At 45.5% G+C, this 69,718-nt stretch overlaps 6 protein-coding genes across 15 annotated transcripts in view; 2 read left to right on the top strand and 4 right to left on the bottom strand.

Moving 5' to 3' along the window:
- CCKBR (cholecystokinin B receptor) overlaps window positions 1-390 on the bottom strand; it is an 8,049-nt gene extending 7,659 nt beyond the window's left edge. The window contains exon 1 of the mRNA XM_080640559.1: window positions 20-390. Coding sequence (XP_080496685.1) covers window positions 20-170 — 151 coding nt within the window. The 5' untranslated portion in view covers window positions 171-390. The remainder of the gene's footprint in view (window positions 1-19) is intronic.
- A 12,371-nt stretch (window positions 391-12,761) lies between these two features.
- On the bottom strand, window positions 12,762-17,765 carry CNGA4 (cyclic nucleotide gated channel subunit alpha 4; the record flags this gene model as incomplete). Its single annotated transcript, XM_080640051.1, has 6 exons — window positions 12,762-13,222; window positions 15,110-15,459; window positions 16,192-16,837; window positions 17,170-17,276; window positions 17,469-17,570; window positions 17,704-17,765. 6 exons carry the CDS (start codon window positions 17,763-17,765, stop codon window positions 12,762-12,764), a joined length of 1,728 nt encoding a protein of 575 aa, XP_080496177.1.
- Window positions 17,766-20,952: 3,187 nt separating this feature from the next.
- FHIP1B (FHF complex subunit HOOK interacting protein 1B) lies at window positions 20,953-47,050 on the top strand. 10 transcript variants are annotated; one of them, XM_080687570.1, is made up of 13 exons: window positions 20,986-21,089; window positions 27,673-27,785; window positions 30,959-31,288; window positions 31,421-32,059; window positions 32,410-32,568; window positions 32,756-32,842; window positions 33,049-33,216; window positions 39,210-39,289; window positions 39,487-39,650; window positions 40,062-40,841; window positions 43,547-43,725; window positions 43,882-44,044; window positions 46,528-47,050. In XM_080687570.1, the coding sequence occupies exons 3-13, from the start codon at window positions 31,151-31,153 to the stop codon at window positions 46,887-46,889; spliced, it is 2,919 nt and encodes a 972-aa protein (XP_080543696.1). In that variant the 5' UTR covers window positions 20,986-21,089; window positions 27,673-27,785; window positions 30,959-31,150; the 3' UTR covers window positions 46,890-47,050. The 10 variants fall into 10 exon arrangements, 7 of the variants coding, with proteins under 7 accessions (XP_080543695.1, XP_080543692.1, XP_080543693.1 ...); XR_013961615.1 differs by lacking the exon at window positions 27,673-27,785 and having other exon boundaries at window positions 20,953-21,089; window positions 43,547-43,748; XR_013961616.1 differs by lacking the exon at window positions 27,673-27,785 and having other exon boundaries at window positions 20,953-21,089; window positions 33,049-33,249; window positions 43,547-43,748.
- A 530-nt stretch (window positions 47,051-47,580) lies between these two features.
- Window positions 47,581-51,601, bottom strand: LOC308233269 (uncharacterized protein C11orf42; the record flags this gene model as incomplete). The annotated part of the gene is made up of 3 exons (XM_080640168.1): window positions 50,809-51,601; window positions 47,952-48,750; window positions 47,581-47,711 (listed from the first exon to the last, which is right to left on the bottom strand). Exons 1-3 carry the CDS (start codon window positions 50,878-50,880, stop codon window positions 47,581-47,583), a joined length of 1,002 nt encoding a protein of 333 aa, XP_080496294.1. The 5' UTR covers window positions 50,881-51,601.
- A 5,074-nt stretch (window positions 51,602-56,675) lies between these two features.
- On the bottom strand, window positions 56,676-57,638 carry OR52W1 (olfactory receptor family 52 subfamily W member 1; the record flags this gene model as incomplete). The annotated part of the gene is made up of 1 exon (XM_080640268.1): window positions 56,676-57,638. The coding sequence occupies one exon, from the start codon at window positions 57,636-57,638 to the stop codon at window positions 56,676-56,678; it is 963 nt and encodes a 320-aa protein (XP_080496394.1).
- A 9,758-nt stretch (window positions 57,639-67,396) lies between these two features.
- Window positions 67,397-68,371, top strand: OR52B2 (olfactory receptor family 52 subfamily B member 2; the record flags this gene model as incomplete). Its single annotated transcript, XM_080640348.1, has 1 exon — window positions 67,397-68,371. Exon 1 carries the CDS (start codon window positions 67,403-67,405, stop codon window positions 68,369-68,371), a length of 969 nt encoding a protein of 322 aa, XP_080496474.1. The 5' UTR covers window positions 67,397-67,402.
- Window positions 68,372-69,718: the final 1,347 nt, after the last annotated feature.

Raw genomic sequence — 69,718 nt, 5'->3', positions numbered from 1 at the left:
AGCTTGAGGAGGTACCTACCTCGTGTCCCGTTTCCTCGGGTGGTAGGTGGCTCGCAGCTGAGGTTGCCGGTATCACTGCTGTTGAGGAGGGGGACCCCGGGGCGGCAGAGGGCAGCCCCTGGCCCGGCTCCCGATCCTGGCATGCTCCGGTTCAGCTTCAGCAGCTCCATGGCCCTGGCCCAGCCACCGCCTCCCTCGGCTGGGCCGGGCGGGCTCCCGCGGCGGCTCCACCTGCTCACGCTGAGATTCCGCGGAGGCGCCCGCCCCGCCTCTCCCGCCTCGTCCCGCCCCCAACCTTGGCCCCTGCCCTCAGCTCCTTTGCTGCGCTCCCGGCCCGGGCGCGAGTCACTCCCCAAGGCTCGGTGCTGCCAGGTGATCTCCGCCTCCGCCCCCTCCCCACTCAGGACTCGCCCCTGCTAGACTGTCCTTCAGCCTCATCCCCACGCTCCCTCCCTACATCTCTCCGCAGAGGTTTCCTTTCCTCCCACCCCCCTGCACCATGGTCGCGGCTCCTGGGAATTCGTGTGCGTGTGTGTGTGTGTGTGTGTGTGTGTGTGTGTGTGTGTGTGTGTGCAGGGTGGGGTAGGGTTGGTTGGGGTGGATGGAGCAATTTTGAGGAGGGAGGTTAAGAGGGGTGAGGAAGGGGGTAGGGTACGGCCCCCGGGGGTCTAGCATCTTTCCCTGGTGGTCGGGGGACGTAGGGGTCATAGGCCGAGTGCGGGGTCACTGGTTGGGCGCAGATGCCTAGCCCACGCGGAGCTGCGGTCACCGACTATGCCGCAGTGGCCGGGCCACTATCGCTGGTTCCCTGCAGCTCCTTGCCGCTGGGCTGGGGTAGCCCCTGCATCTGCCCCCGCACCCCGCGTTCCACACTTCCTATCGCGGGCCCAACACACAGGCTTCCACCTAAGGCTCCCAGGGAACCCCTAGCATCGGACAAAGATGGGGCGGGAGAGGCAGCGTCGGACTCGGGGAAGCCTGGCAGGGAAAGGGCTGCCCAGAGGAAGAGTCTAACTTGGGTGCTGAGGGCGGCGGAGACAGATAGTGGTGAGACCTGCCCAAGATAATGGGGCGGGGAAGGCGGGGGCGGGGATGACGGTGGGTTAAGGCTGTAATCCGGCTCAGCACGAGCATAAGAGGGAGAAGGCGGCTGGCTTTCTCCTTGGTCTCCAAGCAGCGCCCACCCTCACCTGACACCCTGACGTCCCTGTTTGCTCTCAGCGCAGCTGGAGCAGCCTGTGTGGTGTGTCAGGTTCCCACGGGAGGGGCCGGAAGGGGGCTGGATCACTGGGGTGCAGCGGAAACAAAGCTGATGGGGTAAGCGCAAGACTGAGGTTGGTTCAGTTCTTTGGGCAGGACTTGCCTCCTCTAATATTTCAGCCAAAAGAGCAGATTAGGTTAGGAATGCGGTCTGAGTTTGTGGGGGAATTCCCAGAGCCCTGTCCAGTCTGTTGGAGAGGACCTGGTCCCGCTAGTGCTGAGTTTAAAGGGGCTTGGGTATTGGAGGACATAAGCTTGTGGTGGGTGGGGATGTCCTCACCTGCTCTCCCCACCTTCCTCCCCACACTACCTGCCTTCCCCATCAGAGAGCTCTGGGCCAGAGAGCCTGATTTGCTGTTTGTTCAACTCCAGCACAGGTGGGGCCTCAGATAACCTGCTGAACTTTTCCCACATCCGGTGACCGTAGTGTGTGGGTGCTGGGAGAGAAGTGTAGGGGAGAGAGGAATGGAAATAGGAGAAGCAGACTAACATTCACTTATTCAGCTACATATGTGCCAGTTATAAGGCTGCAAACTAGCTGTCCCATACAGTCTGTGACTGAGTAGGTTGCACTCTAGCAGGGCAGGGAGAGGGTGGGGAAGAATGACAGGTGAGCTAATGATTACAACCAAGATTACAACATACAATATCCACCAAGATGCACAAATCAGAAATTTAGGGATCATTCTGATGCCTTACTCCTTTACTCTTCATCCCTGTGGTGGAGGCTGTGATGAAAAGCCCAGAGAACTCTCCAGAAGTGAAGGATTTCTTCTCCAGCTGCTGAGAGGGCTGTTGGAAGACAGCCCTCAACTGTTAGCTTCTTCAGGAATTGCTTTAGTTGAAGAAAGCCTACTCATGAAAGGTTATGTTCCCTTTCTGGGACATCTTACACCAATGACTGATTAGTAGAGAAGCAAAATAGCTCAGCCCCTCACCCCAACAGAGGACAACTCTGAAACACATTTGCAGCTTCTTCTTCGGGGGTTGGCTGAGGCCTTCGTTGGGACCGAATTACTGCTCAGCTTGCCCAATCCTTCTTTCATCCTCTCTCTTGCACTGGTGTTGACTCTGAGAGCACAAACATCCTCCACAGTAATCTCTGTCTTAGAGTCCACTTCCTGGGTACATGACTGCCTCACTCCCATATTTAATAATTCATGAAGACTTGTTGATTTTAGCTACTGAGTGTTTCTTGTATCAGTCTGCTTGTATCTCCATTGACATCACCCCACTGTCCCTTGCTCTACTCTCCTAGATCCCTAAGGAATACACCACATTTTACTGATGTCCCCTTACATCCATCCTCCACCTTATAGCCAGAGGGATATGTTCAGAATGCAGATTTGATCATGCCACTCTCCTGATCACTACTTTTGGGATAGAGAAAATCTTTTAACAGAGTCTATGAAGCCTGAATGCCTTGGCTCCTACTGACCTCTCTTATTCCAAGCCACTGTGCTTCTTGTTCTGCCTTCTGTAGACACACTGGCCTTTCTTTATTCCATTTTAAAAAAATATATGGTCCTCCAGGTACATCGTTTTTGTACAAGCTTTCCTTCCTTATCTAATTAACTCACACTCATCCTCCTGATCTCAGCTCTCAGCATTTCTCAGGGGTGTTTTCCTGGCTTCCCGTCTGTGGTAGGCAGAATTATAAGAATGACCCTCAATGACTCTCACTCTTGTATAATCTCCTTCCCTTAAGTGTGGATGGAACCTGTGAATATGATAAGATACTAGTCCCATGATTATATTACATGGCAAAATGGATTTTGTAGGTGTCATTGATGTTATTAGTCAGTTGACCTCAAGATAGAGAGATTATCCAACTAGTCCTAACCAAATCACATGAATCCTTCACTTACAATAAGTAAGCCAGCCTCCTATTTCATAGAGAAAACAGCAACTCCCACTAGCAAGTCTGTTCCATTTTGGACATGTTAAATTTCAGGTGTCTATTTGACATTGAAGTAGGAATTCCAGTAGGAAGCTGAATATCCAGGTTACATAGGAAGTAATGCAAACCATAGAATTAATGGGACTGTGTGGAAGAAACGAGGAACCAGGTCAGAAGTCTGGAAAAGGCCATTATTTAAAGGCTGGATAGAGAAAGACCAGCCTGCAAAAGAGACTAAGAGGAGCAGAGAGAGGGGTGGGAGGAAAACAAGGAGAGCAAGGCATTGTAAAAGGGAGAGGAAAAAGTGCTGAACTGATTCGAATGCTATTTCTGGACCAAGACAATGAAGAGAGAAAAGCACTCTGAATTTAGTGACTTGACAACCTTGGAAAAAGCACCATTGTGGTGAGGTTGTAAGAGAAGTTAATTACTAATGAAAATTTCCTGAGAAGGCAGGGAGGTATGGAATCCAGGGCTCATATGGAGGGTTCTAGATTTTGATAGGAGTAGAGATTCAGTTGTAAAAGGAAGTTAGTAGAAGAGAATAATTATAGATGAAAATAGGTCATGGCCTACAAGATAATAACTATATTTTCTAGATTTTTGGCAGCTAAGTGTGGCTTTATGGCTATGTCCTGAACAGGGGCTGTGTATGGAAGTAATACATTCAGCTCCTAGATCAAGTTTTTAAAGGAGAGGAGTAGACTCCTTCCTAATTGTCCTTTTCTGCAGGTCAAATGAGGATGTGGCAGTAAGCCACTTTTCTTTAGTCATGCAGTGAGGGTAACACACTAAGGGTGGCAGAGTGAAAAGATGGAAGGAGCCTGGGTCTCCAGTACTCACAAGACATTTTACCACCCCTGGTTCTTTAGTATGAAAAAGAAACTACAATTTTAAGGCCACACAATTTTTTCTCTCTTGTGTCATAGCAACTCGATCTGTATCTTCAGTAAGACAGTAGGTGTGTAGATTTGGTGAGACAGAACTGCAGTCTGATAGTTCCTATTTTCTCGATGAAGTTGGATATCTGGTTACACTGAGTTGGGTGTGTGTCCCTGTATGTATGAGTGGTATTGAAGTTTTAGGCGTCAAGATAGTTTGAAACACTGTATATAATGGGAAAGGGAAAGTGGAGACCAGAGGAATGTAGTAAGATATGTAGGCAATTAGGAAAGTGTTGAGGACCCACTGAAGAGTTATAAACCAAGAATTTCTAGTGGTAGCAGTTTCTCCAACACAGCTCAGATGGTTGGATGCAAGCATGGAGAATGCTGATGGTTCAGTTCATCAAAAGTTGAGATTTCACTGGGTGGATGGGATGGGAAAACAAAGGCACAAGGACAAAATAATGGGCCATGAGATCTCAGCTGAACATGGAGAAGACAACTATGAGGTAGCTGACAAAGTCTAATGTGAGTAATAAGTAGGCTTCAGAAGGGTTGGAGTTATCAGCATCGAGAAAGGGAAGAGTGGACATCTGAATGTCAAGGAGCAGGGATCTATTGGGGGTAAAGAAACAACATCAGTGAGTGCAGAGGACCCCAAATCTATGTACATGGGTTGTGAGGGGATCAGAAGCCACCCCTTTCTGCACCATCCTTAAAGGATTGCTGGTTTTAGTTAACGCAGGAGTTGGGAGAGTGTTTAAAAAAGTTGAAGATACAAGAGTTTGCTGATATTGGAAAAGAAGTTTCAGAGGACAAATAAACTCTTCTGAAAGGCTTTAAAAAAAAAATCCCCATCCAAGGATTTTGAGAGAGAGAGAGAGAGAGAGAGAGAGAGAGAGAGAGAGAGAGAGAGAGAAACTTCGATCGGTTGCCTCCTGAAGTGCCCTGACCAGGATCAAACCTGCAACCAAGACCCTTTCAGTACATGGGATGATGCTCCAACCAACTAAACCACACTGGCCAGGACTGAAAAGCTTTCCTTAACGACACAAGTCTGGGTTAGGTGCCTCTCCTGTGCACTTCTGTAACACCTGTGCCTCTCATGATGATAATTCTTACAATTATAAGTCTTATACTTGCCCTTTTGCTGTTTATATTTCAAGGGTCTGCTTCTGGTCTTTTCTCCTACAGATTCTCAAACCACTCTCCATACTACTCTCATTACTTATTTTCTACCTTTTCTTTATGCTCAAGGAACACTGAATTGTTTATAGTTTCATAGTGCATTCCATATTGCTCATCACCCTTGTACCTCGTTTACATTCACCCCTCTAACTAAAGGCAGTTGGGTGATGGGAGGTGAGGGCCAGGAGATGGTGGGCATAAATAGTTTCAAAAGATGGTTTGTAAAGAGGGGGAAAATCTCCAAGTAATAGGTACAGTGGAGAAAGGGGACAGACCATGAGCAGAGGAGGGAATGAAAATGGAGTGCTGAGAGAATAAGAACTCATTTCTCAAAATCAGGAAATTCCATCTATGCCAAGGATTAAGCCAGCATTCAGAGAGCATGGGATTGCTCCTGGCCAGGAAATGGGGACTTCAGATCAGAGTAAGGAGGAAACTGCAAAGTCAGTATGGGTAGCCAGAGGAAAGAGACCTGGACCCTTGTCCCAGAACAAGTCGGAAACCTGAGGTCAAGGAAGAAAGTCCAAGGTGTCCTGAAGCAGGGCCAGGCTCAGTCCTGAAGGACGCCGCCTTTCTGACTCAAGCCTTGACCTGTCAAGGTTGTCAGTTGTTTTTTTTTTTTTTTTTTTTTTTTTTTTTTTTTTTTTTTTTTTTTTTTTTTTTTTTTTTGTCGTTTTGTTGTTCTCTCTCTCTCTCTCTCTCTCCCTCTTATTTTGGAGGGGGAGGGGTGCCAGCACACCTAGCTTGACTCTTGTAGGTAGAACAATTTACCTTTTCCTTGGGGAAGTTCAATCACCTAGCTACTGCCTTACTGCCCAAGTGTGGGCACACAGTCCTTCTTTCAATATTCTATATCACAATTGAGATAAGAGGGGAACATTTAAACAACACCAGTAAGTGTTGAGCAGAAACAACTAAAGAGATGAGAATAGAGTGCCCAATGCACAGTCAGAATAAACCTGCTTATTCTAGGTAGCTTGCAGGTCCACAAAATAGCATTTTACTCAAGAAACCCTGTGCTAATAGACACGGTGGTGTGAAGGTCACTGAATAGGCTCTGCTTCCAGCTCTCCTGGTTCTGACACACACACACACACACACACACACACACAGCTGGGATCCAGTCTCTGAGAGAAACCAAGTTACAGTTTAGTCCTTGGGGTGCCCATGCCCCTACTGGCTCAGCCCTTCGCTCTGTGGCAGATTAAGCTGCCTTCCCTCCACATCGTTCAAGGTCTTCTTTTCTCTGCATTTCTATGATGTGCTGACAATCCTTCTGTGCTGAGCTCTTGCCCACACACTCACTGCCCACATAGGAGGCCCTTTTCTTGGGATAATTAAACAAAGAAGGAGCAGGCTGAGAAGACAGACCGGCTGGAGCCAGAGCAAGCAGGTTTGTTGGGCAAAGGGAAAAAAATAGGTGATAGGACAGGCTTTTCGGAGTGTGGGACTTGTGCTGGGGAGAGCAGAGGCAACACCGGAACTGGCTCCAATTGGATGGTTACACTTGGCTTCAGACATAAACTCTCACAGGTAGGCCAAGAGGGACTGGATCTACCAGCTCAGGGCCTCACTTGAGGGCTACAAAAGCCACACGAAGGCTCACTCAGGAAGTCACCCAGAGAGGACTTCCATGAATACATCCCTGCCATTAGCCAGTGGGGCTCCATGAGACCCTTTGGTAAATAGCAAGGCTGAGGAGAAGAGGCCAAGGTACTGAAACTGGGAAGGCAATGCCAGACACAGAGAGGCCCCATGCCTTCTGGGTGAAAAGCACTAAGATTTTTCAAGTCTTGAATGCTCCAGGCCATTAGAGGGTGCTGCCCCCAACAGGACTGCCTCAGGCTCTGATTTGGGAAACTTCTTCTGTAATGTCTCTCAGTACCATTTCTGAATTTTAACTTTCTTTAAAAATCTGAACAAGGGCCCTAGCCAGCTTGGCTCAGTGATTACAGCGTCTGCCTGTGGATTGAAGGGGTTTGATTCCAGTCAAAGGCGAGTACCTTGGTTGCGGGATGTATCTCACATCCATGGTTCTCTCTCTGTCTCCCCCTCCCTTCCACTTTCTCTAAAAATCAATGAGAAAATATTCTCGGGTGAGGATTTAAAAAAAATCTGAATAAGGAGTTTCATAAACAGTAGATCTTGTCCTTAAGGTTCCAGACCCGGATCTTGTCCTTAAGGTTTCATTTCTCCTAGGGTAATTCTCCCAACTTTATAAGGGAATGCATTCCTGAGGCCTGGGAATTATCCGGGAGAAGAGAAGGGGAACTCTTGCACCATCTGCTGGTCATGTCTGGTGTTGCCAGAATAGCCCAGAGGCCCAGGGTCTATAGCAGGGCCAGACAACCTGTGCCCCAGGGCCCTCAAAGGTGCAACTGCTATCTACCAAGCACTTATAAGCAATCTACATTCATTATCTTATTTACATTTTAATTCTCCAAGCATTTCTTTCAACAACACTGAAAGATTTTGAAGGAGGCTGAGAATCCCCCAGCTAGTGATATTTCAGAACAAAAAGCTGATTTTCATGGGCTCCAAGCACTTGGTTGACTCTAAGCTCTTTCCCATCTGTTGTGCTTTTAGGCCAGCCTATTATTCGCCCTGACCTGGGCCATGACTCTGACCCCAGCTTGACTATTCATCTCTGATCCAAGCCTCAAGCCAAACCCCAAGGTAGAATCTACCCACCTTGCCTCCTGCTCCTGGCTCCTAGTGTTTGTGTCAGGTCTCCCCATGAATCTGATTTCCTCTAACCTTGATACTTTATTTTCATTTGTCTTTGGGGAGGCTAGCAGCCAAACCCTCAGAAAGAAAAGGATGAAGCGGGGAGGGCTGAAGAAGCATCTGTGGGGGAGTAGCTAATTAGGAACACTGAAGAGGAGTGCACAGCCCAATTCTTAGCGAGGCTGAGGTGTCCTGAGGGTTGTGACCCAAGGAGGAAAGTGGGTGAGATTTGGGTCCTGTAGGAGGGAGAAGAGCTAAACCAAAAGCAGCTGGGCTCTCAGTAGGAGGCTTTGGACAGCTCTTGACACTTCTGTAAGATTCTAGCACTGACTCCGAGACTCCTGCCCTCCTCCCACAGCTGCATGCGTGCAGTCAGGAGAGCAGGAATTGGCAGCTTTTCTCTAGAGCAGGTGGGTGGTCCCTTGTCTTTGGCTCTATCCCTGAGATCACACTTCAGCACACTGGGCAGGCTAGCTGGTGATTCACAAGCTTTACTCCGCTTGACTGGCTCCTTCTCCCTGGTTACCACCAGTTAGTGTCTGTGACAGTCATTCCAAAAAAAGGAAGGCAGCTTGCCTGGCCTGGCCTCAAGCTGAGGTGATCCTTTCCTTATCTACCTAAAAGAAACAGAAAGACAGACCTAGGTTTCATTCAATGGCACTTAGGTTCCCTGTGATATTGGACAAGGTATTTAATCTCCCAGAGCTGTGGTTTCATTTCAAAATGGGGTAATAATAGCATCTTTCTCATATATTTGTAAGGATTAAATGAGACAATGCACTTAGCCCAGGACCTGGCATAAGATGGCTTGACAATAAATTGGACCTAATATTTTTAGTTGCTCTATGGGTTTCAGTTTTCAGATCTAGAAAAAGAAGCATAATAATAATTTAAATTTCCTAATACGTTTCTAAGAATCAAATGAAATGTATGTACATATAGCAGTTATGAGTGATTTCATAACTGTGTAAAATTTTGGTCATTTTCTTTTATTTTTAAAAAAATATATTTTATTGTTTTTTTACAGAGAGGAAAGGAGAGGAATAGAGAGTTAGAAACATCGATGAGAGAGAAACATCAATCAGCTGCCTCCTGCACACCTCCTACTGGGGATGTGCCTGCAACCAAGGTACATGCTCTTGACCAGAATCAAACCTGGGACCTTTCAGTCCACAGGCCAATGCTCTATCCACTGAGCCAAACTGGTTAGGGCAGTCATTTTCTTGATTCAGCAATTCTCATCTAAGCTTTTAAACACCAACTTATGGAAGATTTAATCTCAGTTGTGTTTTGGGGCTTTCTTTCCATTCTCTTTCCTCTCCAACTTAGTGTCTTGCAAAAGTTTCTGGGGATTTTATATTGGACAGAATATTTGGAGGGTTCTGGCCTGTAGAACATGGGGGTTATGCTGATAAACACCTTATTCAACCTGGCTCTTCACCTAGGGGGTGCTGCTTTATGGCCCCAGTGCCAGCTAGGCCATAGTGACCTCTCTCCAGTTTCCAAAGACTCAATTCTCAGTGTTCCATATTCTGGGACCCCTGTGGAAGTGGGGTCCAGGCTGCTTTCCTTCCCAGAAACCCTGTGATAGGTAGGATTTTGGCTCCTATTACCTTTGCCCTCTGGTATTTTTGTGATTAGGGCAAAAGGGACTTTGCAGATATAATTAAGTTAACTCCTGGCTTTAAAATCAGGATATTATCCTGAATTATCTGGGTGGACCTATCACATGAGCCCTAAAAAGCAGAGATCTTTCTCAGCTTTGTAATAGGAGGGGAAGTAAGAGATTTGGAAAATGAGATTTAACAGGCCTTTGTTGTCTTGAAGATGAAGGGGCTATTATTTCAAGGAAATCAAAGACCTCAGTCCTATAACCAAAAGGAATTGAATTCTTCCAACACCTTGAATGATCTTGGAAGCAGATTCCTTGCCAGAGCCTCCAGAAAAGAGTCTGGCCCAGCTGACATCTGGATTTTGGCCTTGGGAAGCCCTGAAGAGAGGACCCAGTTGAACCACACTGTGTGTGGCTCACAGAACTGTTAGATAATAAATGGGTGCTAAATTTGTGCCAATATGTTACAGAGCAAAAGAAAACTAATATAATGCCCAAGAATCCCATTCCTTTTTTTAGTCTTGGGGAATCTCTTGTCGCTGGTGTAGAAGCTTCTGCTTCTTCAACTCTAAGCCCTCACAGATAATCAGGCACAATTAATCGGGTGAATTTTTGTAAAAATTTAGGACTTCTCCTTTTCACAAACAAAAATAGAGTTCTATGTTTGATTCTGTAATTTAAAAAGCTTGTAAGTCTTGGGGATACAAAGATTTAGGTACTTCCTTATAATGGGAGGAGGGATAAAATGATCCCAAATGAATATGTCAGTAAAGTTTTCTGCCATATATAAGAGCTTAGTCTAGTGCTTAATACATATAACTAATATTCTTTGGACTAGAAATCTATTATTATTTTGGTTATTCCAGAAACTTAAACTTTGGGTTCCCTTCCTTGCCCATCCTGACCTAACTCTACCCGGCTTAATCCCAAACTGTCAAAATACTGCCTCCCACACAGTGGTGGAAATCACTCCACAACCAGAAGACCCCAGCATGGAATTGCTGATATTCAAAGTGTCTGCTGGTGTGGTGGCTCCACCATAAGGAATGAACTCAATATGATCTGAGTGCTGAGATGGTAGAAAAACCTCTTGAGAAACTGACACACATCTTTCTCCATCACTGAGCCTCTACCTACTTCAGCTCTCATCTCTTTGGTTGCCAAATGTATATTTGGGTACCTGCTGTGTGCCAGGTACAGTTTTGGCCCTGAGGATCCATAGATGAACAAGACAGACCCAGGGACATCCCTGTGGATCTCATATTTTGTGAGAAAGATGTCACAAAATAACCACATATTTTAAAATAATTTAATGTGCAACCTCCCTCATCGTGTCTTCTGACACCTTGATTTCAGTCACAGCCTCAGTTCTTAAAGTGTTGTTCCAAGTCCTTCATGTCTGAGTGCATCTTTGTCACCTGCATCCACCATATCCAAAAGATTGGTCAGCTTTGAAGACACCAACAGGTCTGGGGGACTGTCCCCATGACCGCACATTAGCTGATGCTCTTCACACATCCTGCCCTCCCAGCACTGAGGGCTCCACTCTACATTCTCTTGTACCATCGGTAATAATCATTCTTGATATTCGGTAATTGATCTTTGGGCATCTTAAAATAATGGGCCAAACCAGTGACCAAAGTGATTTACATCTTCTCCAGGTTCAGCTATTATAAGTGCTTGGAAATAATATTATGAACCCTCCAATTACAATCCCCAAAATCTGTTTTGATTTCTGCCCAATAGAGATATTCCACCTAAAAACTTCATTGCTATAGTAATAAAGGTGATTTGCTCATGATTTCCCCCTGCTCCTCCTGCCTCCTGGCCAAACCTGGTTATTCCCTGTGTTGTCCACATGGTGCAGTGTGCTCCCTTCTCTTGGGAATTGTAAGTAATAAATTCTTCTTTCAATGGCACTGACCACTCTGTGTCATTACTCAATCATATTATTAAATTAAGTCCCATGTACATGTTAAAATACCAACTGTCACAGCTCAGACACAAAGACTGGCAAGCCCTGGAGGAGCTAAAGTTGTGACTACGGTGAATGTGACTCAGAGATGACATCAGACTTTCCCCCAAAGACCCCACAACACCTTCTCTGCCCCAAACCTGCAGACCTTCTAAGACCTGCTAAAACCCTCATGACAATCCATTCCATCTAGTCTGTATTCTTCACCCTATATTTTAGAATATCTGGCAGCATCAAGGGCAGCTCCAACAACTGGTATGGTAGGACATGGTCAGGGGAGTGGTCCTGGGAACTATTCTCCCCTTGAAATCAGTCCTGAATGCAGGGTAACTCTGACCCCAGGCACCAGGGTTGGGTCAGAAGAAGAAAAAGGAGCAGAGGTATCTGCTCTGGCCCACTAAACTAAATCAATACCCGCAAAGCTGACAAGGTTGAGGATATACAGTGCTATGAGATGCAGTGGTCAGAGTGCATATACCTATGGAGGCATGTACACACTACAGCAGTGTGGGGTATAATCCTGCTTCGCTTTGCCTCAGTACTATTCTCAATTCATCAGGTATTCCAGCCCCTTTGAATCCAACCCACCAGCTACAACACAGCTCATGCCCCTCACCCCTGAGACTCAAAATTCAGAGAGAGGTCATCTGGCCCACTACTAAAGCCAATAGCCTTTCCCCATCATCTCCATAAATGCTTGGTGAGAAGGCACATACTTTATTGAAGTGCAGCTTGCAAGGTACACCTGTAACCCCATATGGGGGGCATTTAAAGGACATCTTGGAACAAGAGGGCCCTGGATATGCTTTTGTGTATTTACAAGTGTGTGGAGGGCATCTGTGTGTCTATTGGTGTATGGCTCTCAGTATATGTGTGTTAATGAGGTGCATGACTGAATGTGCATATATCATATAGGTATAAGACATATCTATGTTTGTGAGCAAGCATGTGTGCTCAGAGAATGGAAATTCTAGAGCATTTTATATGGAGTGAACATTCTTGGGGCCAGTGTATGTATGTGCAATTGTAGTGTGTGTGCATGCGCGCGTGCGCACATTGGTGAGTGGGGAATGAGTGTGTGCTACACTCCTACATCTCCAGGTGGGCATCTGCAGACCCAATTCACTCCCATCTCTGGAACCTTGCAGACAGGATGGCAGAGTTTCTGCAGGCAGGCTGTCCTATAATTCTGGATTCCTAGGGATAGGGATGGGGTCACTCTGAGCCTGGGGGTCCTTCCTGGCTGGCCCTGCCCTCCTCCTCCTTGGAAGTTCCCTCCCCAGACTCGTCTTCATCATCAGCCTCAGGCAATTCCTCAGGCATTGGCCACTCTCGAGTCTGCCACTCCAGCCGTTCAATGCGATAAGCAATCTTGAGTGCACTGGACTCCAGCTCAGCCAGAAGACGAGCAAACTTGGTCTGTAGATCATCCAGCTGTTGGTCGAGGCCTCGTAGTCGGGACTCCGTGGCCTCCTGTAGGGCGATCTCAGCTGCCTCAGCATTTATGTCCAACTTGTTCATTTTGAGAAGGATCTCACGGCCCTTTTCCTCCATGACAGCCTGGGCCTGTGGATACTCGCTCAGCACTTCCCGCAGGTCTTCCTTGCTCAGGCAAAACAGGTCCGAATAACCTAGACTCTTAATGTTGGCTGTGCGGCGGTTCCCAGACATATTCCCTGTGGCACATGGGCAGACAGATGGGAGGAAAAGTAGTCAGGGTGGGTGTGAGGGGCATTTCACTCCTGAACAAGGACGCCCCTCTCCATGTTTGTGCTTCTGAGCCTCTCTTTCTGCTTCAGTAATTTACTGGGACTAGGCCCTGTGCTGGAGAGGGAATTAGTGACCTGCCTCTAAGAAGTCATAGTCTAGAGGAGACAAACATTTAATTGGATAGTTACATAACAGCATTGCTGGTGCAGTGTGGACATATGCATCTGGTTTTGTGGGAAGACAGACAAAGAGTCCCTAACTGTAAGGTGGAGAATTTAGGGAAGCCTGGAGGAAGTGATGCCTGACTGAGGGGACTATAGCTAAGGAAAGGGTGTTGGAGCAGCTACACAGAGGGAGGAACATGAGCAGAGAGGTGGAGGTAAGAAAGAATTAGGTTGGAGTAGAAAACAGGAAGCAGTCCAGAGTGGCTGAAGTGCAGGGTGTGAGGACAGTGGAAAGAGGAGGGGACAGCCAGGCGAGGAGTTCAAACCCTATGCTGAGAGCAATGGGAAAGTCCTGAAATATTCTAAGCACGGGAGCTGTATGGCATCATTAGCATTTTAGGAAGATATTATGGGGGGAGGATGGGTGGGAAGAAAGGTTAGGCCGAATGCTGCAAAGTCTCAGAGCTAGAAGGACCTGAGAAGAGGCAAGGGAGCTACTGTTTGTTGAGCACTTGCTACATGCCGGGCACTATTCATTTAATCATCACAAATAACTTTCTGGGTTTTTAATATCATCCTATTGGACAGGTGAGGCCTAAAAAAGGGAAGTGACTTATCCAAAGCCAGGTAGACAGCAGCTGACTGCATACAGGATGTGGAGCTTGAGGGGGCCCTTGGAGGACAGATGTGAGGCCTTCAGGACAACTGAAGAATGGGGTCCCCCAGTGAGACAGCACCTAGCTTCAGTCAGTGACTGTGCTCACCCCCTTTCCAGGCTCTCCCATCTCCCAAGACCTCAGTGTCTACCTGTGATTAAGCAACTCCTACTGCACAGCGTGATAAGAGGGATAAATGAGCCAATGAACAGACAGTATTTGGCCCTGAATGGAGTTCAATAAGTTGGAATATCTCCATTTCCATTTGGCTGTGAGAAAATTGTTCCTTGTACTGACCCCAAGTGTGTGTACTTATTACCTGTGTGACCTTGGAAAAGTTCCTAAACCTCCCTGTGCTCTAATTTCCTTACCTTTAATTTTAAATTTTTAAATTAATTTTTAGAGAGAGAGGAAGGGAAAGGGAGAGAGGAAGAGAAACATCGACTTGGGAGTGAAACATCGATTGGCTGCCTTCTGCATGCCTCCTACCGGGGACTGACCCTGCAGCCCAGGAGTGTGCCCTGACTTGGAATTGAACCAGCAACCTTTTGGTGCATGGGATAACCCCCAACCAACTGAGCCACAGTGGTCAGGGCTCCTTACTTGTAAAATGTAGATTATGGCACCTACCTTAAGAGTTGCTGTGAGAATTTAATGAGTTGGCACATGAGAAGCACTTTAAACAGGGCATGTAGTATGCACGCAGTAAGTATTGTTATTGTTATCATAATCTCTGTCACTTTTCACTGGCTCATTGGTGCCTCAGGTCAACATCCACAGAGCAGGTCTACTCTCTCTTCCAAGAACTCACCCTTCTCATTGATCTTGGTTCAGCTTCTCATGTCCTGTTTCTATGTCCTGCTTCTGCCCTGAGCCCTCTAGTGATTCAGGTAAAGGCCACATGTCCTTAATCTATGTAGACTCTGAAGTACCATCTGATCTCAGGACTGGTTTCTTCTGTCTCCTCCCCTCGCCCCCCCGCCCCCCCCCGACCCATCCCAGCCCTATCTGGGAACAATGCTGGGGTGCCCACCTTTGATGTTGATGATGCTGATCTCCCCAAAGTAGAGCCCTGCACCAAGCACAGCATACTGTGTGACACCATCATCTGCCACCACGGCCAGCTGACCCTCACGGATGATGTACATCTCTCGGCCAATGTCCCCCTTGCGGCAGACATATTCGCCTGGTGAGTAGGTCTGGGGCTGCAGCTTCAGCACCAGCTCCTCCAGCAGGCTGGCCTCACAGTTCTGGAAGATCTGCACCCGGCTCAGAGTAGACAGGTGCACAGACACAGCCACTTCTGCCCGCAACCGCTCTGGCAAGTGCTGTAAGATGGCCACCTCATTGGTCATCTTCTTGTTGATCTGCAGGTGCTGGTACCTGGAGACAAGGGCAGCACTAGTTTCTCACCAACATCCTATGTGCCTGCCTGTCCCCCTTCCTCCTTCCTTCAGGGCTCATCTCAACTTCAGCCAAGAGCCCAACCACTCTGAGGTTTCACAGGGGTTATGGGAATACTTGAGGGTTGGCTGATGAAATATCTTCAGTCCACAATCTCCTTTTTGGTCACAGATATGTTTTTACTTTTTCTCCCTCACCCAGGGCCTTGAAGCCTCCACCGGAAGACAATGAATAAGACACTCCTGTCAGTTTCTACCCCTCCCACCAGTGATGTCTTGTACCAGCCAATTGAAATCCACTTCAATCACCAAGCCCCATCTTCTCTAGAGGCTTCTGCTCTAGTGGGTGACACTTCCTTTTGTTCAGCCCATAGTGTGGACTACCGTGACATAGTCAACCATCTTGTTTTTGGCCATTCCCTGGAGGGTATTTCCCTTCTCCTTTAGGCCTTCTAGGGCTCTACCAGGCAGTGGCAGTTCCCATTAGCTAGTGCAAAGTTTCTCTCCTTATCAGTCTCTTACCCAGCCCCTTACCCTAAGCCCAGATACAATTAGTGGATGATATCCAAGCCCCACCCAGTGAGCTCCCCGCAACCCAATGAGTGCCATGTCCTGATTGCCTTCCTGGCCCACCGGGTGATAAGAACCCAGACACCTGGCTCAGCGTCTATCTGGTACATCTCTCCGGGTCCTGGATCCCCAGCATCCTCACCAGTCAATAACGCGCCGCTCCAGCCTGCGGTTGACATGCTGCAGCTTCATGTACTTCTTCACCAGCGCGTGGTCAGGGTAGAAAGCCGCATCTGCAGTGTTCATGTTATAGATGACGGAGCTCATGCTACCCATGATGGTGGCGAAACCCATGACGGCCAGCAGGAAGTCGCCGACCATGAAGAGGTACTCCTCCTCCCTCTCCGGCAGCGGGATATCGCCTACGGTGGTCAGGATCAGCGTGGAGAAGTAAAAGCTGTAGAGGTACTGGCGCCGCAGGCGCTCAAAGCCAGGTTGCGCGGGGTCTGGGTACACCCAGGCGTCACGCCCAAAGCCCAGGTATTGGGACAGGGCAAAGTAGAGGCAGCTGTTCCAGTGGATGACCACGAAAATGTAGAGCATCAGCTTGGCGATGCGAAAGGCATTGGGGTAGGCTGTGCGGGTCTCAGTGCGGTCAAAGGCTTCAAAGAGGCGGGGTACTCGCAGAAAGCGGTTCAGCCTCAGCGTGGGTGTGTGCGGGCCCAGCCACACGTAAGCAACGTCTGTGGGCACCAAGGAAGCCAGGTCCCAACAAAAGCTCCAGGTGCGAACATAGCGACTCGAGATTCTCCCTTTGTCCACTACCAGGATGCCCTGCTCCAAGAATCCTGTTGGGAGGAAGAGAGGGAGGGGATGGGGTCAGGTGTAGGATGGGGTCAGGTATTGGGCTGAGTCTGGGCACCTGCCTGCTCCAGTGATAAGGGTGAGGTTGGGCAGGCCAGGGTAGGACAGGGAGAGAGCCACAGGGAGTGAGGGCAGGTATAACCCTGCTCCAGGGTTTCCGGTATGCATAAGGATGTCAAGCATAGAGGCATGTGAAAGTGCTTTGGGGGGAGTGGGGGGAGCCAGAGAGGTTGTGTGTGTGTCACTTTCTAGGTACTAAGAGGCTCTCTTTGGGAAGGGAACTTGAAACAAAGGGCCAGTCCTGGGACTCACTGACCCGTGTGGAAGCGCACCACGATGTCCAGTAGGTACAGCAGGTCACTAGTGTAGTCCAGCACTAACCAGGCCACCAGGTAACCATGCTGCAAGTCGGGAAAGCAGGCTCTGTGTGGCGGAGACAGAAGGGATTGGCTTAAGGACACTCTTTGTGCCTGAGGTGGTCTCCCCAAGCCACTGAGCACTCTCCACTGGGCCCTTGCTTAGGCCCCTCCCCTCCCCCAGGCCCCGCCCCGCTCCTGAGCCCTGCTCTTCAGCCCCTGTCTGCGCTAAAGCCCCTCCCTTAAGGTCCCGCCAAACCTGCACACGATGATGATGAGGTTATACATTACAGGGAAGACCATCGTGTTCAGCCACCAGTAGTAGTAATCCCCAGATGGGTCCAGGACAGGCAGCGTCTTCCTGTGGCAAGAGGGGAAGCCATGTTTCATTTACTCAGCATTCAATGTTGAGTTTGTGACTGGGGGCACCAAGAAGAATCAGGCTCCATCTAGTGAGGCAGACAGAACTGACACAAGAGACCAGGAACTCTCACCTGGCCTTGGCCTGGGCAGGGGGGCTGGATTCTGTCGTCTTCACTTTGCTGTCCTGGCTCATGGTTCTGTGGCCTGGCGCCTGGGTGTGAGATATCCAGGGCCTCTGCTGGCAGGCTGCTTCAGGAAGTGCAGACTAGTGCCTGCCTGCCTGCCTGGAAGAGGCAGCCCTTAGCTCCAGCTGTGACTTCTCAGTCTTTGGCCTCTGAAGCTCTTAGCAACACAACCAGGGCCAGCTCTACTGGAGGAGTGGAGGCAGTGTGGCTCCAGCGCCCCGCCCTGTCTCCCAGGGCCTGGGTTTACACCTGCCCAGCTAAACATCTCTAATGAGGTCCCTGGAGAAGGTGGGGGTGCATGCCTCAGAGATAAGGCTGGACCTTTTCTCTACCCTCCTCCCTCCCACCACTACCGACCGCCAAGCTGGACTACAGAGGGGCCTTCTAGACGGAAGACTTTGGTGGCAGTGTAGGCTCAGGCTTTCATTCTGTTTTACTTTACGCAAGTTCCCTGCTTGGGCCTCATTATTTATTCATTTAACAATATTTACCCAGTGGATCATTTGTGTTGGGTGCTGAACTAGTCTCCAGGGACAAACACCTATCACATCAGATGTGAGCTCTGTTTCCATTATCTGTACCCTATCTTACAACCACCTCCACCTTCCTAATTCTTGCTGGATGAGGGTGATAGGGGCCATCCTGTGGTGTGTTTTTTTTTTTGCCCCATTCCCTTCTTGTTACCTCTACTACCTGATCCCACCAGCTATTAGATGTGTTTTCTAGATGCTCCAACTCTTTCATTTTCCTTTCTGTGAATATGCTTAAATCTCTCATACCAAAACAAACAAAAAACCTAAAACAACTTCTTCAAATTGATGTCCCTTTTACTACTATTATATTTTTCAGTCAACAAGTCATAATGAGAATACCTGGTATGTGCCAGACCAACATTATACTAAGTATTGGGGATAAATGGTGAATGAGAAACAATCCTTGCCCTCTAGAAACTCATAGTCTGGTAGAGGAAATAGTTGGATAGATAGGTAATTACACATCTATCTATGTGATGGGTACTCTATTAGGTGGGTACTCAGAGGGCTATTGCAGTACATAGGAAGTTTCCCAACTGAGCCTGGGTGTTGCAGAATGAACAGGAGTTAGGTATAGAGGTGGGAGAGTGAAGAGCACTAGAGGCAAAGTGCATAGTGTGTGAAAAGGCTTAGAGACTTCCAAAAGCATGGGTGACTGGGGGAACAGCAATTATTTTTTGAAGAGAACTTGAGGGGCTAGTAGTGTGAGATGAGGCTGAATGGTGAAGAGAGGATGGCTCAGGAAGAGCTTTGTCAGCCATATTATAAACCAGGGGTCCTCAAACTACGGCCCACGGGCCACATGCGGCCCGCCGAGGACATTTATCTGGCCCGCCAGGTGCCGCTGCCTGTCCTGCTTAGCAGCCGACTCGTCCCAGGCCCGCAGTGTGCATAGGAATTTGTTCATAGTTTTTTTTTTAAACTATAGTCCGGCCCTCCAACGGTCTGAGGGACAGTGAACTGGCCCCCTGTTTAAAAAGTTTGAGGACCCCTGTCTAGGGTTTTATCTAAAGGCAATGGGGAACCTGAGAAGTGTTCTGCACAGCTAAGTGATGTGATCAGATTTGTGGTTTGGAGCATTTCTTGGAAAAAACTTCTATAATCTCCAACACTTTATTTTAGTTTTTTGAAATCTTTTTTTTTCCCCATAGCTCTGTGACTCCATAATTCTTGGTTTTGTTTATTTCTTCTTAGTCTCTTCCATAAGCCTCTCTGCCCATTCCTTGTGTTGGTGTTTTTAGGACTCTGTCTGAGGCCTTTCGTCTTCCCAACTCTCTCTGGCCAATCTCGGTCACCCACAGGATTTCCTTTTCCATCTCATGACTTCTAAGAACTCTCTCTTAGCTGCAGACCTATCAATCCCACTAAGTGCTCACTGTATATCCCTGCTTGGTTAGCCCAGCCCATAGTTACCTTCAGCCCACTCGGTCTATATCTGAGCTAATTAACTCCCCCCATCTGCTTTTTCTCTTATAATCCCTATCTCTGGCCTTTCAACCCCTGACATGTTCATTCTTCCTTGCCTTGATATGTGCCTTTGAACTGAAACTTCCACTGCTTTTAAAATACTTTTTATTTTCAACTATTTTTAGGCTTACAGAAAAGTTATAAAAACAGCACAGAAAGTTCTTGTAAACTTCTTACCCACGTTCCTGTTATCATCTTATATAACCAGAGTACAATGTTCAAAACCAAGGAATTAGCATTGATACGATACTTTCAACTAAACTGCAGACCTTATCTGAAACTTCCGTATCTCTTAGTTTATCTTACTCTTGCTTGTTTCACAAGATTGCTCAGACACTATCTCCTCCTGAGCTCTTCTTTCCCCTCAGCCTCTATACCCACAAATCTCCATGCTAAGAGCCGTTCTTTCATGACACTTATTCTATGCTGCAATCGTCTCATTAAAGGACTGAGGTCCTGGTGAACAGAGGCCGGTTCTAATTGATCTGGAATCCCGCCTGACAAGGAGGCGCTTATTCCGTGTTCCTGAGTGACTGAATTAGACAGTGCGCAAGGTGTTACGGGGCAGCAAAGTGTTGAGTAGTCCAGGGGAGCGGTCATCGCCCAGGTACTATCCAAGCCGTGCGCACAATCGGAGCAAAAACAATCTAGAGTGATTAGCAGTGAGCTCCTTCCAGGGCTCCGCTTTTCCACAGGCCCCGCCCACCCACTAACACTCCCCCAAGACCTGCCCTTTCGTGCTAGCCCCGCCCCTTCCACGCCCACTCTTCCACTCCAAGCACCGCCCAGGACCCGTGGTCCAGTCCCTTCCGTGCTAGTCTTTTACTGCCCATCTCTCTCCGAAACCCCCGCTCTCTGGTCTTTTCCTGGCTCTTAAAGTCAGTCCCGCCTTCTGCCCACTGGATCGACCTTCCCCCGCACCCTCCAGGCTCCGCCCCTAGCCCGTGGGCCTCCGCCTCCCCAGAGGTCTTCCCCAGTGACACGCCGGAGTCCTCCTGAGGGGCGGGGCGTACAGCATGAAGGGGCGGGATCTGGGGAAGAGGCGGTACTCTTCGCTCGGAAGGCCGTGGGGGCCCCGCCCCTGCGCTCGGCCGTTGCCGGGAAACAGGCATCGACGCTCTGGCTTTGGCCCGGTCTAGCCAATGAGCTGGCACGCCACTGCCCAGTCGTGCGTCTCTGGGCGGTTACGTGTGGTGCGCGGGGGCGCGGATTGCGTGGGGCGCGGGGCGGGGCGCGGCTGGTGCGCCTCTAGAGCGATGGCGGCGGCCTGAACTCACCTAGCGGTTCCGCGGCGATCGGGCCTGGTCAAGGTCTGGGTTCCGTGAGTGAACGGTAAGTATGGGTGGGAGGGCTCGGAGAGCGCGTGAGGGGATGAGGCACTGGCCATCCCGGCCCCGGGTTTGGTGACTGTACGGGTTGTGAAGGGACAGGGTGAGGGCTGGCGTGTGGTGAGCGTCCGGGTGTGTGTCTCAGGTAGGGGAGCCGGGTTAGATAGGGGTGTGTGCGCAGGTAAGGAGCTGGCCTGGATGAGGGCTGCGGCGCTTTCCGAAGGGCCAGGTGGAAGGGACTTGTGAACAGGAGGGGCTGGGGCTCCTGTGGGCAGGGGTGAGGGACGCCCCGGGACCCGAGTGTGGGAGTAAGGCCGGTGCGGGGAGGGGAAGAGGAAAGGGCGAAGGTGGGCTGGTAGAGATTTGGTGAGGGAGTTGAGGGTAGGGCACGGGAGGAAGGACTGAGAGGGTTGTGAGGTTTGGATAGGGTGCGAGCTTGGCTCTGAGGCTGCTGCAGTGGACTGTCCTGGCCAGTGAGAGCGGTAGTTCTAGCCTGAGTAGGACAGCTTAGGTGTAAGTGTTGTGCATCTGGCACTTCTGCTCCCATGGGCCCTACACATTTCGGAGGACCTCCCCCTCCCGCCCCCCCCAAAAAGGCATCATGGGTTGATAGTAACTATGAAATCGTTTTGGTTTTTTTTAGTTTTTTTTTTTTTAGTCTTAGTCTTCAACAGAGTAATCACTGGGACCTGTTCCCCCGGTTCCTCCTTGGGACTGCAAACTTGAAGATGGTCCCTCTCATGGGATTTTTTTGGGCTGCATTTGCCCATATTTTCTCTCCACCTGCTTCTGGACAACCTTACTCTGCTACTCCTCACCTGTGCTGAGCAATGGGGCTTTGATGGTTGTCATATAGATTGGATTAACCAAGTTTGGTCACTAATTCTACTTTCATGGAAATCACATGGTTTGTTGCATACAGCACTATATTTAGGCTCCCAATCAGGAAGCCTTTGCTCTCATATTCTTACAGGTAAATGAAAACAAAAACTATTGAGGTAAATTTTACGTACAGTAAACTGCTCATATTTAAAATGTACATGGGTGATACACTTTGACATGTTTACATCTGTGAAATCGTCACCACTTTCAAGATATTGAACGTTTCGTCTCCGCCCCCCCCCATTCCCCAAATTTTCTTCTGTACCTATGCAATTTGTTCTTTCTTCGTCAACTGGATATTGGTTTCACTTTATTAGCATTTTACGGGTTTCCTATCTCCCTGCCAACCCACATGCACAGGAAAAATTTGAAAGTTCTGGAAAGCTGGGTTGGCACTCAGTAATAATAGCCACTTTCACACCAATAAATTTTTCTCTGTGCTGACCATCTGCCACAAAGGCTAGACACCTTCCCCAACATGAAGAGGAGCTAGGCCTTTCCTGTCTAGATCCTTCTCTGAGAATTGGGGGCAGCCCAAGTTCCCATTCTGTTCCAGATACTCAGCATCAGAACCAACTACTATTCTGTCCCATGGTATGTTTTCATTGCTTCTCTCTGGTGCCAAACAGGTTTTCATGCTGGTGGAACCTTTGGCAACCTGCCCACTGGACAGTCAGAACCCTATAGAACAGTGGTTCTCAACCTTCCTAATGCCGCGACCCTTTAATACAGTTCCTCATGTTGTGGTGACCCCCAACCATAAAGTTACTTTCGTTACTACTTCATAACTGTAATTTTGCTACTGTTAATGAATCGTACTGTAAATATCTGTGTTTTCCGATGGTCTTGGGCTCTACAGCAGCGGTTCTCAACCTGTGGGTTGTGACCCACAGGTTGAGAACCTCTAGCAGGGTCGCCTAAGACCATCGGAAAACACAGATATTTACAGTACGATTCATTAACAGTAGCAAAATTACAGTTATGAAGTAGTAACGAAAGTAACTTTATGGTTGGGGGTCACCACAACATGAGGAACTGTATTAAAGGGTCGCGGCATTAGGAAGGTTGAGAACCACTGCTATAGAACCTATATGTATCATAACAGGGTTTAGAGCAGTGATTCCTAAATATTGGGCCAAGGATTTTGCCAGTCCATGATAAAGTTTTCATCCATCCAAGGTGGAAGGAGAGAAAGACTACTTAGGAAACATGAGTTTTTCATAAAGAAATTTATTCAGAGATAATTATTTCTATTCTTTTGGTGTTAAAGTACTCTCCCACTAGTGAAATAATGGTGATAGTAGATGGTGGGTTTAAAAAAATGGTCTTATTTACCAAAATAAAAAGTAACAGCCCTATATTTTAATAAAAAATTATTTCTACTGGTTAGTGAATTCCAGAAATTTAGAGTGATGATGATGAGGCTGTTGTATTATGTTGAGAAAGCATGTCTTTATATAGTAATTCTGTATAACTTCTGACATCTGAACAAATATTATACTTCACATAGCAATCGCAAATTTTATTGGATTTACATAGATATCTTGTGAAGTAGGCAAGGGTAGGAATTCTTATTTTATAGATGAGGAATCAAATTAGGAAGCCAGAGGTCACCTAGTGATAAAGTGTCAAAGCTGAACCCAAATTTGGTCTTCTGAGAGTAAGAGTGACTTGGAGAAAGAAAGTTTGTAATAGAGAGTGAAGGTGATGTGGACTAAAAGACAAATGGTGTATAGGAAGGGTTGTGATGACATGGAGGGCATTACACTGGCAGAAAGCATTTTTTATGATTTGCAATTGTTCTATTTCTAAAAGATGAAAGATAGGTTGAGGGTGACATAGGAATGAGGGTTCTGCTTAAATTGTGGCAATGACATAGGAAGAGGTATATATAATACCTGGATCACATTATGATAGTGATAGGATGAGTCAAGTCACGTGTCAGAGGGTTCTTTGGGACTGTCCAAGTTCTTGATTATTTTGGAGAAAGCACTGGGTTTGGTAAGCTTATTGTTTGCTATACAAACTCTTTGTTGAATAGTAGTACATTAAGTATAATGGATTTTGACTTATGGCATACAGCTCAGTGGTAGATCTGGAAAGGTGAAACATAGATGAGGATGAGAATGTAGAGATAGAAACATGTTGTGTGTAACCATTTATTTCACATCTGCTAGTGCCAGGCATTCTTCCAAGTGCTGCGAGAACAAATTCATTCATTCATATATTTATTTATTCATTCAGCAAATACTTCTTTAGCATATAGTCTAGTCTGCCTGTGTGATGCTCACCTTTTATGAGATCATAAGATAAATAACATGGTCCTCTGAGGCCTCAAGGAATTCTCAATCTGATTGGGAAAGTTAGACACATGAAAAAATAATTTCAATTTAGAGAGAGAATATGAAATAAAAAATATATATTGAGGTGATTACTTCTCTGTATGTAGTCTCAGTCTCTCCCTATATTCCAATTATATATATTCAGTGATCTACTATATATCTCCAAAGGTATCTCAAATTTAACATGTCCAAAACAGAAATTGTCTTTGCTCTTGAAAGCCTGCTTTTGACTGTAGGCCCCATCTCAATCAGACTTTGGTGTCATCTTCCATTATTTCTGTTCCTTGAGTCCTTGCATTTAATCAGCCACTAAAATTTTAATACATTTTATTCTCTGTTATTTCTTTTCTCTTCATTTCCACTGCTATAAATTTACTGTTAAAGCTTTAGTTTACTTCCTCCTTATCTCTCATCCAGACTTTTTACCCCCAACAATCTTCTGCCTTCAAACTTTATTTTTTCTAGTCTGTCCCTAGAATGATCTTTCTAAAAATACAAATCTGATCATGGAACTCCTCAGCTTAAAAACTTTTGGCTCTTTGTGTACTGTAGGACAACATCCAAATTCTTTAATATGCATCATTTGGCCTGAACTCACCTCTCCAGCCTCATCTCCTGCCACTCCCTACTCCGTGTTCTAGCTTGAATAAATTGTTCACAGTTCCTTAACAAATTTGTTATTTTTTTGAGCCTTGAAATCTTTGTAATAGCTGCTTCCTCTACTAGGAATGCTTTTTCTTCTCTGCTCAGTGAACTTTCCTCATTTTTAACATCTAGTTCACCCTCACCTCTTTTTGACACTTTCTTTGGCACACATACCCACCAGGGTAGAGATAACCATGTGAGACATGGGGATTCACTGTTACAAATGGAAGTTTAGATGTGATTCATGTTGTGAGTTATAAGGGCTTTGCTGGAGTCAGATGAGAGGATTCCCTGTGAGAAGCAGAGGTACTGGGGAGAGGAGGTAGTAAGTTAGGACCATATACTGACAGCCCATTTGTTTTACACATATAGGCAGAGGGATAGACAAGAAACGTAAGCTGAGCTCTGGGTTGGTAGGCTTCTTTGAAGTAGATCTTCCCCCATTCTCCCTACCCCCTTATTCCTATTAGGCTTTAGTTCGGTCTTTCTACTTTCACTATTTAGGATAATAGCCCATCCATCCCTCTTATATCAGTATCAGTCATCTTGCCTAGGCCCCATTGCGGGGAGAGGAGCCTTAGGATTTTATTGACCTGCTGTTAGAAGGTCATTCTGGTCCCTTCCTGTATGCTGTACATATTGGCAGGTGTATCCCTGCCCCCAGCTCCCTTTTCCTCTTTGCCTCTCCCAGGGCAAAGTTTCATAAGTGAGGCCGAGCCACTTCCTGCCCCGTGCTTGCTGTTCTGTGGTTGCTGAACACTTGCTGAGTGTTTTGGGCCCTAAGAAGAGTGCCTGACTTTGGCTATTTGTGGGTTTGAAAGATCATCTCCTTCCCCTTTTTTCTTTGTGGCTGGAACCTGAAGGTAAATCGGTACTAGAGTGGTGATTCCACAATCCTCTGTCTTATTCTGAACTTTGCAGGGTTAACAGGGAGTGAGGAAGTCTAATTAGGTGATAAGGGACACCAAGCTATGATTTCTTGTGTTTCTGCAGTATATGAACAGGGCCCAGGTTAAGTGTTGGCTTTTAGGTTCTGGGACACTGATTCTAGCCTGGCTTTTGTCCTTGAGGTCTTTGTAAAGAGATGGGGTGGGGCTGAGGAAAGGTACAGGAGGCTAGTCCCCCTTGGGCCTGTAAGCAGTGCCCTTTGTTAGTTAAGCAGTGGAGCCGAAGTGGTCACCCCAAGTATATAGCAAAGTAGGTTTGTTAATTTTTGGAACTGAGTTCTAGAAGCTGGAAGCAGTTTAGTTTGGGACATGTTACTGCCTTACTTTGCTGAGACTGGATGCTTGGCCTTTCTTCAGCTCACTAGGGAATGTGTGAGGTTGTGAGAATGGATATTCCAGCACAGGTTAGGTCTTTCAGTCAGAGATGAGGGCACCTTGGTGAGACAGGATCAGGAGCAGGAAGTGGGGAAAGATAAATGTCTTTTACAGAGCACCTGCTTTATGCCTGGAGTGCTACATAGGTTATCTTATTTAATTCCTAAAACAGTAACTATAACTATTTATTTCATCAGGAACTTATAGATGAGAAAACTGAGGCTCCAATGTGTGAAGTGTTATTTAAGGTCACAGAGCTGGAAAATGTGGACTGAGATTCAAGCCTTTGAGGGACTCCAGAACTCATGCTTTACCTACTTCTTTTTGTTTCTCTTTCTTGAGCTTAGGGCCTCTATTTGTTTTCAGTCCTCAAATGAGATGTGATTGAGAAAGCAGTCTGTAAACAGTAATACTCTTGTCTCAGTCCGGGTCTTTTTAGGTAGCAGATAACACAAATGGGTTTGGAAAAAATTAATAAAGGGAGGATATTTACGAAGATAGGGGCAGTTTAAGGAATTCAACAGAGATGATACGGTATTTCAGGGCTAATAACAGTGAGAGAGCTAGTAAGGCTAGTTAACAGGAGACTTATTAAAAAGATTCGCGGCTGTAGTCTTTGACTTCTCCAACCCATGCCTACTTGGGGAGGTAAGTATTTGGGAAGATGGGCAAGTCCTTTTCTAGTATGTTCCTGCTGCTGTTACTAGTTTGAATGACTGTGTTTGATGGTTTATAGGAAACCATGTGTGAAAGGCTGAGCATCCATTCTGTGGCTCTACCACTTTCTCACCCATTCTCTCCTCCCTCACCCCCACTCTCTTGGAGAAAAGGTTGGGTGGAGGAGGTAGTGGTAGATATTAGCTTCTCTGTTTCAGATTTTGGATTTACCTAGAGTGGCACCCATTCTTTATTACTGTTGATCTCCTTTCTTAGAGAAAGTAGTATACCTCTTTTTTTCGGACCAATCTTATACCTTATTTTTTGTTCAGTTATTCTCACCTTATTTACTTCATAACCTGTTACTTTCTTCAGATTTCTTTTCCTCATTTGGTAAATATCTTTGAGGCTCCCTATCCAAAACCAAACCACACCAAACCAAACTAAAGCAAACAATAATAACTCTTCCTCTTAACCCGCTACCCTCCCTCCCAGCTTCTTTAAACTATTGCCCTATTTTCATCCTAGTATTACTAAATTTCCTGAAATTGCATCTTACTCATCTTTGGCTCCTAGTCATTCTTTAACCATTTACTTTCCTAAGTTTATCTAAAATACGATTGCTAAAACCAACTGACCGTTTTCAGTCTTCATTCTACTTATAGTCTCTGTAGACTATAAATGATGGGAAAAACACCAGTTCCTTGAAACATTTTTTTTTTTTACCCTTGATTTCTAGATTACCACTGTTTCTTGGATTTCTCCTTCCACTTCTGATTGCTTTCACAGTTTTCTTTAAAGACTTCTCCTCCTTTACTTTACTAAATCCTGGACATGATGGACATCCTATAGGTATGTCAAAACTGTACTCATTCTCTTTTTTGAAACACAATTCCGTTTGTTATATATTCCTAGTTTGTTAATGGCATTATCTTTTACTGAGTCTCCTATACTTCATATTAAGGCCTTCTCTTATCTTCCATTTGTTTGCCATGTCATATTGCTTTTATTTCATGAATAAGTTAAAGCTGGAGGCAGATTTCCTGCGTATGCATCCCAGTCTTGCACTTACTAGCTAGCTAGCTTTGACAATTTATTTGACCTTTCTAGGCTTTGATTTCATCATGTCTGAAATGGAGATAATAGTACACCTAGGTTTAAATGAGGTGCTACATGTAGTGCTTAGAATAGAGCCTGGCTCAAAGTAAGTACTCAGTATATGTTAGCTGTTAGAATTATTTTTAATTCATCATTCAGTTCCACAAGCATTTTTGAATGCCAGGCACTATGTTGCCACTGAGTTTCAGGGAAGAATGACTGATATAGTCACTTTTGTTAAGGAGTTTGCTATTAAATGTAGAGATATTATAGGTATAAATTCAGTATATGACATGCTAAGATAGAGGTGAATCTCAGATTTACCTTTTCTTTGCTAATCTTGAACTTCCACATTAGTTCATGCCATTTTTTTTTCTTTAACCAGTTAACTGCCACGTGTCCAAAACGGAAACCATCCCCAAACACCATGATATTTTGAATTTAATTAAAAAAATCAATTTGCAATGAATATTATAAAAATAAATACATTACTCACAATTTGGCTGAAATTGTGAGTAATGTATATTCAGCTGAAAATTCTCACGAAAATGATTTTGAAGTTGGTCAGGGCTGTCACTTAGGGAAAACATTTTTTTTTACAGACGCGTGTGGCGTGTGGGGAAGGTCCGCCACTTGCGTCTACAGATGCTTATGGCATACAATGGGTTAAAACAGACTGTTGAAACAGATTATAAATTGTCCACTGCCATCTGTCTCTCTGCTCCACCTTATACTGCTATCTGGCATATTTTTAAAGGCAAATTTGATCTTGTCATTTCCTTGTTTAAAAACCTCCTTTGTTTCTAGGGTGTCCATAGATAAAACCCAAACTCCTTAATGTGATATTCCATGATATTTATAACCTTCACCCATATTTACCCTTCAACTCAATATTGTATCTCTCTTCTCTAGATAATCTGTAAGCCATACCAAACTTGCAACTGTTTTTCTAATTCGTTATGCTCTTTTATAGTGCCATATTTTTTTACATACTGTTTTTAATATGAAGAAGGCCTTTCCTCTGCTCTCTTTGTGGCCAGTATCTGTTGTTAAAAGATTTAAGCTAGATAACACCTTTCTGAAATCTTATAATCTCCTAGGCCAGTGGTCAGCAAACTGCGGCTCGCGAGCCACATGCGGCTCGTGAGCTGCGGTTTGCCGCTCTGTTGACTAATGAGTTTGCCAACCACTGTCCTAGGCAGAATTAGTTGCTTCCCTTTATGCCGCTCCCCCCTCCCCCGGGCACTTTTGTAAATCCCTCTGTTTATAATATTTACTGGAGTTTTTATTTATGCTCCCCCAGCATTTTTTATACATTTTTGTATTTCCAGTGCTTATGCAGAACAGTGCCCAGTACTTTATCAGTGTGGTTATACATTGAGTTAATCTTGTTTGCTATTTAGGATTGGTCCCACCCTTTATATAAACTGTCTCCTGTTCTGTAGAAGGCTTCCTTAAGCATAGTTGCTACATTCCTTTATTTGTGAGCTGGTAATGATGAGAGAGAATATCTGGGTTAAAGAGGATGGCAATGTGGGGCTGTTGCCAGGTCTCTGGGTTTCTTCAGCTCTTGCTGAGTATAAAGAGGAAGGGCAACTGAACCACACCTTTCCTCTGAAGTTTTTATTTTCTTGAGAGACAATACTGCTCAGGGGTGGTGGTGGGTGTGATGGAGGAGGAACTGTGAGCCAACAACTATTTTGTTACTTTTTCCCTTTCTTTAGTGAAGGTGTCATGTCATGTCCCCAAGAGTGAGTGTTGGATGTATCTGACAAGAGTGGGGAATATGTGTGTATATGGGAGTGTGTCCCTGTGTTTCTTGGTAGAATTAAAATTGTTCTGCTCTTTCAGCTGGCTCTGCATTTCCACTTTTTAAGAGTATTCAGACATTAAAGGGTCTATTTGTCCATTTCCTACTGGGTAGGCTTCTAGGTAGGGAACTGTGATAGGCAGAACAAAGTTTATTCCTCAACAGTATCAGAGGGTTGTAGTCAGATCAGGACTGGATTTCTTGATTGTTCATTCATTCTTTTACTACTTCATTCACTTAAGCATTCATACATTTAACAAATATTGAGTGTTTAGGCACTGAGGATACAACTTTAAATAAAACAGATAAACTATGCCCTCTATGAACTTACATTCTAGTGGGATGATAGATAAATAATTTCAGGTAGTGAAAACTACTAAGAAGAAAGTAGAATCAGGAAGCTAGAGTGAAAGTGGGAAGATGTGCTATTTAGATAGAATTGTTGAATAAGGCCTCTCTTAGGAGATAGCATTTGTAAAGAACCGAGTAACGTGAAGATTGGAAGAGCACATCAGGCAGAGGGAATGGGGAAGTATTCACAAAGGCCTGTGTGAGTAAAGCATGAGTGAGGAGGAGGATGGTAGGAGGTTACACAGATTAGATTATATAGGGCCCTATAGGCCAAGGTAAGGAAATTGGATAGTTACTAGTGTGATAGGAAATTATTGAAGGATATTCAGCAGAGGAGAGATATAATTTAGGTTTTAAGAATATCACTCTGCTTGCTGTGTGTAGAATAGACTCTCAAGGGCAAGACTGGAAGTATGGATGCCAGATTGGAAGCTATTGCAATAGTGAGATGTGCTTTGAGGATAGAGATGATAGGGTTTGCTGATGAACTGGATATTAGAAGTAAGGGAAAGAAATGAGGATGATATCCAGGATTTTGGCTTGAGCATGTAGGTGAAAATGTTGCTGTTTATTGAGATAGGGAAGTCTGGGGGAATAATAGGTTTAGTGGTAGAAATGAGTTTTGTTTTAGACTTGTTAAGTTTAAGATGCTGATTATGTGCGTGTGTGGAATTTTCAGTGGAGTGGTGGCTCTGAGTTCTTCCTGCTGGGTAGAAGAGAGTGGCAAACTTCTGTTGATCTTTTCCATTCTCTCTTTTTGAATTAGATTTGCAAGTCTGGACTGGTCAGCAACCTCTGGGCTTGTCACTTGGAGCCTGGTATATCTTCTGGCTCCATGGCCAGCTACTGGCTCCTATAGACCAGATGAAGCTGACTGGAAACACAAGTGGAGAAAGCCTCCAGCTGGCAAATTCTCAGAGTGTGGTCCTCTGGCCGCTGGCCCTGCCCAGCTGGCCTCATGGAGAGGATGAACTGGCTGAGCAGACTGGCCTCCCGGGGCCCTGGGCACCGTGTACCTCAAGGGGCCAGTTTGCAGACCCCTGTCGTGGCTGACCCTGAGACCTGCCTTATGGTCTTCAAGAATCACTGGTCCCAGGTAGGAGACTATATGCCAAAGGGCCTCGTCTATTGGCTTCCTGAGTCCTCCTAACTTTCTTTGTTCTCTCAGTGTGTCATTTAGTTACCTTATCATCTTAGATTCCCTCTGTCTTCTGTCCTGTGTCCCCAGGTGGTGCGAATCCTGGAGCGACAAGGCCCTCGGGTAGCTCCTGGGGGTGCAGATGATCTCAGTGCTGTGCGCAACCATACTTACCAGATGTTGACGCTGCTGGCAGAGGATCATGCAGTCCCTTCAGCCCCCAATGCCCCTGGGCCCCTGCTGGAGTTTGCTCTGCGCGAGGATCTGCTAACCCGTGTGTTGGCATGGCAGCTTCAATGGGATGAGCTTGGGGATGGGGTTGAGGAACGGCGGGCTGAGCAACTGAAATTATTTGAGATGCTGGTGAGCGAAGCTCGCCAGCCACTCTTGCGGCATGGTCCAGTTCGTGAGGCTCTGCTGACCTTGCTGGATGCCTGTGGCCGCCCTGTGCCCAGTAGCCCAGCACTGGATGACGGCCTGGTGCTACTTCTCAGCCAGCTGTGTGTGTGTCTGGCCCGGGAGCCTTCATTGCTTGAGTTCTTCCTTCAGCCACCTCCTGAGCCTGGAGCTGCCCCTCGTCTTCTCCTCTTTTCTCGCCTTGTTCCCTTCGTCCATCGAGAGGGCACCCTGGGCCAGCAGGCCCGAGATGCCCTACTCCTGCTTATGGCCCTGTCAGCTGGGAGCCCCACCGTGGGCCGCTACATCGCAGATCACTCTTACTTCTGCCCGGTCAGCACCTCCTGGGATGGGGGGTAGGATATGGTGTATGGGCACTGGATGGGAGATGTAGAGGGTCTGTGTATCAGGACTGTCCTCAGGAACCAATCCCCTGGATTTGAAAGGAATGCCTGGAATTGGGGTGGAGATGAAAACATGGCTTAGGTGCATAGGGCAGGAACTAAGGCTCTTCATGGGCCAGTGTTTCCAGGTTGTCTTGGAACACTGGGTAACTAAATACCTGCTCTGGTCATATAGCCCTTGCCCTTACTCTAATCAAAACTCTGGGTTAGTAGCTGCCCTGTTCCCCTTTTTTACATTGTCTGAGCCTTTGGTAACCTATCCTTGGGGATGGCCCCCAGGTGCTGGCCACAGGGCTGAGTGCCCTGTACTCTTCATTGCCCCGAAAGATTGAAGTTCCAGGGGATGACTGGCACTGTCTGCGACGGGAGGACTGGCTGGGAGTGCCAGCCCTTGCGCTCTTCATGAGTTCCCTAGAGTTCTGCAATGCAGTCATTCAGGTGGGACTGGGGTTCTCAGGAGGTCTGGTGCTTGGACATTCTGGGGAGATGGGGTGGGAGGGGGTGCATTCCCTGGAGTTCTGCTGTTCTGTCATCTTGAAGGTAGGATGCCTACTGTACCTGTCTATTCCCTTTCAGACAGTGGCCCCCCTCACAATCCTCCTTCCTCTTTCTTGTACCCCTGTAGGTGGCTCACCCTCTGGTACAGAAGCAGCTGGTTGATTATATCCATAATGGGTTCCTGGTACCTGTCATGGGCCCTGCCCTGCACAAGGTGAGAGTCATGGGTAGCAAGACAGAATAGGGGATTATGCTGATGGGTGGCAACTTCAAGGCCAGGATGAATGTGGGAAACAGAGGTCTAGGTACTCATCTCCTTTTCCCTGTCTGCTCCTAGTTCCTCCTTAAAACTCGGGAAATGACTTCAGTATATGTGCAGGGAAGCCCTAAATTTCCAAACTTTCCCTTCCCTTCATCCAGACCTCTGTGGAGGAGATGATCGCCAGTACTGCCTATCTGGAACTTTTCCTACGGAGTATTTCAGAGCCTGCCTTGCTCCGTACCTTCCTGCGATTCCTGCTGTTACACCGGCATGACACCCACACCATCCTTGACACCCTCGTTGCCCGAATTGGCAGCAACTCCCGGGTATGGCCCCTTCCTCTGTCCTGGCTTACTTGGGTGAGCCATTTTCTCTCTCTGACCTGTGTTCTGGGAGGGTGTCACTGCCCTTCTTTGGCCTTTGTCTCCAACAATCACTTTAAAGTTGACAGCATTTACTTTCTAGTATTTAACTTTTAACCATTTTGGTACAGATTTAAATCTGCCTCCCTGTGTTTGTAATTTATGACTCTGGAACACAATTTCCTTCTTTGGATGACTTTGGGTGCTCATCATGGCTCTAGGTTTTGCCATTGTGCTACACTTGTGATGTTTCGTTGACATGATACATCATTGATATGAAATAGTCATGTAGTGTTCTGTGGCCTGTTTTGGGTGACTTAAGATTGCATTTTCAGGTTTTGTGTCTGCTTTGATAGCTGGCCTAGCTGCTACTGGCATGCTTATCTTTTTCCCCCTTTGGATTTGCTGCATTTGAGCTGCTATAACTTGGGGTACACACTCATCTATCTACTTAGATTACTTCCTCTTGTACATGATTGTTCACTATGTGCCATGCTGTTCTCTGGTATTGGGTATATAATGGTATATTAGGTAGACATGGATGCTGACTTCATGGCGCTTCCTGTATAGAGGTGATAGATAAGCAAACACATTACTGAAATAATTGAAAATTGTAGTCATGAAAAAGCAAACAGGTTGCTTATAAAATAAGATGGTGGTAAAGAAAACAAGTCACACAAAAAAACCTTTCTGAGGAGGTGAGATTGAGCTAAGACTTAAAGGTCATGAGGGAGGTAGCTTATTGAAGAGCAAATGGAAGAATAGTCTAGGCAGAGGGAGCAACATGCAAAGGATAACGAATGGGGAAGAGCTTAATGTATTTGAGGAAATGAAGGACCAGTGTGACTGAAGGTGTAGTGAGCAAGGGAAAGAAGGGAATGAGATGAAAGTAAAGAAGTAGGCTGGGTTCAGATCATCTATGGCCTTGTAGACCATGATAAGAAGTTTGTATTTTAAACAATAGAAATGTATATACAACAGGAGAAAATAGTTTCCAAGTGATAAAGACCCGAAGTCTTTCTGGGGGAGTAAAGCATTAGTTTAACTATGGACTTTATGGCATTTATTTTGGCTCTGCAATCATTTTGGTTTCCTTTAATTACAAATAATTGGAGTTCCCTGCGTCTTTGTGTTTAAAACAGAAGTTCTTGGAACATGAAGGGTTCTAGAAAACTGTTCTAGTTAATTGAGGTACTTGGTAGTAGGGTTCCAGATAGGTGAGGTTCCCAGATAGATATGTTTTGTATAGGTGAGGTTTCTGAATAGCTAAGTTAGAGTATATGTGAGATATTCGAATCTCATTCTGATCAGACCAGTGTTTTGAATCAAGTATATACTTCCAAATTTGAAAATGACAATAACTACAACAGGTTCTAAGCTCTGCCTTAGATCTCTCGGGTTATAATCTTTGGGAGTAGGCCTACAGCGTGTATTTTTTAAAATGTACCAAAAATTAATTATGATACATGTCATGGTTAAGAATTATTGGTATAAACCAGTGGTCAGCAAACCGCGGCTTGCGAGCCACATGCGGCTCTTTGGCCCCTTGAGGGTGCCTCTTCCGCAAAATACCACGGCCTGGGCGAGTCTATTTTGAAGAAGTGGCGTTAGAAGAAGTTTAAGTTTAAAAAATTTGGCTCTCAAAAGAAATTTCAATCATTGTACTGTTGATATTTGGCTCTGTTGACTAATGAGTTTGCTGACTACTGGTATAAACCAAGAGAATAGATGTCAAAACTTTAACTTTACAAAGATATAAAAAATTTTATTTCTCACTATGCTTATGTTTGACTTCAAGGAATATACTGTTTATGTTTTGGGACAGTTGATTTCCTTCTTGTCATTTTTTTTTTCTTCTTCTGTGCTGGCCTCTACCCATCTTGCTTTTGTCTTAATATTAACTTCTTTGATTCTGCCGCATTGTCTTTAGGATATGTTTCTATTAGTCTCACATTTGGTCCCCTGTTCTCAGGAACCTTTTATGTTCTTGGGGGTTTCCTCTTGGTTCCTGGTTCTTGGAGGAACCAGATTTCTTCTGATTTCAGGATGCCTGTGTTGGTCATGCAGATCTTTCCTTTCTGTTGTTTGGCCTTTTAAAGTTTGATTCTGTTGGCTGGACTTTCTAACTTCCATAGCCTCTTTTGTGGCTTAAAGTAAATCATGCTCACTAGCCAGCCTGTGTGCCTGGCTATTTGTATTAGTTTTTTATTGCTGTAATAACAAATTACCACAAACATAGTGACTTAAAACAACATAAATTTATTATCGTACAGTTCTGTAGGCCATGTGTTTGACACAATCTCTCCAGGCTAAGGTCAGTGTTTGGGGTGCTGCATTCCTTTCTGGAGAAGATTCTTGCTCATTTGGCTTTTTGGTAGAATTTATTACGTTGTAGTTATATGATTGAGATCTGTTTTCTTGCTGGCTGTCTGCTAGAGGCCCACCAGTTCTTGGCTTAGGTCCCTTTTCTTCCATCTTCAAAGTCATCCATGGTGGATTGAGTCCCTCTCATGTTTCAAATCTCTCTTCCCTTTTTTTTTTGAACCTAGCTGGAAAAGGTTCTTTGCTTACTTGTGTGATTTGATTGGGCCCACTTTGATAAGCCAGGATTATCTTCCCATGTCAAATTCTGTTACCTTAGTCATATCTGCAAAGTCCCTTCTGCCATTTAAGGTAAAATATTTGCAGGTTCTGGAGATTAGGACCTTCCAGTGAGTCTGAATATTTTCTTTCCTTTTAAAATAAATCTTTATTGTTCAGATTATTACAGGTGTTCCTCTTTTTTTTCCCCCCATAGCTCCTCTCCACCTGATTCCCTACCCCACCCCATGCCCTTACCCCCGCCACTGTCTTCATCCATAGGTGTAAGATTTTTGTCCAATCTTTCCCCCACCCCTCACACCCCCTTCCCCCTGAGAATTGTCAGTCCACTCCCTTTCTATGTCCCTCATTCTATTATATTCATCAGTCCATTCTGTTCATCAGATTTTTTATTCACTTGATTTTTAGATTCACTTGTTGGTAGGTATGTATTTGTTGTCATTTTGTTGTTCATAATTTTTATCTTTACCTTTTTCTTCTTCTTCCTCTTCTTAAAGAATACCCTTCAGCATTTCATATAATCTTGGTTTGGTGGTGATGAACTCCTTTAGCTTTTCTTGTCTGTGAAGCTCTTTATCTGCCCTTCAATTCTGAATAATAGCTTTGCTGGGTAGAGTAATCTTGGTTGTAGGTTCTTACTGTTCATCACTTTGAATATTTCTTGCCACTCCCGTCTGGCCTGCATAGTTTCTGTTGAGAAATCAGCTGACAGTCGTATGGGTACTCCCTTGTAGGTAACTAACTGTTTTTCTCTTGCTGCTTTTAATATTTTCTCTTGGTCTTTTGCCCTTGGCATTTTAATTATGATGTGTCTTGGTGTGGTCCTCTTTGGATTCCTCTTGTTTGGGGTTCTCTGCGCTTCCTGGACTTGTAAGTCTATTTCTTTCACCAGGTAGGGAAAGTTTTCGGTCATTATTTCTTCTAATAGGTTTTCAATATTTTGCTCTCTCTCTTCTTCTGGCATCCCAATAATTCGGATGTTGGTACGCTTAAAGTTGTCCCAGAGGCTCCTTACACTATCTTCATATTTTTGGATTCTTTTTTTCTTTTTGTTTTTCTGGTTGGGTGTTTTTTTTTTTCCTCATATTTCAGATCTTTGGTTTGATTCTTGGGGTCCTTTGACCTACAGTTGAATTTCTGTATATTCTTTATTTCAGACAGTATATGCTTAATTTCTGACTGGTCCTTTTCTATTTTTTTGGCATTCTCATTAAGGTTCTTGAAGGTCCCACTAAGCTCCTCGGAGGTCTCATCAAGTTTCCTGGCGGTTTTTAGAAGATTCTTGAGTAACCTTATAAATGTGGTTTTGAACTCTATGTCCAGTAGTTTGCTTTCCTCCATTTCTTTCAATCATGACATGTTTCTTTGTCTCTGCATTTTGCTGCTTCCCTGTGTTGATGGAGTGGTTTTCTGTGGTAGGTGACCAGTGTTTCAGCCTCCCCTATCACCTGAGGTGGACACTCTTGGTGCACCCCTTTGTGAGCTGAGTGCAAAGTCTTGGTGTAGTTAAGCCTTGATTGCTATTGGTACACTGGGAGGAATTGACCTCCAGGCCAATTGGCTGTGAGGACCCGCTGTGTCTATAATGGAAGAACTGCTGTGCTGGAGACACGCTTATGGGGCAGGACTTGCTTCAGTGGGGCTTTGGTGCTCACTGAGTCTGCCTCTTGAATGTGTCACTTATGGATGTGAGTAGTTGAAATCTGGTGTCGTCTCACACTGACCACTAGATACACTAGCTTCTGGATCTCCAATGGGGTGCAGGTCAGCTACTGTCTGAGGCCACCCAGCAGGAGCTACAGTGAGAACTACAGTTTTCTCCTCTTTGCTTGGGGTTTGGAGGTTTTGGAGCTGTCTGACCAGAGCTGCAGTTTGTTAGGTTAAGCTGCGATAGGGCAGGCCATTTATATGCAAAAGCCGCTGCGTGGAGCTTGGGTGGGTTTGTAGATTGTGCAGGGCGGGTCTCAGGGAGTCACTAGGCTAGGGTGTGGCAAACAGCGATGGCTGCCAGTCAGCCGTCTCTGCATCTCAGCATTTCCAAGTCCCTGTGTCCCGCGCCCCAGCACAGTAGACAGTGATTGCTGCGTGCTCCTCTGCAAGAAAGCCACCCTCACTTTCCGACCCGATGGCAGACAGTCCAGCTTCTCCCTGTAGGAGTTTGGGTCCCTAGCGTCTCCCCAGAAACTGGAGTTCAGAGTAATCGGGAGCTTGTCTCCCCTCGGGTTGAAAAAAGCAGCGCACCCATTCGCCCACCGCCAGCCCGATTCGCGCACCTCCGTACCTCAGCTTTTCAGCGCTTGTGCACGTCTCAGGGCTCTTTTCTCTTTCCTTCTAGTTGTAGAACTTCCACTCAGCCAGCTTTCCCGTGGTTCTGGGTGATAGACGTTTTGTCTTTTAGTTGTAGTTTTGAAATTGTTGTGCAAGGCAGCAGTTTAGGTGTTTACCTACGCCGCCATCTTGGTTCTCCCCGAATCTGAATATTTTCATTGCCAGTTAAAATTGTCATTTAGACAACCATGCTGTCCAAAATGTGGCTGTCTTTTAGTTCTCATTTAGTAAATGATGAGCACCTGGACTGTGCATGTAGTGCCCTAGACTGAGACCCAATAATTGTCTTTAGGGAACTCAAGGTGTCTGACATACTTGCCATAAGGGAAGTTTATAAAAAGTGCTGTGGGGATTCAGAATGAGGGAGAGTTACATGTGTCTGTTCTCGTCCCTTACTTTTCTAAAACAAAAGCTTTCCCCTATTCTGGACCTACCTATTTTTTCCTTTTCCTGTCAGCTGCCCTTGAGCTTTTCTTTAGCCTACCTTCTGAGAGATAACACTGGTGTTGGAGAGGTGACTCAGCTGCCTGTTCACAGCCCCACCCACATCCCAGCTGGTATTTTTCCAGGTTCCCTCTGTTTTCTTATTGGTAGGCATTCAGTTACTGTGCTGCTACAGTCTCTGCTGACAGGTATTCACCTAGTTATCATGTTGCTGTTGTATCTTGTTACTCATTCAGTTTTAGTATTTCCTAGGGTTTCTTTTCATGGATATTCATTCCATTTAAGTATTGCTGGAATCTCTGCTGAGTGGTGAATATAGCTAGAGAGTTTGCTGATATGTGTATGGTCTATAGAAATACATTGACCTTGACACATGGTTCATTCCTATCTATTAATAGTGAAGTCTTGCCCACAAACATCATTTGATCACTTATTGAATGACTTTTATATGCTAGGCCCTGTGCATGTTGTTCTTCTAGGAGCGGTTGGTTGGGCCAGGGGCTGGGAGGGTTCCCATTTGGTAAACATCTTGGAGGGTAGAGAGCTCTTATGGTGACTCCCTCCCTCCTCTCCCACCCCTCCAGCTCTGCATGGTCTCTCTCAGTCTCTTCAGGACCCTACTGAACCTCAGCTGTGAGGATGTCCTGCTGCAGCTGGTTCTCAGGTACCTGTGTGGTCAGGGCTGAGGGATGGCCGATCCTGAACCCTCAGGGCCTTGTGCATTGCTGGGGCGATGGGTTATATTGGGGTTGCTCATGTGTTTCCTCTTGGAGGCAATTCCATTGGCCTGCCTGATGTTTTCCAAAACCCTATCCTTCCTTTCTGATTTATCCTGTGTCCTTTTTCTGCTGTCTTTCCTAGGTATCTTGTCCCATGTAACCATGTGATGCTCAGCCAGAAGCCAGCTGTACGTGATGTGGATCTATATGGTCGAGCAGCAGACAAGTTTCTCTCCCTAATCCCACGCTGTTGTCGGCACTGTGCCCCCAGCCCACCCCGTCCAGAGCATGCCTCGTGGGCACGAGGTGGGCCTAGCAGAGAGTCAGGGAGAAGGGAGGACATCACGGGTATGGCCTGGATTCTGGGGGAGCTTAACAAGAAGGGGGAGTTAGGGAGGTGGCCATGAGTGGCATTCCATCTTTGAGGAAGTTAATGAGGGGTTTTGCAGGGTGGATCCTTAACTTCATCAAAGAAATTTAGTTTCAAAGTAAAGTTGTTCCTCTCTAGACCAGTATTCTTTCTGTTTCCATTTTTTCTTTGGTATTGGTGGTGGTGAGATGGAGCAATGGATAAGGAAAGCTTTATTTGGAGGGTGGAGAGTTAGCTGTCTGAATTGTACCATGTTTCTGCTGCCTTGTTAGTTTCCCTAGATGTCTTATCCTTCTTCCTGGACCTCTGTCTCTTTGATCCCTCTTATGTTTTTTCCCCATCTTTAGGCCCTGGAAGCCCAAGTGTTGACTCCTCTTCTGTGGTGACAGTACCCCGGCCCTCCACGCCATCTCGTCTGGCTCTCTTCCTGCGACAGCAGAGTTTAGGTGGCTCCGAGTCCCCAGCCCCAGCCCCTCGCTCACCAGGGCTTGCTTCATCCCCGGCCTCCAGCCCTGGCCGAAGGCCAAGCCCTGCAGAGGAGCCTGGTGAACTGGAAGACAATTACCTGGAGTATCTGCGTGAGGCACGCCGTGGCGTGGACCGCTGTGTCCGAGCTTGCCGTACCTGGTCTGCTCCCTATGATGGCGAGCGGCCTCCTCCTGAGCCCAGTCCTGCTGGCTCCCGGACTAAGAAACGCAGCTTACTGCCTGAGGAGGACAAGGACAATGTGGGAGAAGGGGAGGAGGAGGAGCTGGGGAGTGGGAGACTGGCTGGGGGTGCAGGGGAGGGCCCTGGCCACCTGCCTCCTCCTCAGCTCAATGGGATGCCAGGACCATGGCCTGAGGGGGCCAAGAAAGTTCGTCGGGTGCCACAGGAGGGAGCAGGGGACCTGCTAGAGGGCACCTCTGAGGGCATGGCAGGACTAGAGGGCTTTGGGCAGGAGCTCCGGGATCTGGAGGTGGCATTGAGTAATGGGGGGGCCGGCTCAGAGCCTCCCCTAGAACCTCCACTACCTCTTGAGGAGGAGGAGGCCTACGCAAGCTTCACCTGTCCCCCTGAGCCCCCTTGCCCCTTCCTCAACAGCCCTTTGCGGACTCTCAACCCGCTGCCAAGCCAGCCCTTCACTGGTAAGCTACTTACCCTAAGCCTTCTCCTTTGTGTACTCTGCATGTTTTTGAAGTGTTTGTGCTGGTTTCTGAGATTTCTTGGCCATGTCATTTCTGTGTACTTGCCTAGCTCCTCATCCATTTTGCTTGCATTCCTTCCAGATTCATATTACGTCATTCTTGTGTCTTTGTGTCTGCGTGTACATCTTCCATGCTTGTGCTGTTTTGAGTATTGACTTATGTCTGAGCCTTGTATGTCTGTCCTATGTGCATGTTACTCCTCTTCCCCACTCTGGCTATTTCCTAGGATTTGTGATCAGGATATTCTCTGTTTGGTGCTTTCTGGTGAATCACAGCAATATATTGGAACCATGTGGAAGACATACCTACTGTCTTGTGTTAGAGGCACCTATCTGTAAATCATGCTGTCCCCACCAGGTATCTGGGTCTTAGCTCTCCTGTCAGCTCCTCTGTGGCCCAGGATCTTCTGGTGTTCTTCCCCTACCCAGCCCTGGCCTCCTTTCTCCAAGCCTCTTCTCAGAAGGACTCAGTTTCAAGTTTCTCCTGTTCCCTGTCCTTGTACCTTGTTGGTTGCCATTACTGTCTAATAAGACTTAAATATTTATGATTAGTAATAAGGAATGAAGCAGATAATAAAATATCTCTTTAGATGACGGAAGTGTGGCCCTGAGCTCTTTCGCTGAGTTCTTTTGATCTCTGCAGGATGCACTTGGAGCTAGACCTGACCTGAATGGCTAGGCTAACTCATCTTTGTTTTTGTTTGAGAGCCAGTTCTACCCAGCCCAGCCCTCAGCTGGTTCTTATTCTTACTCCATACTCTGTGTGAGCGGGAAGAAAAATGAACCAAAATCCACCTCTGGGAAGCAGTATAGTGCTTTGGCCTAGACATACCTTGAGTTAAGGTCCCATCCATGCCATTGATGCATGCAAATCACTTACTACGATGTTGATACATTGTGAGAACTCAGCAGGTGGTAGCTTTTAACTACGATTATCATCTCTTGAGTCCATGGCAGATTATATATATATATATATATATATATATATATATATATATATGACATGCTTCATTGATTTTAAAAAGGGAGAGAGAGAGAGAGAGAGAAGAGAAACATTGATGTGAGAAACATCGGTTGCTTCTTGTACGTGCTGCGGTGTATGCGCCCCCATTAAGATTGAACCCACAACCTAGGTATGTGCCCTGACTGGGAATCAAACCCATGACCTCTCGATCCATGGGATGATGCCTAACCAACTGAGCCACACTGGCCAGGGCAAATGCATGGCAGATATTGGTTGACCAAGGCAACCACCCATCTCTGGTTGTTTGTAGTCTAGTTGTCATGTCTTGAACAGTACCTGTTCTGACTGGGCCTGAGATATATTGCCATCCTGCTTGCACAGCATCAAGGATTCATGATGACTCCCACTTGCAGGTTTCAGAAACTGTGTCTTTTCAGTTATTTATTTAGTCTTTGCTACTTTCTGCTCAGTACCACTAGAAGGTGGCGTGCAGATTTTGCCACATTTTTGAAGCATTAATTGAAGCTATATCCTCTTACTTTGTGAACTCACCTGAGCTTTTTGAATTTTCTCTTGTAAGAAAGTGCCAGGAAACGAGAGGAACAGAAGGACAAAGTTATGTGTTATCTTAGGACCCTACTAAGATAGAGTTGTTTTGGAGCTAAGGCTAGTTGTGTGCATCTGAAGTGGAGAACATTCTAGAATATTTTCCAGGATTCACTGCCTCTTGCCCTTCATTGTTCTTCTGTTTCTATTCATAGTACAGTTTTTAGGTACACTTTCTTTCTCGCATAGATCTCTGGTCAGACAGACTGTGATGGTCTGGAGTGCTCATGCTGGGGCTCATTGAGGCCAGTTCTCCCAGTGGAACAATCTAATCCCTTCTGCTATTCTGTCCCCTACCAAAGAGGCTGCCCTGACTTGGTTTTCTCTGGCTCTCAATTCTCAAGCTTTTTTTTTCTAAAGATTCTTTTCCACCTTCTTGATTCCCAGCTCCTCAGAAGAGCTGATTTCTTCTCTGGTCCTCCAAAGATTTCTCCCCCACTTTAAGTTGGCCTATATAGTCACCTTGTTTGCCTTTGTTATACTTTCTTGCTTTCTTTTTGACCCAAGTCTAATGTTATCTTCTGTTTTGTGTATAACCTGATTTCTTTTGGTTCTACTCACTTTCTCATTCTTTCTTCTGTTGTGCCTCTTAGATGAAGCTCTTAAAAAGACCTGTGAAATGTTATGTAGCTTATAGTTATTATCGAATACTTATAATTTGCTATATTTTAGGCTAAATGCTTTATGTTAGTCTCCTTTTCATCCTCTTAATAACCTTGTAAGTAGCTATATTTTCTTATCTTACCAAGTAGGAAACTATGCTTGGAGAGTTTTGATTCATCCAATCACTATTAAAGGATAAAGCTGAAATTTGAAACCAGCTCTCTCTGACTATAGAGCCTATGATCTGGCTCTTCAGCTCAAGTGTGTGTAAAGCTAGTATCTGGACTCTTGTGCGTCCATGTGGTGTCTGCCATTTTATCTTCTCCAGAATAGGTGGTCACAGGATATTTAAACATACCCAAAGACTGACATACAAATAATTATCATCTAGTGGGGGGTCTCTTGTTTTGGGGAGGAATGCGTGCAATGTGCATTGTGTTCAGGCCTTGTATCCTTGTGCCCACCTCCCCCAGGCCCCTTCATGGCTGTGCTCTTTGCCAAACTTGAGAACATGCTGCAGAACTCCGTCTATGTCAACTTCCTGCTGACGGGGCTGGTGGCCCAGCTGGCCTGTCACCCCCAGCCCCTGCTCCGCTCTTTCCTGCTCAACACCAACATGGTCTTCCAGCCCAGTGTCAAGTCCCTGCTGCAGGTGTGCGATGCATGCATGCATGGGTGCGTCCAGGCTCCATGGTGGGCCAGGCCCACAGCTGGAGTGGCCCTGGGGGGCTGGGAACAGGCCCAGTGTTTCTAGAAAGGACTGTCAGTCTAGCGCTACCCAGAAATGTCATGAAGTTGTGCTTTGTAGGTGTTGGGCTCCGTGAAGAATAAGATTGAGAGCTTTGCGGCCTCCCAGGAGGATTTCCCAGCACTGCTCTCCAAAGCCAAGAAGTACCTCATTGCTCGTGGCAAGTTGGACTGGGCTGAGGGCCCTGCAGCAGGACCTGCTCCTCGCCGCTCTGATTCTCTAGGTAAGGCCTACTCCACCACCTCTCTCCTGAACCTCCCTACACAGCTAATTAACCTAGGTCAAGTGAACACTTATTAAGAGTGAAGCCTCGTGTTGGGAACTGGGAATTGGCAGAAAATGGAGTCTTGGTGTTTGTTCTCAGGCTTCTTGTCAGGATACAGTTCTGTCCACTAAGAGCCAAATCAGCAGTATCAGCAAGAACTGCTCTAGTAGTTGGGGACAGGTAAGGGGACAGAGTAGTCTCTAGGTTAGATATTGTCACAGCTTTGTAAAGGACGTGACATTTGACATGGGCTTGATGGTACTCTGTAACCACTCCATGTACTTTTTTCCTTAAGCCCATTTGATATCTGCTCTCTTGCTCTTGGATTTGGGTAGGCAAGGATTTGGGATGGCCTTATTCCTCTCTTTAGGGAACAGCATGAACTACTTAGTTGGAGCAGGGGATTTGAAAGGTGATTGAACAGTTGGTAGTAAGGCTGGAACGCTTTGACTAGAGCAGAAGGTTCTCAGAGTAGAAGTTGGGCTGGGTAGAAGTTGTGAGGTTTTAGGCTGTGAGAAACCGTTGGAGGGTCTTAGGTCTGGGAGTGGAGAGGTAAGTGCTAGGTGAATTGGAGGTAGGAGAAAATTTATTTAGGATGTGACCTTAAAGGTTTGAATAGTGGAAATAGAAAGGAAGAATTTGATAAGGTGGAAATGGGATGGAAATAACCACAGAATTTGGTGAGTGGTTGTGAAGTATAATGAAGAAGGAACGAGTTTTATATGACCATGACATTTTAAATCTAAATCTTTCATCAACAAATATCTGAGCACTTGCCATATGTGTTATGTATTATCTTTGGTACAGGGGACTCAGGGAGGAACAAGATGAGATCTTTGCCTTCAGAGAGCTAACAGTCTGAGAGAGAAAAAAGGAGAGAGAGGCTAGAGGAATCTCATAACCAGGGGAGCAAGGTCCCAAAGGTGGTGTGATCCAGAGCAGCAGAAAGGATTAATTTTGGATAGGAAAAGTTTTTTTCCTCCTTTGAGGCAAATGAGGGCAGTTTGAAAGGAGGAAATGTTATGTATCAAAGGAGTTGTGAGGTGTGGAAGGGAAAGTTAGGGTATTAAAGTCACCCTTTGTTACTCAAAGTAGGAGACAAAATAATATGCCAAGACCAAGAGTGCAGATGTCAAATGGGGCTTAAAGAAAAAAGTACATGGAGTGGTTAAAGAGTACCAGAAGGGTTATTACACAGCTGTGAAGACCCAGTGAAGTTCCTTAGCATGATTTCCTGATGGTCTAGTGCTGTGCATATTTCTTCCTTCCACATTCCTAGTACTGTGTTCTCTGTGAAAGGGCCAGTGATACAAAGGTAAATGAGACAGAGTCCAAGCCCTTAAGCTCACAGATTAGTGTATGACATGTAAGCAAGTTATTAATACAATGTGATTAGGGCAATGAAATGGGAAATCAGTGGAGGGCAAATCAGAGTGGATTTTTCAGAGAGGTGGAGATAGTGAACTTAATTCAAGGATGAAAACTGTAGAGAGGGCAAAATTAAGGTGGAGGGGCCTACAGAAGCATGGCAAGAGCTTGGAGGGTTCCAGGAAGAACAGCTGGGTGTGGAAGCAAAAACAGGGTGGGGGTCTAGAGAGTTTTGAGAGGAGGTTGGAGGAGTGTAGGCCTGGTTGTGTGATGAAGGGTTCTAAATGCCAAGTTTAATAAATCTGTCCAGCATCACTCAAACTTAGAGGCAGAGAAAGGGATCTAGAGACTAGATGCTTAGAGTTAGGCCCTAGATATGGACGTAGATCCATAGCCAGGATTCTAGACAGAGAATTAGAGGAAAGAAGTCAATATTATAAGTGGCTTATTTGAGTTTAAGCTGGCATGAAGCTGTCTGGCCACAACCAGTGGGAAGGTGGCTTTGGCGAATATAGGAGAGGGACTGGTAGAAGGTGAAGTGGCACAGGAGAGCAAATCTTGGATAGATGGTGGAGTATGACAGAAATGATAAAGTCACTAGACTGTATGATTGCATAGGTATCGTCTGTGGGTATTGAAGGAGAAAGGATGTGGGTCAGGTGAGATAGACGGGGAAAGGTGGAAGTGGTTGACTAGTTCAGGAGGGTGATAGGAAGTATGATGTAAAGCCATGTTATGGACTGAGAGGAAGCAGCTTGGTGATGGTAGAATAGTCATTGGAAAGAGGAGAGGTAAGAGAATCCCTCAGGGTGAAGGGTCATGGAAAAGGAAGGAATCTTGGCTGGGAGTGAAGTGGCTGAAGTGTTAACTGACTGGGAAGACTGAGGATAGTTTGCTGGGTGGGGAGGCTGGATAGAGGGAAGAAGGTTGGGCAGGCAGCATTTTGGTGTTAGAGTCCTAACACCAAAGTCCATGCATGAGAAGTCCATGCACCTAGGAGGGGTGGGGAAATTTCAGCTCTTAGACCAAGAGAGTGTGCCTGACCTCTGCACCTTCACTCTGTTTATTTGCAGTGAAGAGCCGGAGGCCATCGTTGGGGGAGTTGCTCCTGCGACACGCACACAGTCCAACCAGGGCCCGGCAGGCGGCACAGTTGGTTCATCAGCCTGGGAGAGACAGCACAGGACTTGGCCTAGGTGGGGGCTCCCCTGGGGCTTCCACTCCGGTTCTACCTCCCCGAGGCGGGGCCACTGAGCGCCAGGGTGAGGCTCTGCGCGTCAAGAATGCTGTCTACTGTGCAGTCATTTTCCCGGAGTTTCTCAAGGAGTTGGCTGCCATCTCCCAGGCCCATGCTGTCACCTCGCCTTTCTTGTTGGATACTTCAGAGGAGGGGAATGTCCCTCCTGTCTCAGGCTTCGGGCCCCTCAATCCTTAATTTCCTTCCATGGACAATCAGGGCCTTGAGTGGCCTGGGTTGGGGCCATGGTACAGGCTCCTTTTTATGTTTGGAGGGAGTGGCAAGAGGACTTTTTAATTTATTTCAGATGAATGTTTTATGGAGAACTTGTTGCAATATGTATAAAAGGGAAATCTCTATTCTGTGCTCATTCTTCTTTTCCACCTTTTTGCTATGGGACTGGTACTCAAAAAGGTTGTACATAGATGGGGGATTGGTCAGGGATATTTTCCTTATGGTGAGAACATTGATGCCAAAGTTTCAAGGTACTTCTTATTCCCTTAGAGCAGGGTTGGGGAATGTCTGGCCGGCCCGCAGGCTGTATAAAGACCTCGAAATCACTTGGTTTGGCCCTGCCAAGACATTAGGGGTGAGTTAATTAAATGTTTGACCAAATACAGCAGGCTAATTTTTAAGTGGCTTGCGTGTAGTGGTATAAATATTCAAAATGGCCCTTGGCAGAAAAAAGATTCCCCACCCCTGCCTTAGAGGGTGAGGGGACATGAAGCCTAGGGAAAATATAAGAATTCTCCCCCTTCTCCAGACCCCAAAAGAAAGAATGAGTAGGGGCTCAGGATGGTTTGGGGGAGCAGCAGCTGATGTTTATTGGGGACCAGTATCCCTATGCCAGATATTGGGGGCCTTGCCCCTTGCATCTTTCTCTGCAACTTCAGTCGTCGCTGTCGAACTCCGAGGACAGACCCTGCAGCAGGGGCAGGGACATGGAGTGCCGGTCGGGGTCCCCGGGACCCCCACCCTGGGCTCCTGGTGGGGGGCTGCGGGGACTGAAGAGCCAGTTCTCTGCCAGGGTTGGGGATAGTCACAGCTTGACTCAATGCCCTGGCCTTTTTGCCTCCCTGGTTTCTCCCTCTGGTTCTCTGTGCTGTGCCCACCCCCACACCAAGACCATGCTTCCACCTCACTGTCCCCTGGCTCCCTCACTCCATCCCCCTTACCAGGGTTACAGGTATCCCATAAATTCCTGAGCTAGCCTCCCTCCACTTTGTCCCATCCCTTTCATTTTCATTTCCCCAGTAGTACCTGATAGCATCTGGGGCCCCCTTCGGAATGGGTTTCGACCCTTGTAGGAGACTCTGGTGAGTCTGCCCTCTGGCCCTTCCTGGGGAGGTGGTGTAGATGGGGCTGGGACAGGTGGGGGCATATCAGCAGGTTCGGTGATATCGTCAGGGGCTGATGGGGACGCCAGAGGTGGCATGATGTTGAGGTTGGGTCTGACCCAGTTGGTCCCATGGAGTAGAGGGCCTTTGGTCAGGGCCTTTTGTGGTCCCAGCACTCCCTTGGGCTGCAGTGAAAACTTGAGGCATGAGAAGGCAATAGGCAGTGACCGTTGTAACCGGAGCATCTGGGGCTCATGACCTGTAGGCAGTAGCCCCAGCTGCATCCAGGAACAGGAGAAGACCTGGTAGATGACATAGATGCTGTGGGTGCTTCGGAGCCAGGGAAGAGTCTTCTGTAGGCTCACCTGCCCTGGTGGCAGCAACAGAAAGGCCACCTTCTTGCGCAGGCCACCCACATGTAGGTGGATCCGGCAGGGCTGCCCATCCAAGAGTCGCATTTCTTCATAGGCTAGCTCTGCTCCACTTTTTGGTGAGTATTCCCGTGTGCAGTGAGCAAAGGCACCCTCAGACCCTGCCTGCTCCAGGAGGTTCGGTAGTGGTCCCACTGGTTGCAGTGCCCGCCGGCCCTGCCGACCCGTCAAAACCAGGCGGCTGTGGCCTGGGCGGGACTGCTTCACTAGCACACCCAGTAGATCATAGCAAGCTGCATCCGATAGGAAAGGTACTGCCACTACATTGGACCCAAAACGCTCTTCGATAACCTGCAGGTAGCCAGTTTATGGGAGCTGGTTAGGGTTAAGAGTTACCTGGTAGCCTATTCTAGATTGACCCTCCCACTGTCACTATTTGATTACATCTCTACAATGTGCTCAGACTGTTCTACTTCCTGCTTACTTCCCAGTTCTATCCTGCAGCAAAACCTTGAATGTTTATCATATGGCAAACTCTGGGGAATACATAAAAGAATGAGACGTTATCCTTGTCCTAATATAGCTCAGTCTAATGACAAAAATGTAAATAGTAGTCAGCTAAGTAAAATAATAGCAAGATGTGGAGATTAGAAGTTATTTAGCAGCCTTAGTCTTTGATAGAAGAGGATCAAAGAAAGTTTCTACGTGATAATATTTGAGCTTTGAAGGAATTAGCCAGGTAGGAGAATGGTCAGTCAGTTCAGGCAGAAGGAAGAGCTGGTAAGAAACCCTGAGCTTACAAATCAAGGGGCACATTCAGGAACATGTAATTTCATATGTAAATGTAGGATATGAGGAGGTACAGGCACATAGGAACTGGATTATGAGAGGCCTGTGTGTATACTAAGTGATGGGGACTTTCTTGAGGACAGTGGGAAGCCACTTGAAGGACTCTGGTTAGGGGCAGGATTAGATAGGCATTTTAAAAAGCTAATTTTGAATATGAAGGCATGAAATGAGGCAAGAGAGAAAAATCAGTTAAGAGTATTATAAACTCCAGGCAAGACATGGTGAGCCCCTCAACTAAAATAATGGAGGAAGATATTTAGGTTATAGAATTACAAGAACTTGGTCTCGTAAGGGGTGTGGGAAAAGGAAAACTCAAGGATTATTCTTAGGTGATTGGTTAGATGGGTTATGTCATTTACCAAGAATGGGTGTACAAAAATAGGTTTGGAATGTCCATTCTTACGCTACCTCTAGCATCCCTGATTGATATTTTGTTCTCTTGCATAATATTAATAGTTCCTTTAGGGATTTGAGGCTTCATCTTTGTAATGCTAGTTCCAATATGCTTATAGGGATTGTAGTTTCCCTTGGTTTTGTTCTTTTTATCTTGGCTTTTTGGGTTTGGTAATCCAGTTCTGGAAAGTTTAACTTCATTACCACTAGGAAACCCTATAAGATCCTCTCTAGTAATTGTAGTTAGGTATGATAACAACTCATCTAGGATATTGATGGCTGAGACTTCTGGCTCCATGTTTTCTAGGGAGCATACAAAATTCCTTCTTTGGGCCTCTTTCATGTTAGAGCCCTATTTTTCCAGTGCCATGTGCTCTATTCTTTGTCCCAATCCCCAAGACCCACATCTGTGCCCCTATTGATGGCATTGTCCACTTGGCTGGCCTTCCCTTAGAATTCACAAATGGTCCCTTAAGGCTGATCAGCTTTTTGCTATATAGTTTTGTGTTTTTCTTCCCCTCCAGTGCTGCCTCCTAGCATAAGAGGAGGGTAGCTAACTGATGGAGTTGTGTCTACTTTGGATAAGCTGAGGTAGCTTGAAGATTACTGTCTTTTGCACTTAGCCATGAAGAGGTCAAAGGTAAAGTTCAGATACTTTAGAAAATTTAAAAGGCCTTTCATGATTAGCCCCTGCACCTCTTTGACCTTATTTTTACCACTAATAATTTGAACTCTGCTCTAGAGGGCTATTTGCAGCCCATAAATCTTCATTTTCCATTTTCCTCTCCTGCCTTTGCATTTGTTCTGCCTTTAATTAGTATACTGTTCACTCACCCATCCACCACTCATGAACTCATTCGGGTGTTTGCCCAGCTAGAATGTTACTCTCTTCAGGAGTGACCTCCTAAGTCCTGCCCCTGACTTAGCACTTCTCCTCTCTGCTCTTATAGCTCTCTATACATTCAAGGAACCATTCTTACTGCTTTCGCAATTGTGATTCAATTGGACAATTTGTACAAAGCACTTAGTAGTACAGTGCCTGGCCCATAAGCAAGCACTGAATAAGTGTTAGTTATTATTATCTTCCGGCTTCCCTCCTCATAAGCTACTCAGACCCACCTAGGTCATACTTTGTTACTTCCTCTTTAGCCCTCTTACTTTACCTACCTTGTCTTTGATGAGGGTCCATGTGGTATCAGCTTCATCCAGTGTTAGCAGCTGGGGGGTACCAGCCAACATGTTGGGATATGGGAAGGGTTAGTCAGGGCAATGGCTGCTGCAGGAACCCCGAGCTGCCCAGAGAGGTGAGGCTTGGCCTTAGGCTCTGACCTACTACAGCATGAGGTCATAGAGGTCCTGCTGGGGGATGGGGTGTTGGGTGGGAGAGGGCAGTCACCTTAGCCTCACTGTTCTCACAGTCTGAGTCTATTCTTTTGGGTCATCTACCTATTCTGCTTTAGAGGAGGAAAATGCAGGTACCATTAGGGTGTGTGTGTGTGTGTGTGTGTGTGTGTGTGTGTGTGTGTGTGTAGTTCTTTAAGGAAACAGGATCAGGTCTTTCCTCCCTTCAGCAGACTCCTTCAAACAATTTGATATGCTGTCCTGTCACCTGCAGATGACTTCTTTGTGAGGTTGCATTGGAGTCCTGAAGCGCACAGGAGAAGAACAAATCAGGACTTAAACTAAGAATCAAGTAGTAGTTCTCAATCTTGGCCATATTTTGGAATTACCTGAGAGCTTTGAAAATTACTGCTGCCTGGCCCTGTCCCAAGTGGCTCAGTTGGTTGGGTGTCATCCTGTTCACCAAAGGATTGCTGCTTCAATTCTGGTTGGGGGCACATACCCTGGTTTCGGGCTTGACCCCCGTGGGGGCCATGTGGGAGTCAGCTGATCGATATTTTGCTCTCTTGCATTACTGTTTTTCTCACCTGCCCCTTCCTCTCTCTCTCAAAAACAAACCAATGTCAATAAAAAAATGTTGAAAAAAATTACTGATGGTTGGATCCTACTCTCAGAAATTCTGATTTAATTGGTCTGGAGTGTGCTTGGGCATCAGGATTTCTAAAAGCTCTTCAGGCAATTTTAATACGCAGCCTGGGTTGAAACCCATTATTAACAAGTGGGTTCCAATAGCAGCGAAAACCAGGTGAGTGTGTAGGAGAGTGCCATGCTGAATGGTGATAGTGTGAGGGTAAGAATCTAATTGGGGCATTATTGCCTTAGTAACTGGAGAGAGCTCTCAGGAAGTCAGAATTACTCAGGTAAATTTGTGGAAATTTTTCTTCATGTTCCACTCCCTGTCCTTGCCTGATCTGTGTCTAGTACGAACTGTCCTACTACAGCTCTAATCTATGTGTGATTTCCCCTTGTGTCTGTTTAGAGATCTCAAACTGCTCTCTTGCTGGAAAAGAAGAGTGGTATTTCCTAAAAAGAAGTACTCTAGAGCAGCGGTCGCCAACCGGTGGTCCGTGGACCACTGGTGGTCCGTGAGGTCTGAAAGGTTGGCGACCGCTGCTCTAGAGAGTCTTTCTGATAGCTACTTTCCTGCTCTGCCCCTTAGCTATCCAAAGAGCTCTCTTGAGTCCATCTGCAGAGTTTCCTGTGTGCCTAGTAAGACCTCTCATGTAGTGGGTCTTCCCTGTCCTGACTCAGCATGTGGAGCTATCCCACAGAGTCGGCCATCGTCCACGCTGGCCCAGGTAGTATGGGTATGGGGCACAGGAAAGGGTCCTAAGATGGTAGGAGAGTGTTGCCAAGAAAAGTTTCCTAAGGGATGTAACTGGGAAGGTCTCCCTAGTCAGAGCTAAGAATGTGGGTGCCAGGTACTTGAACAAAGGTTTGACAGTGGGCATGAGCCTATGCTCCAGGGGAGGAATTACTATAAAATATTTGTTGAACTCTTATGTGCTGTGCCAAGCACTTTGAGTGCATTATCTTAGATCATCCTTTTAGTAACCTCTTGAAGTAGGCACTATTTCCCCATTTTACAAGTGAATGAATAGGCTCAGAGTGGTTAAATAAATTAGTGCAAGTCTGCCTGATTCCAGCTTTTACCATCAAGCAGTAAGTAGTACCTTTTGGTGAAGGGAGAAACTCACTTGTTCCTTCTGTTCGCCTGTGTGTGTGATGGGAGGAGTGCATACCTGCTAGATGGAAGTGCAAAGTGGTGGAGTGAAGAGGAAATGGGCAGGAGGAGAGAAGAGTGCAGTAGACAAAATCAGAAAGCCCGTTTCCTGTTGAGATAAGTAAAACCAAGTCTCTCTTCCTAATACCCAATTAGCACATTTTTAAATAATGGTTGACAAGGAGAAGTCACCTGGTGTAGTATGGTTAGTACCTCTGTTCCCTGCAGAAAGGAATTCTGAGGTACAGAGGAAGAAAGAGATGCACATGGACAAGAGACACAGACCTGGAGCAAAACTGACTGACAGTGGAAGGAGACAGAGATGCAGAGGTACAGAGACAATGGGAGTTATTGATAAACTGACAGAGAATGGTGCACATCCATATCTTGAGGAGATTCCAGAATGAGAAGGGCTTGGCTGAGGTAGGTGCAGGGATGATGGGCTGTTGGTAAATTGAGGGCCTCTTGGATTTTTGTTCATAGAGGAGGCTGAGGGGAAATTGAGTACTGATGAACCCTGCACCCACAAATCCATACCTCTGTCTTGTCTTTTACTGTCTGATTACCATGATTCTCTCTCGTTTTAAAAAAAATATTTTTATTGATTTTAGAGAGGAAGGGAGAGGGAGAGAGAGAGAAACATCAATGATGAGAGATAATCATTGATAGGCTGCCTCCTGCATGCCCCACACTGGAGATTGAGTCTGCAGCCAGGGTATGTGCCCTGACTAGGAATCAAACGGTGATCTCCTGGTTCATAGGTTGAGGCTCAACCACTGAGCCATGCCGGCTGGGCCACCATTCTCTAGGTTTTCTAAATTCCACACTGCCTTATCTTAACATTAAATAAGTCTGTCTTTCCTTTCGGCTCAGAAAGTCTGAGACTGAGTCGCTGAAGGAAAACAGATGACAATTGAGTTCTGGATGGAGTTGATGAGCCCGAAGGCTGGGCTATGTGGGCCATATTCTGTTCATGGGGTTTGCCTCCAGTGTGGAAAATTCTGGGGACTTCCCTGGGGAAAAACACAGACCATCTGCAGCATATGGGGTGACCAGAGTGGAGATCATGAGGTCAGCCAACTGGTGGGACTGATTATCCAGAGAACATGAGGTTCTCTGCAGGCAACCTCTAGGGCAGGATAGAATAGTGTGGATGGCAAAGACTTTAGAGTGATCAAGAACCCTAACGCATCTCTTCACTTTTCTCAGGCTACAGGGATAATTGTATAAGTTTCTAATCCATCCCTTATTTGAAAACTTAAGAGATAAATGTGTTTTGTAATTCAGAATTTTTTATTACTTAAAAATTTCAACATGCTTTTATTGATTTTAGAGAGAGATGAAGGGAAAGGAAGAAAGAAATATCTATGTGAGAGAGGAACAATGATCATCTCCTTCCTGCATGCACCCTTACAGGGGATGGAGCCTGCAACCTGGGCATGTGCCCTGACCAGGAATCCAGTGACCTTTTAGTGTACCCAACAATGTCAACCAACTGAGCCACACCAGCCAGGCCCTGTAATTCAGAATTTTTTAGATTTTAGAAAGGTAATATAGTGTCCTTAGGTGAGAGACACAGACATGGAGCAAAACGGACTGACAGTGCAGGGAAGAGACAGATGCAGAGGTATAGAGACATACCCCAGTGAGATTTAGGGCAGTGCTCTATGATCAAACACATCAGTATTTCTGCAGCTAAATGTATGAATAGTCACACGAAAATAAATATAAATACAATTGTGAATGGTTCAGGTGACATTCTGGGCCAAAGTTATGAAAAAACTTGTTTGTTCAGAGATTTTTTTAACTTTGGAATTGTAGATAAGGGATTATGGGCTTATAATTGTTCTCAGGTTCTTGCGAGGAGCAAGAGAGTGCTGGTAAAGCCTTCTACTAAACATATCACATGGTAGGTATGTATGTAATCTCAATCCAAAACAAAATACAAATGCCCAAGGGGGTGGATTTTTAGCTTGCAAGGAATAAAGTTTTTATGATGAACAATGCACAGCTTTGGAATCAGCTGCCTTGGGGTGCTGTGCACAACCAGGGGGCGAAACTGCCTTAGAAGAGAGGCTTCCTGTGCTGGGAGGCTGACAGAATTCATTGCTTATGAACATTGGCTGCCATGATTTCACTTTTCATGCACCAGAGGGGAAAGGCAAAATATGGTGTGTGTGTGTGTGTGTGTGTGTGTGTGCGCGAGCACGCGCGCGTGTGTGTGTGTGTGACATAGGACTGTCAACATTTTTTACAATCTAATAAATATTGCATACATCTTTGTTCATATTGGTAATTATTTTGTCAGGATAGATTTATTGAAGAGGAACCCCTAAGAGAAAGATATGGACATCTTAAAGACCTGTATCCCTTTAAGATTAGAATTTTGTCACAATTATCTACAGAATTATTGTCTGGAGGGCTTTTTAACTCAGAACTTCATGAGAATGACTGAGCTCACATTTGGATTGAGGAAAAGTGTAGGATTCTTCCTCTTCCACTTGGTTGCAGTGTGACAGCACCTCTGAAAATCATAGCTTCTGGGCTATCTCTTCAGTTCCTTGAAATGAGGGCCTGATGAGACCCCATGTGGCCCTGTAGATGGCATCCACCTGCCTTTTCAGCCATGTGGCATCCTGTGCAGTGTCCCATGGTGTGTGGCCCAGCTATCTGCTCTGGTCAGCATTCCACCTGGATTCAGGTCTTCATGGCTAACTCCAATATTTGTAGTTACAATAGTTTTCCTAGAGTGCTTGGGTCTGCTTGTGCAGCCTGCAGCTTTTTATGACCTCAAAAGAGTGACTCCCTGCCTTATGTCTGAGATTATACTCATTCTGGACTCCATTCTGGTGTGAGAGATCTTTTGTGCAATATCCCTTCTAGTGTGGAGTGCAAAGTGAATCCGCTGTTGGGCAACACCATGGCACAACCTGTTAGTGTCTCTTCTCTGTAGCTACAGCTATGTGAAATATTCCTATTTCAGCATATTGCACCAACATCATGTGCTTCTGATGATGTTGGCCAGGGCAAATAGGGTTGTTGATGAGGCTTTTACTTGGGAATTTTACATTCTTGGCTGAGGATGTGCAAAAGGGCAGATTGGTAAGAGATCATAGGGATTCTGGACTTCAGGCAAGCAGACAACTTAGTTACAATGGCTTTCTGGGATATAAAAATTTATTTTAGTTGGACTCCTGACCCATAGAAACTGCACGCCTTGAGAGAGAACTTCTAGCCATTAACTCTTAAGACTTTGGCAATGGAGTGTGTGTGGTTTGGGGGTGGGGTGGGGTGGGGAGATAGTGATTACATAGGAGACCAAGAGGATTCTCTGAACTGGGAATATCTTAAAGATCAGTGTCCTGGTGAAACTGGGACCCCAGGACACATTATCCAGATTCTCAGAAGGTGGGGGATAAGCCTGTATGACTCCTTCCCTATGGACTGGCTAAAACAGAATCTGACTCCATAAATAGGGCTGTGATCCCTGACAAGAACTCGTCTCCAGAAGCACTGTCCCTCTTCCCATACTCCTAGATTCAGGATCTTCAGAGGAGCTATTGTGAGGGAACAGGGGCAGACTTAAGTTAAAATGAGGGGGAGAGGCAAGGAGGGGAGTTTTCTTTAAATCTTGTGTGCTAGGATCCCACGATAATTCCTGATCTTATTTTCCTTGCATGGTAACACACTGGCCGCTGCCTCCTGCCTCCCCGCAAGCAGGATATGTGGCTAGGCCTAACTACACATTCCAGTGGTACACATAGTAGGTGCTTCACAGCAAACACCTGTTGAGTGGTTATGAGAGTCATATGCAGACAATGAGGCCAATGACGTAGTTCATACTTCCAGATTCCAGATTTTTTGAACGTCCCCCAGCTCCTCCTCCAGGCTTCATTGTTTTCACTGCCCATCAGAGCTGGCTTTTTCTGAATGTGAAGGTTTCCAGGAGCCGGTCTCTGATCTGCTTGGTGCGGACCCCATAGATGAGAGGGTTGAGGGCAGGTGGCAGCAGCAAGTAGATGTTAGAGAGAAGGATGTGTACAGGCTTGGGGACAGTGTGACGACCAAAGCGGTGTGTGAGGTAGGAGAAGAGACCAGGCACATAGAAAGCCAGAATGACACAGATATGAGAACTACATGTGCCAAAGGCCTTAGCACGGGCCTCCTTGGTAGGCAGTCGCAGCACAGTGTGGGCAATGAGCCCATAAGAGCAAGTGATGCCCAGAATATCTACACCCGACACAGCCAGTGAGAGTGCTAGCCCATACAAATTGTTGGCCCATGTGTTACCCACCACCAGCTCCACCACCGCCATGTGTGCACAGTAGGCATGCTCTATGGTCTTGGCTCGGAAGTGTTCAAATCGTGCCACCAGCAGAGGGAAAGGCACAACAATAGCCACAGCTTTTAGCGCCAGTGCCAGGGCTGCGTATCCCACACGAGCTTTGGTGACAAGGATAGAATAGTGCAGTGGACTCCCTACTGCCACGGCACGGTCACAGGCCATGGCCAGCAGTACCCCAGATTCCATGGCAGTCAGTGCGTGGACAAAGAACATCTGGACCAGGCAGGCAGCATACGGCATAGGGCGGGTCCCAAACCACATCACAGCCAGCAACCCTGGGCCTACGGATGTGGCTAAGCCCAGGTCTGTGGCTGCCAGGGTGGCCAGGAGGAGAAACATGGGCTGGTGCAGTGTGGAATCTATCTGCACCACTGCCAGCATTGTTCCATTGCCCAGCAGGGCCAGCAGATACATGGGCCCAAAGACCAGTGTCAGCCAGGCCTGGGTCCCCCCTAGCCCTGGAATGCCAGTCAGTAGGAAGAAAGCTGGGCGTGGGAAGGTGGAGTTTGGCAGTGGAACTTCTGCCATCCTGTGTGGGGTAAAGCTTTAGGGCTCATGGGGGCATGACTCCTGAGAGGAAAAGGACAAACGGAGGGATTTTTGGGGGTGTCACAGTGGCACAGACCTATCCATAGAGTATGTAAAGGGTAGTACAGGGCTGGGAAGATCACAGGGTTTTTATCTTTAGTTGGGGATTTGAATGGATAATCAAGACCATAATCCTAGCTAGGATGGGAGAATCCTTTGTACTTGAAAGCTCATGAGGGTAGGGGGAGAGATGGGACAGTGGTAGTGAGGAAGGGGGGTGGTCACTGCTATAGTGGCTGGTACAGTCAGAGCTCTTCAGTGAGAGGTCAGCTGAAATGTATATTTTTCTTCCTCAGGGTCCAAATAGAGTCAGTCTCAGTCCCTGGTGATGGGGGGAAAGCCAACGCTAGGTGGGGATCAGGCCTTAGGCTGGTCCTGTCTCTGACTGTGTATCCTTAGGAACAAGTCCTGGGCCTCAGGTTTCTCATCTTTACAATGGGGATGGGCTTAAGCATCGCTCAGCTTTAACATGTTGGGCAGTTACCCTCCAAGAAAAAAGGGGGAGAGTAAAGAGAAAGGGAGAAACAGGAAGAGGAGGTAGATGGAACCTGGAGTGAAGGTGGAAGCCTTGTGTGACAGGAGAAAACTGGTAGGTGTTTGGGGTGTGGGGTGCTTACGTTTCCTTTAACTTGATGCTGAAATAGTGAGCTTGAACACTGGAGTTGAAGTTGGGCCTGGGATGCAATGAAGAAAGGGAGAAATGGCAGCAAAAAAGGAACTTCTCTCTTTTCCTTCTTTACAATCCAGAAGAGGTCCCACTAGAGTCTCATTCCTGGTGTGCCAGAGGGAGTGGTGACAGAGGGAGGAAATGGCACTCAACCCAGAGGAGCAGCCGTGCAAGGTAGAAGCGTCCTTGGTGCTGAAGGAGTCAGGGTGAGCAGAACCGATTCCTCCAGAGTCTAGCCCACGGCGGAAGCTTATACTTCTTGGATGAATAAATGGAGGAAGAAAACAACAGAAGACTTGACTGGGGAAGGATCCTGAGCGCGGCGTGTTGGCAGCTTTTCTTTGCCTTGACCCGTGCCTACCAGGCCCTTTATGTGGCTGCTACACCTGCTTCCCTCAGGCCCTCCCCCTCCCACCTGTGCCACATTAACTCTTCCCTGTTCCATCTTTGCTCAGTGCTGATAGATCTGGTAACTCAGGAAGTAGAGAAAGGAGACAGAGATAGGGCCACAAAGAAAGAGACTAACTTAGGGGAGTAGGAAGATCTGGGGAAGAGGAACACTTCCCCTGGGAGGTCTTTGCTGCAGAGAAGACGTTGCTTTATTTTTTAATAGCATCCCCTTTATTATAATTACTTGTCTCTCCTTTTCCCACTAGACTGAAAGAGTTAGAGTCAGTATTTCTTATTAGCCCCAGTACCTCCATTATGCATCACAGTGCCTGACATGCAGTTGTCTTTGAATAAATATTTATTGCTTTTAATTGTGGGGCAAAAGTGCTGGCCCAAACAGTGTTTGCTGACTAATAGGTGCTCCTACAGCTTTGGGAGCCTTAGGTATCCATGGAGATGAGAAAGAATTAATTGCCCTCGACCACACACACTGAGTATGATTCCTTTTGTTACAATGAAACATATCCTAAATATCACCACAATATGCAAGATAATGCAATAAAAAACACAGGGCTTACAGGAAAAATGGGAAGAGGGGCACAACATTCACAAACTTTGTCAGTGACATATTTAAAAAGGATAGGAACTGCCCAGCTGGTGTGGCTCAGTGGTTGAGTATCGACCCAGGAACCAGAAGGTTGTTGGTTTGATTCCTGATCAGGTCACATGGCCGGGTTGCAGGCTTGATTTCTAGTGGGGGCCGTGCAGGAAGGAGGTAGCCAATCGATGACTTCCTCTCTCATTGATGTTTCTATCTCTGTCCCTCTCCCTTTACTTCTCTCTAAAAATTAATAAAAATATATTAAAAAATAAAAGATAGGAACTAACAAAAATGGTAGCACATGTCAAATGATTACAAAGTACATACTAGCACATGCACCAATAATTATGACACTTCATCTTGAAAAAGACTTGGAATTTTCCTTGTGGAAGTGAGTATTGGAAGTAGCTTGTGAATTATTGTGAAAGGGTGGGAGACACTAATCTGAAATCAGGTGGGATGCTGTAACACCAGGTGTGGTCAGGTGTGGCTCATAACACAAGTGGTGAACTGAGGCAGCTGATGAATGTTTGCATATGTGCATGTGTGCTCGTTGCATTTTCCAATGCAGTTTGGTTCAGCTGGGTGCAGTTTTCCATGTTCATCTAGTTTCTTGCAGATGAAATCACACATAAATAAACAGAATATTCACATTATGCTCAGTTCCCTAATACACTAATTGGTTGAACCAAATCTGCATTTCAAAACCAGCTTTATAGCAGAACTGATTGAATCTCTTTTGTACCTGGCCCCGTGCCTTGTGGTGAGTAGACAGTGGCAATAACAAGACCCTGCTGCCCTGCAGGACCTCATGGTCTAGTGGACACAGTGATGCCCACAGTTGGCAGAGAACAATTAAAGTAACTGTGTTAACTCAGGTCAGTACCAGGCATGGTGGGAGCACAGAGAAAGCCTCTCCTCCTTCTTGGAGGAGTCAGGGAAGTCTTCTCTGAATGACAGTGATGCCTACAGTCCTCTGCAATGTTCTATGTGCAGTTACTGTTCTAGTACAACATGCATTTGCTGTAGGTACAATCATTTTCCTCATCTTTGTACAGACAAAGAACCAAGGCACAAAGAAATAAAGTAACATGCCCAAGGTCACACAGCTAGTAATTAGCAGGATACTAGCTCGGTGTGGCTCTAACATCCCTGCTCTTAGCCACTATTTCAAACATTTCCACTGGGATTTAGCACATGAGTAGTGTTCTAGGAGGAGTAGTTCAGGAGACAGATGGGCAGGTGGTCTAAGGATGCTGAATGGGGAGATGTAGAAAGAGCTGCAATGTCCTGTTAGTCAATGGTGAGTTCTCATCTGTTGAGGGCAGAGAGGAGCTCTTGGGAGGTGGGAGCAGTGGATTGAGAGCCATAAAAGAGAGGGTTGGGAAAAAGTGCCCTCGAATGCCATTACATTCAAATGGCCTCAAGAGAACACTTAACAGGATTTTGGCTGATGTGTGCCTATCCTGGGCACTGTTTGTACAAAGATGGTTCATAAGATAAATCACAGACCCCTTAAGTACAACAAAACTGAATTAAGTTCCTGCAAATCAGATGTATTCTGTGTTTCTCACTGCCTAGTAGTCCAGGAGGTACTGGGGGATATCATTGATGTTGCCTCTAGGAAGTTTCTTTGTTGGTCTCCTAGGCTCCAGCCCAACATTATTGGAGGTATCTAAACACATGTTGGGGGTCACCTGGCTGGTCTTTCCCTGTGACATTGGCCTTTAAAAGAAGGTATCTGACAATACACCTGTGGCTTTGGGGGACTTTATGCCAGAGTCTGCTTTCCAGAGGTGAGTTCCAGCCCTCTGTGGGGAGCGGGGGTAGAGTGGGAGGAGGAGGGAAGGCTCACTGGGTCTCTCAGTTGCTCCTGACTGGCATGGGATAGGAGAGGGCTCTGTTGGGGAAGTGACCCTGATTTTCTCACTGCTTTGACTAATGCAGCTACTACCACCAACACTTGTGTCCATGTGGGTCTATGGTTTACTGCTTACAATGACCAATGAACAACAACATGTAAGAGCAGATTATCCATTTGCACAGTAGATTACAGATCACAAAGTCTTGGGTCCAAGTGGTACCACTTGACACTGAATCCTCTTCTAGAAACCTTCTACAGCAAACTCTCAATTGTCATAATTTTTAGGTTAATATGACCCCTTTGTGACCAGTAGCACCACAGTAGTCCAGGCTTCACCTTCCCTCAGTTTCTGAAGGGAAAGAAGGACTTGGAATCCCAAAGTAAGATCAGGTGTCACCATCCTATGGAGAAGTGGAAGAAGTCATTAAACTCATTACTCCATTCTGTCTTCTAGGTCTTCTAACTTCACTTCCCATCCATCTGAGGCTCCCCAATTCTTTCATGAAAATGTCCTTAATATTCCATAGTTCTCTGGGGCATTGGGGGTCCCCAGTACCCAGGATAGTGGATTGATGAGCCCTTTAAATCAAATAAATATAATTTTTATAAGTAGTGTTGCTAAGTTAGAATCCCATATCAGGGGCTACATTTGACCATTTTTATATGCTATCCTGCATTGATATGTTAGGGGAAAGGAAGGAACATAGAAACTGCTCAGTGCTCCAAAAATTACCAGTTGGTTTACCCTTGGAAACTCACTTCTCTACTTTTAAGAAATTTCAGATTAGATTTTTTCATTTTTACTTTGAAATGTTAGGACGTGTTGCTTGTTTAAATAATTCCCAGTTGGAGAACCATGTAAAAGTCACAGAGCCAAGTCAACATGATTGTGTGATGTAAATTTTGGGTATTAATTAAATGGAATAATATCATAAACACATATTGAAATTAAAACTTAAGTTACATGACAGAGACCAGAGACCAATAAATTAACAATGTGATAGTTGGAATGATGGAAATTGCCAAAATCGTTCTTTCCTTCTTCTTAGGCAACTGAAGAGTAATCTCTGTTTTTCAATTGGTGTATTTAGACCATTTACAGTTAAAGTAATTGTTATATTAGGGCTGAAGTCTACCATTTTATTATTTGTTTTCTGTTTGCTTCTTCTGTGTCTCATTCCTTGGTTTCTGATTTCTTGCCTTTCTGTGGGTTATTTGAACATGTTTAGGGGGCCTTCTTGATTTAATTATAGAGTTTTTGAGTGTATGGTTTTGTGTAGTTTTCTTTGAAGTTGCTCTATTAAAATATATACCTGTGACTCATCCACTTTTAGTAAAGTAGAAACCTTGGTTCCATTTAGTTCCCTTTACTCTTCTCACTTTTAAATATCATTATCTTTAATATCAGATAATGTTATAATTTTTGTTTTAATCGTTGCATGTGAAATAAAACTCATGAGAAGAATAATTTACCCATATTTCTGCTCCTTCCATTTCTCTTTTTTCCTTTCTGATGCTCCCCCAAATTATTTTTTTGACAAATGCAAACACCATGTAATTCACATTCCTTTCACTATATATAATATACCCATCTAAGAAACTTCCTTCTGCTTCCTCCTACCCCAGAAGCAATTACTGTTTTGATTTCTATTTCAGACCAGTTTTTATCTGTTGTAGAACCTTATATAAATATAAATAGAATCATACATTGTGTGATTCTTTTGTATCTGGCCTCTTTCACACACAGAATAATCTCGAGTTTCATCTGTGTTGTTGCATGTTCTAGTAGCTTGTTAACTTTAATTGCTGAATAGCATTCCATTGTATGAGTATATCACAATTTGTTTATCCATTCTTCTTTTATTGGACATTTGGGTTGTTTCCAGTTTTTTGCTACTATGAATTAAGCTGCTGTAAACTAAGAGTAAAATTGCTGAATTAATGTCTTTCCCGCACGCCTCCCCCCTTTATTCGGTTCCTAACAACTTACTTTGCTCCAAAAGTTACAAGATGAATTGGGAAGAATTACTCTCCTCCCAACAATGTTAGAGTACTTTAATTAAGTGCACACAAAGTAAAATTTGGTTTTAAGAGTGTAAACATTTTATTCAGCGTTCATGTATTCTGTCCCTTTTCTGTTCTTGAACTTACCTTGAGTGATTGAGCCTGCAGGGTTGCTTCAAAAATGACCCCTCTCATCTCCCTTAATCAGTGTTTCTGGACTGAGTTTGAACACTTTGACATGCTCATCTGAGGACCTTTGTCTTCTCTCCTTATCAGCTACTTAGTCTCTCTAAACTTCTATTTTCTCATCTGCCAAATGAAAAGATTAACAATGCCTTATCTCATTGGGTTGTTCTGATAATTAAGTGAGAAAGTTCATGTTAAGCCCTAACACAGTGACTGGGATATAGTAAAGGCTCAACAAATGTTAGCTGTTATTTTACTTGTAGGATTTCTGTCACTGCTCTTATGCTGTGTTTTCAAATGTATTTTGTCTGGAGCTACTAATTATCCCTAGAGTTAGTGCTCCCTCTTGGCATTAGAGGAAGAATTTTCATTTCTCCATTGGTTCATTGACCCAAATGCTCAGTGATCCCATGGGTGACTCTGGCACCTGCCTCCAGAAGGAGGAAGCATGTGGCCTCTCTGTCTCTAAATATAAGCACTCTATGGGGCAGGACTAGTGACACGCCGCATGCCTACATGATCAGTTCAGTCTTCTTTCTTCTCATTCCTCATCTCTCAGAAAAAGCAAAGTTTTTACTAGTAACTCTTCTCTACCACTTCCTCGATCCTTCAGCTAATACTGTGATGTAGTATGTGAGTTTAAGAGCATTGACGGTGTCAGGGGGAGGGATTGACAGGAGTGTGTGTGTGTGTGTGTGTGTGTGTGTGTGTGTGTGTGTATTTAGAGATCTATATAAAAGACAAAGATTAGAGCTTGGAGAGAGGAAATGGATATGTGGGATAAAAGGGGTTAGTGAGACAAAGGATGTCAGCGGGACTGGGAGGATGACACTGGTTAGAGAAAGAAATGGGCATGCAGAGGTGGGTCAGGAAAAGCATTAGGATAATGTGGGGGAGAGACTTTTTAATAAAATGTTTGAGTGCAGTTCAAAGAGCAGACTGTACCAGAATGGGAGCTATCATTGGGGGCTATTCATGAAAATGGCTCAGGTTTTGATCATCACCTTGGTGCAACAAACAAATCCACTAGTAAAAGGCTAACTTACCAATTCCATGGTTCATTTGTTCAAATAGTTCCTATGTATCTACAATGTGCCAGAATATGTGCTTAGTACTGTGAACTCCCCAGTCCCAAGGTGGGAACTCTTGAGGGAACTTTCTCTTGGTAATCTGGATTTCAGGTGTGTCTAAATTGGAAAAATCCTCGTCGTTCTGTCTCCCATCCTGCGTTTTGTAGAACAGGGATAGCAACGGGGAGAAGGAGAGGTTATGCTTTGAAGTTGGGATTCTCCATCACGTTTTGCCATCACATCATAAAAATATGAAAATCACACGATACACCATCAGATGCTTACTCAAATATTGACAAAAAACCCAAAATGTTTATAGGGGGGTGAAACAAGAGGGTAAGTAGAAATTTTTCTTGAGATGTTTATTTATTTTAAAAAAATGAATTGGTATTAAGGGTGTGTCAGTAAATTGAGGGTATCTCAGTGCCTCTGCAGTGCAGGTAAGACTGGTTTTAGATTATAAAACCATTTTACATGCTGGCTTTGAGTATATGTGAGCAAGAGTAAGGTTATTAGAGCTATAAATTTGAATTAGTTTCAATTTATTAAAAGGGTAAACATTTACAAATTTTGATGCCTTATTTTTTGTTATTAGAAATAATTTTCTTGTGATACATATCACAATGAATCCTTCCATATATATAGCCTAGTGTACGGGGCAGGCTATTTTACCCCTTAGGAACATGGCTTCAGGGTGTACAGCCTGCACATTTGTAGAACCTAAGGGTGGTGAAAAATATGAGACCACAAGCACATGTACAAGGACAATGGCAAAATGAAAATCATGCTTGTTTAAATAATATAACTACACAAAAATAACCAACTCCACTCCTATATAGTTATCTAACTATTATATTTGAGGTGGATTATGGGTACATTTTAGTATGTTATTGTGATGTCAGGAGTCTTCCAAAATTAAGGTTGTATAAAGACATAAAGGGCCTTCCCCTAAGGAGGGAATGGGTATTACCAAAAAATAGAGTTGGAAGTCACAGGAGGAAAAGATACTAGGAAGCAAAAGAGAAAGCAGAAAATTGAAGTGTCTCCATTTCTCCTTAGCCTGGACTGAATCTTTCCCTGCCTTTGCTGTCTTCACTATTGAGGTTAAAAAGCATCGTTAGAATTATAAGCAGAGCCAGAGTTTTTTTTTTTTTTTGAGGACTTATATTAGGTATCTTGCATTGAGAAGTAATATGTAAAAGTAAAATGAATTTGATTTCTTTCTTTAAAAATATATCTTATTGATTATTACAGAGAGGAAGGGAGAGGGATAGAGAGTTAGAAACATTGATGAGAGAGAAACATTGATCAGCTGCCTCATGCACAACCCTACTAGGGATAGAGCCTGCAACCAAGGTACATGCCCTTTACTGGAATTGAACCCAGGATTCTTCCGTCAGTGGGCCAAAGCTCTATCCACTGAGCCAAACCAGTTAGGACTGAATTTGATTTCTGATGAATTTTTGTATATATAAATTTGGGGCCTATGCTTTAGAATAGAGGCAGAACAATGTGGCTCCTTGGTGCTTATGCCAGTAATGTTCAGCCTCTCCTATAAATCGAAGATAAATTGTCTGGAAGGGTATCAAATTATTAGCCCACCTGGGACCCTTACTTGTCTGAATCTGGCCCTGTCCCTTTTCCTATACCTACGTGGAGACCCATTGCTCCCTTCCTACAGCCATCATGCTCTGAGAAAGTGCATCTGCATTGAGGAAGAAGGATAGACTCATAAATTTTTGTCTCATTTCTTTGGATGCCTTCCTCCGTGGGAACCTCTGAAAACCCATATCAGTAGTTCCACCTAATGTTTATTTGGTTCCTTTATACTCCTGATTCTCTCCCTATCCTCTCCATGGTCTCTTTTCTCCATGTTCCCTTCAGAATCTTAATCACTCATTCTTTCCCTAGCCCTGATAGCTAACAGATAGAGCTTCAGAAGCAGACAAATCTTACCTGAGTGGTGGGAAAAGCCAAGGCAAGAAGGTCTCTAGGATTAACCCTTCATAGCAGGAGGGAAAATGAAATCTTTTTGAGGGTTAAGGAACAAGTGGGCTGGAGGAAGGCTATATTAATGGAGCCAGAGTGAGTGTATTGATTTCTTATACTCAGAATAGTTTTCCTGGTGGCTCCTAAGGATAAGAAGATCTAAACACAACCTTTATGGAACTGTCTGGGGAGGAGCGTGAGAAGTTCACAAAGAGCAGGTAATGAATATTGTTTCTCAATTTCAACCGCTGCCCACTCCTCACTGCCTTTAGAGAAGATCTGGATCTAGATCAGTGTGGAGAAACACATCCCTTAGGCTCCTGGATTTCTACTTTGTGCTCCACTTCCAAGAACAGGGAGCCACAAGTGCCAAGTTATTAGGCAAGTGTCATGTGAAATGTTCAAGGTAATAGCCAGATAAATTTAATGTGATTACATATAATCAAGTTAAAATACAGTTTGCCTAATAGGTCTTCAGGAAGGAGATATATTATTATGGACATGGGCCATTACAAAGTGGTTTGTCTTAAAATTTGAATAAGCAGAAATGGAAGGGAAATTCCTGTAAACATAGAACGAGCAGTCTTGAAGGGAAAAGTATAGCATGGGTAAGGGGGCGAATGCTGCTTGTGTGGAAATGGCAGAATGAGGTCAGAAAGGTAGGTGGGCCAGACTTTGGGGGCAGGGTGAATGGAGGCAGGGTGAAGCATGGTTGATGCTGACGTTCTACATGTGAATGAACACAAAGGGGCAGAGGTTATCCCTATAAGTGAGTATTGTCTGGAAGGACTTTCCCCTGGAGAATTCCACAGTTTAGAAATCCATGCTGTCTTTTGTGATCTCAGCACACACTCAGAGATGCTTTCTGTTCCTATTATATTCAGCAGACTCATCAACTTCTAAGTCATTATAGAGAGGATCTTAAAGTTCATCATGACTCACACCAACCTTACCATCTTCCACCCTGCAGTTTTTGTCCTACTCGGCATCCCTGGGCTGGAGGCGTATCACAACTGGCTGTCCATACCCCTCTGCCTCATGTATATCACGGCAGTTCTGGGGAACAGCGTCCTGATAATGGTCATCATCAAGAGCGTTAACCTTCATGAGCCCATGTACTTTTTCCTTTCCATGCTGGCCATCACGGACATCCTGCTGTCCACCACTACTGTACCCAAGGCCCTAGCCATCTTTTGGTTCCATTCCCATGACATTGCCTTTGATGCCTGTGTCACCCAAGTTTTCTTTGTCCATGTGATGTTTGTGGGGGAGTCAGCCATCCTATTAGCTATGGCCTTTGACCGCTTTGTGGCCATCTGTGCTCCTCTGCATTATTCAACAGTGCTAACATGGCCTGTTGTGGGAAGAATTGCTCTGGCCATTGTCACCCGAAGCTTCTGCATCATCTTCCCAGTGATTTTCTTGCTGAAGCGGCTGCCCTTCTGCCGGACCAACATCATCCCCCATTCCTACTGTGAGCATATTGGAGTGGCCCGCTTAGCCTGTGCTGACATCACCGTTAATATCTGGTATGGCTTCTCAGTGCCCATTGTCATGGTCATCTTGGATGTAATCCTCATCACTGTGTCTTACTCACTGATCCTCCGAGCAGTGTTTCGTTTACCTTCCCAGGATGCCCAGCACAAGGCTCTCAGTACTTGTGGCTCCCATCTCTGTGTCATCCTCATGTTTTATGTTCCATCCTTCTTTACCTTATTAACCCACCGCTTTGGACATAACATTCCTCGACATGTCCATATCCTGCTGGCCAATCTTTATATAGTGGTGCCACCAATGCTCAACCCCATTGTCTATGGTGTGAAGACTAAGCAGATCCGGGAGGGTGTAGCCAACCGGTTCTTTGACATGAAGGCTTGGTGCTGTGCTTCCCCTCTGGGCTGATGGCTCCCCATAAATCCCCACTCCCAGCTTTGCCAAGGAAACTAGGTATAAAATATAGAGATTTCCTGAGAGGGCTTTTCCTTCTCTTCCCCATTCTCTTCCTTCTTCTTCTTCATCCTATCCTCTTCTATCTCTTTTTCTTTTCTTTTCTGGATCTTCCCCTTTGCCTCCTTCCCCTGTTTCTTTGTTTCTTTTATCCTCTTCTTTTCTCATATTCATCCCACACAACCCACAAATAACAACTAAGTGTACATGCTTCTAATTGTGAACATTTGGTATCCTCAGTAGACCAGATGTACTCCAGAAATACAGGGAGCTGAATAGCACATAAAGTAAGTTATGCACGAAAGGATAAAAATAATTTTATATTTAATATCTGAAAGGGTTCCAGTTTTTATCCCCAAATGTGCATTTATTATTTGTACAGGTTCAAGTAGCTCTCTTCCCACTTCTATAATGGCAGGTGTTTTTGAAAAACAGCCATGCATGCATGCCATTTAGCCATCTGGAAAAGTCCTGTTTTTTCTTCAAATTTCAGTTCAAGTATTGTCTTCCCTGAGAAGTGTTTCCTAAATTTTTCTAGGCAATACAAGACTCCTATCTTTGTATGTCTATTGCATCTTGTACAAATCTCCAAATATATGTAATGAATTATAATGGGTTGTTTATTTGTACCCTCACTTGACTATATAAACTCTTTGAAACCAGCATAGTGTGTGTCATTAATATTTGTACTCTTAGTACATTACAAAATACCTGGTACATAATAAATGTTTGAGAAATTAATGAAAGCATAATCACCTCCCTGAAATTAGAACATGCATCTCTATCATGCATTGAAATGATCAGTTAAATGTGTCCACAAACCTAATGATTAGTAAACTAGGTCCTCACAATGACAGTGTAGTATCATGGAGGAAAATACGTTGCTGATTGCAGTGTTTTTTTACTCCAGGGAATAGACAAGAGAAGGAGGACACAGGGTATTTTTGATTTTCTCTTCTACTGGCTTCTGAACATCCACATTATTTGGAATCATAGCATGTTGTTCATGGCCAGATTAGCAAAATTAGAGTAGGCTCTTGGAGTTCACACTCTTGACCAGCCGTGGGCAAACTACGGCTCGCGGGCCAGATCCGGCTGTTCTATCTGGTTCTCTTGCTCTCCCCTCTGCTCCTTTACTTTGAATTTATATTAGTTCACACAAACACTCCATCCATGCTTTTGTTCCGGCCCTCCGGTCCAGTTTAAGAACCCATTATGGCCCTCGAGTCAAAAAGTTTGCCCACCCCTGCTCTAGCCTCAACTCAGCCACTTACTAGGCCAGTCGTGGGCAAACTATGGCCC

This window comes from Plecotus auritus, assembly GCF_963455305.1.
Source record: "Plecotus auritus genome assembly, chromosome: 9".
NCBI lineage: Eukaryota > Metazoa > Chordata > Mammalia > Chiroptera > Vespertilionidae > Plecotus > Plecotus auritus.
This window is presented reverse-complemented; position numbering and strand designations above follow the sequence as displayed.

Coding starts and splice junctions, on each gene's coding strand:
- FHIP1B (XM_080687565.1), top strand. CDS start 31,151: ATGGAGAGGATGAACTGGCTGAGCAGACTGGCCTCCCGGGGCCCTGGG. Junction 39,693..40,061: donor GAGAAGGGAGGACATCACGG/GTATGGCCTGGA, acceptor CCCCATCTTTAG/GCCCTGGAAGCCCAAGTGTT. Junction 44,045..46,527: donor TCGCCGCTCTGATTCTCTAG/GTAAGGCCTACT, acceptor GTTTATTTGCAG/TGAAGAGCCGGAGGCCATCG.